General features: G+C 48.8%; 6 protein-coding genes across 6 annotated transcripts in view; 2 read left to right on the top strand and 4 right to left on the bottom strand.

Annotated features, from left to right (window-relative positions):
- The window catches only part of NFIX (nuclear factor I X), a 119,401-nt gene extending 117,608 nt beyond the window's left edge, over window positions 1-1,793 (bottom strand). Inside the window, exon 1 of the mRNA XM_051971647.1 lies at window positions 1,670-1,793. Within this exon, the coding sequence (XP_051827607.1) occupies window positions 1,670-1,696 (27 nt within the window). The 5' untranslated portion in view covers window positions 1,697-1,793. The remainder of the gene's footprint in view (window positions 1-1,669) is intronic.
- A 13,770-nt stretch (window positions 1,794-15,563) lies between these two features.
- Window positions 15,564-23,043, bottom strand: DAND5 (DAN domain BMP antagonist family member 5). The gene is made up of 2 exons (XM_051971642.1): window positions 16,264-23,043; window positions 15,564-16,076 (listed from the first exon to the last, which is right to left on the bottom strand). Exons 1-2 carry the CDS (start codon window positions 16,699-16,701, stop codon window positions 15,828-15,830), a joined length of 687 nt encoding a protein of 228 aa, XP_051827602.1. The 5' UTR covers window positions 16,702-23,043; the 3' UTR covers window positions 15,564-15,827.
- A 92-nt stretch (window positions 23,044-23,135) lies between these two features.
- GADD45GIP1 (GADD45G interacting protein 1) lies at window positions 23,136-27,103 on the top strand. The gene is made up of 2 exons (XM_051971641.1): window positions 23,136-23,547; window positions 26,710-27,103. Exons 1-2 carry the CDS (start codon window positions 23,195-23,197, stop codon window positions 27,092-27,094), a joined length of 738 nt encoding a protein of 245 aa, XP_051827601.1. The 5' UTR covers window positions 23,136-23,194; the 3' UTR covers window positions 27,095-27,103.
- A 1,683-nt stretch (window positions 27,104-28,786) lies between these two features.
- Window positions 28,787-33,781, bottom strand: RAD23A (RAD23 homolog A, nucleotide excision repair protein). The gene is made up of 9 exons (XM_051971639.1): window positions 33,558-33,781; window positions 32,479-32,640; window positions 32,107-32,300; window positions 30,535-30,590; window positions 30,249-30,376; window positions 29,702-29,780; window positions 29,488-29,618; window positions 29,222-29,386; window positions 28,787-29,002 (listed from the first exon to the last, which is right to left on the bottom strand). Exons 1-9 carry the CDS (start codon window positions 33,627-33,629, stop codon window positions 28,889-28,891), a joined length of 1,101 nt encoding a protein of 366 aa, XP_051827599.1. The 5' UTR covers window positions 33,630-33,781; the 3' UTR covers window positions 28,787-28,888.
- A 4,473-nt stretch (window positions 33,782-38,254) lies between these two features.
- On the bottom strand, window positions 38,255-42,321 carry CALR (calreticulin). The gene is made up of 9 exons (XM_051971638.1): window positions 42,139-42,321; window positions 41,044-41,145; window positions 40,536-40,739; window positions 40,248-40,342; window positions 39,945-40,154; window positions 39,688-39,801; window positions 39,450-39,593; window positions 39,275-39,367; window positions 38,255-39,138 (listed from the first exon to the last, which is right to left on the bottom strand). Exons 1-9 carry the CDS (start codon window positions 42,224-42,226, stop codon window positions 38,935-38,937), a joined length of 1,254 nt encoding a protein of 417 aa, XP_051827598.1. The 5' UTR covers window positions 42,227-42,321; the 3' UTR covers window positions 38,255-38,934.
- Window positions 42,322-46,777: 4,456 nt separating this feature from the next.
- Window positions 46,778-54,465, top strand: FARSA (phenylalanyl-tRNA synthetase subunit alpha). The gene is made up of 13 exons (XM_051971637.1): window positions 46,778-46,939; window positions 48,845-48,982; window positions 50,148-50,246; window positions 50,625-50,743; window positions 50,929-51,021; window positions 51,101-51,229; window positions 51,320-51,435; window positions 51,820-51,904; window positions 51,993-52,092; window positions 52,934-53,102; window positions 53,200-53,277; window positions 53,623-53,737; window positions 53,981-54,465. Exons 1-13 carry the CDS (start codon window positions 46,793-46,795, stop codon window positions 54,084-54,086), a joined length of 1,494 nt encoding a protein of 497 aa, XP_051827597.1. The 5' UTR covers window positions 46,778-46,792; the 3' UTR covers window positions 54,087-54,465.
- The last annotated feature ends 13,978 nt before the right edge of the window (window positions 54,466-68,443 follow it).

Genomic DNA, 68,443 nt, shown 5'->3' with positions numbered 1-68,443 from the left:
CTCTAAATCACCCCAGTAAGGGTTTGTTTTTTTTTTTTTAACTGGCTTTCCGGATCCCCTGATATAGAGGACCTTCAGGAAGCACCTCTTCCCTGAAGACCAAAAGTGAAATTGGTGAAAAGCTTGGACCACCTAATGGGGCCTCGGGACATTCCGACCTTCCAAAAAAAACGGACACCCCAATAGGGAGGGAGGAGGGAGCCAGCAATCCCCAAATTTCCTGGCTCTGCTGTTTGCAGGAATCGCTTTCCCTGGGCTGAGCAGAGGGGGTCTTATTGAACGTCGGGCCACAAGGACAGACACGGGGTTGCAGGGCCTCCCGGCAGAGCAGGGGTACGCCGTCATTGACACAGAGGTTGATCCTTTCTCTCGCCTGTGAGGTCCACACTTAGGGAAGCCTCGGAACAGAGCAGGGGAGCACGATCTGTGCCCGATCTCTCACAGCTCAGTCTTAAATCGGGGGTGTGCTGAGCTCTATCGCGTCCTATGGCGCGGGGCCTGTTGCGCCTTCTATTCGGGTCTGAGACAGCCTGCCACCTAATTGGTAAAGCTCTGGCTTAGTGTTCAGTGTCCCAAGTTCGCCCCCCTTCCCTCCTTTTCACCCCAGGCCCCGAGCTAGGGGTCAGGAAGCACGACGATTTCCTGTCCTGCGGGAGTCGGGCCGCGAGAAGATTCGACTGAGGCTCGGCCTCTTTACCACAAGCCGCACATAGCTTGTGCTGGCTAGAAAGTTTGCGGCGGAAAAAGTTTATGGAGCGAGCGGGGGGCGGGGAGAGAGGCCCGGGAGGGGAGGCAGCGGGCGCGGGAGTTAGCGGGAAGGGAGGCCCACTGCGCTGTCAGACTCTCTGCCTGCCTGAGTTCCAGATTGGGATCGGAACCGGAGGTTGAGCGCCGGGAGATCGCGGGCCTGGCACAGGCGAGACCTAGACGGAGTCAGAGAGGAAGACTTGTGGAAGGATTGACGGAGGGAAGGAGCCACGGTGCCCGAGGGGGCCGTCAGCGCCGCCCGCCGGAGCCCGAGCCGGGGCTGGAGGCCGAGCGCCCCCCGCAGCTAGCAGCTCGCTGGCCCCGTAGGGCTGCTCGCGGTCTGTGCCTTACGGCGACTCTGGCTCTTTTTTATTCCCGAAATAAATTTGGGAGACGCGCCATTTTCTGAACTCTGCGCCCATGTGCGGGGAGGAAAACAAAGGCCCTGGAGAGAGTGTGGCCCGCCCCGCGGCCGCGGAGCCGAGCCTGGCAGGGCCCTGTGCAGGGGGGTAGAGGGGGGAGCGGTGGGGAGCGGGGAGCAGAGCCCCGCGCTAAGGCGGGCAGCGCCAGGCCCTGCTGAGAGGGCTTCCCCGGCCCCCCTCCCCCTGGCAGTCACACCCTCCACACGCACTCCCACCCCCACCCCGACACTGACACTGACACTGACACACACTCACGCTCACACTCACACTCATTCGCAGCCTGACACTCTCGCAGACACACACGCAGCCTGGCACACGCGCGCCGACAGCCTCCGTTCCACACTGTCTCGCACACACCACCCTCGCGCAGACTGACTGACACGACATGCAGTCTCTCGGAGGCAGCCGGACCCACTCGCAGACAGCTTCGCAGGGAGACACGCGCGCTCGCACACACACACCCTCCCAGCCCCGGGGCGGGGGCGGCGGCGCCCGGTTACCTGGGTGAGGCAGTACGGGGAGTACATCGCTCGCTGTCCGAGGAGCCGCGCTGCTGGCGCGGCGAGGCGCGACTCAGCTCAGCTCGGCTTGGGCCGGGCAGTGGGGGAGCCGCGCTCCGGCTCCGAGAGAGCCTGCCCCGAACCCCGCGCCGCCGCTGCAGCCGCCGCCGCTACCGCCGCCGCCGCCGCCGCAGCTGCCGCTGCCTCCGCTGCCGCCGCTGCCGCTGCCGCCGCCGCTCTGGCTGCCTCCTCGCTCGCCCTGCTCGCTCGCTCGCTCCCTCTCCTCTCCAACTCTCCTCCTCTCTCGCTCTCTACTCCATGCCGCTCGGTAACCCCGCCTTGCAGTGCTCTCTGAAAGTGAAAGTTTAGACAAAGTTTGGAACCGAGCGCACTTTAGAGAGAGAGAGAGAGAGAAAGAGAGAGAGAGAGAGAGGGAGAGAGAGAGGGAGAGCGAGAGAGGGAGGGAGGGAAAAAGGGAGGGAGGGAGGCAGCCCGGCCCTCCCGCCCCGACCGCGCCCGCTCCCACCCCCGCTGCACAACACACGGACACACACTCACACCCATCCCGACACATACTTTCTCTCACACACTTACCCTAACGAACAGTCACACATGGATATACTGACACACACGCAGACACACACTGACATCCAAGGGCACACAGTGACACATCGGCATGCTTTAATGGCACGCCTCCCCTCTCCCAAACACATAGACAAGCCCACTACCACTAGGTCGTACTGACACACTGTTGCACCCCAGACACATTGTGCATGTGTAAGTGTGTGCTCCTGTCACCTTCTCCTTTGTGAGTGACAGGAGGCATGTCTTTCCAGAGCCTCCTCCAGCCTGTGGGTGCCCCTTGCCCCCTCCCGCCTCAGGGACACCTTTTGACATTGCACTTCCCCTCCTACATTACTGCTGGTTCCAGGATCCCCTGAATGACTGCCCTTTCCTGGCTCAATCCCAATCTCAGGTGAGCCCCTCCCCCTTCCTGGGCAGCAGGGAATGGAGGGGTTTAGAGGATCTGGAAGTTGGAGGTGGGGGACAAAGGAGAGCTAGAGGTGCCTATGGAGAAAGGGAACAAGGAGAAAGAGAGAGAGAGAGAGAGAGAGAGAGAGAGAGAGAGAGAGAGAGAGAGAGAGAGAGAGAGAGAGAGAGAGAGAGAATATGTCCTGGATTCTGGCTCAGGAATATTTTTGCTGAGTCCCAGTTCAGCACCAGGCCCACAACAGCTTACTCTGAGTCAGGGGGAGAAAGGAGACAAGAGTAGAGCTCTATGGGTGTGGCACCCATCCTGAGACCCAAAAAAATGGGGAATGTGGGTGAAATAATCCCCTTCGCTCCTCCAGCCCACAAGGTAGGTTCTCTGGAAAAGTCTGGATATTCCTGCTATTTCCATCTTCACTTAGCCTGGTAGGGATAAGGGTTTCAGTATGTGTGTTTGGGAGGGTGGGTGTTGGGTGTATTCGTGAGCCCCAATGTGTCTTGGTGTGCTAAGGCTCACCCCCAGAGGATTTCAGAGCACTCCATCCTCCCGCTCCTCTTTTCCTCAGCAGCTGCCGATGAAAAGACTTGGGCAGAGAGGGAATTGATACGTCCTTAAAAATTCAAGGGCTCCTCGTAAACAGAAACTTTTAACACCGTTTAAAGTTTCAATACTGCTGAGGAGGGGGATGGGAAGACTGGGAGGGGTACACTGGGCAGGGGGCCTGGCTTCTTTTGGGGTAACTTCAAAGGGGACAGCTTCCTCCCCTAGCCTAGGGGGACCTGCAAAGCAAGTAGCCAAAATCAAGCATGGTACCTCTCTTATCCAGGTCCCCGCCCCCATTTTATTATCTGGAACACTGGTGGACATTAACCCAGTCCCCCCATAAGGAGTCACCCAATTAACTTCAGTTAATGGATCCACAAAGCCGAGGAGTAGCGAGCGTGAGGCACTGGATCCTTTTGGATCCCCAATTCCTTCTGCTGCCGCATCTCAGCAACCACAGACCTCCAGGACTGCTCTCTCCCCTGCCCCCCACTAAAAAAAAAATTTACCTGTAGCAAATTGACCTGCTATGGAAATGGAATGGAGTCAAGAGTGTGTAGCTGGAGGCATGAGTAAGCCACCTCTAGACCTACCTACCAAAATATCTTTTGTGGGCCTTTTGCTGAGTGAGTCTAGGTGGCTGAGCTGTAATGGAAGGAGAAGGCAGTTCCACATTTAGCCTGACCACAGATTAGGTAGGAAGAAATGGAGGTCCAGGGTGAGATGCCCCCAGAATTATCTGTGAACTTTACTCTTCCTGCCCTTCCCATCTGTGCCCCTAAGGAGACTTCTCTCCTGGGCCAGCTTAGGAGAACAGGGAGGAAAGAAATCATTCATCAACTAGAAACATAATAGCATGTATACAGAACATATCTTCCTCTGTTTTTTGACTTCTATTAACTCATTTGAACATAGGACAGATCTAGATTCAATGTATAGGAATGAGATTTCATTTGTATAAGGAACTTGTAGGTGAAGAAGCTTCCTCTACCAATTCAGGGCCACACCTTCTGCAATTTAGTTTTAAGAGAATTGCCGGGAGCACTTAGAGGTTAAGTGGCTTGCCTTAAGTCTATAGGGCCGGGGTCTGGAACCTCAAATCCAGGTTTTTCATGTTCCAAAACCAGCTCTCTATAAAGAATATGTAAAACATTTCTTAAATTGCAAAGCACAATGGGTACAAAATCTTAGAGATGCAATTGTGATGCAATGATGGAAAATTGTTTTCCCCTCCCATCATTCCCTTACAAACTTCACTGACGACCACAATGTGTGTGAACATATGCACAAGTAGAAAAGAAAAAACAACAACCATATTTTCATCCTATTTCATTTACAACTGGTCTGGGGAAGGTGGGAGCAGGGCATTAATAGAAGAAAGTAGGCAGTAGGGATGATCCTTCAAGCCCGGTGGGTGCATACACACACACACACACACACACACACACACACACACACACACACACACTCCACCAGGTACCCAGACATACCTGGCCAATAAGAAATCAAGCAGGAGGAGATAGGGGAGGGTGAGAGGGGGTTCCCTGGAGCAAGCCTCCAGCAGGTAGGTTGGGCACAGCTGGAATGTCACAGCTGGAATGCCCCAATGTTCCTCCTGGCTAAGGCTGCCCACCTGGCCCCAGTTGGCAGCAGGTGCGGCCCTTTCACAATGCAGGTGTGTGCAGGGGGGAGGTGGGGAGAACTGAAAACATCTAGGGGCCCAGCTGGCAACTTCCAGGGCTTTGGAATGTTTGGAACAGGTGAGTTCCAGGCAGGAGTGGGGTGTGGGAGAAACTGTTGAAGAAGTCTATCCTGCCCCAGTGGGCTGGGCTAAACTGGGAAAGGGGAGCCCGGAAACTCCTGGAAATTTCATTAGGACAGCAGCTGTATTTGGGTCCTACCTGGGGGACAAATGGGAGGAGGATAAACTGGGAATGGTATGTGGAGATGCTATTTATATTGCAGAGCAAAGACAGTGGATGCTTGTGGTCTTGGGGGAGGGTTACAGGTTTGTACGGTATTTGACATCTTTCTTTACTTCAGCCCCCTCTTCTCCACCCTACCACTTCTCTTAACTCCCCCTTTCTCCTCTCCCTCTCCCTTACTTCTCTTTACCATAGGTCACTCCTCCAAAACCTCCTCCCTCTCTCCCCTCCTTCTCAATTTCCTTTCTTCGCTACTTCCCATCTCTTCCCATTCCCTTTTTCCTTCATCCCCTTCTTTCCATCCTAGATCACTGTCTCCCTTCAACCCTTTCATTTCCATACTACACTCATTCCCGAGCTATTCCTTCCTATCCATTCTTTTTCTTCAGCCCTCAGACTCCCTCTAAGCTCGCTCTGTCTCTCTCTCCTTTTTTCTTTTCTCCCCCCTCCAGCCATCAGCTTCTTGTCTTTCCCCACCCAAATTTTCTCTTTCCTTACCCTATTAGGCTAGGGTACAGAAGCTCACTGGTTTCTTACTCTGACATTCTTGCCTACTCAGACTTGATGATGGAACCTATGGGTAGGATTAGCTGTGAAGGGGGATAAATCATGTCCTTGAGATTTCCCAAAAGTATTCCAGAACCTCCAGAATCCCCAAATTCAAGACCAAGATTTTCAGTGACAAAATTTGTCTCATTTTTGTCTTTGTACTCCCTACATTTAGCATAATACCTGGGCCACTTAATATTTCCCTAATTAAAAACAGCTTTGGGTTGGGGGATTGTAAAATTGGGATGTGGTACAAAGCTAACGGACTAAGTTAAGAAACTTAGTGGTGTCTCTGTTCCTGATTAATTTGCAAAGACAAATCATTTTACTTCTCAGTTTCTTCATCTGTTACACTGGGATATTAGTATCTTACCAACCCAATTCATGATGCTATGCTGAGGATCAAATGAGAAAAAGAAAGGGAAAGATTCCATATAAATTACTATTACTATTACTACTACTACTACTACTACTACTACTACTACTACTACTACTACTACTACTACTACTACTACTGTTATAATAATCTCCAGAGACAGGATGGCAGGATCAATAAAGTGTGGGACTTGAAGTCAGAAGATCTGGCTCTGAATCTCATTTCCATACCATGTGACCCTGGACATGTCATTTAATTTCTTGTCTCAATTGACTTTTTAGTAAAACGAGGCTGATAAAACCCACAAGGGTTGTTGTAAGCCTTGAAAAAGATCAATTACATGAATTTCTTTGAAAACTTTAAAATGCTATATAAATGCTAGTTATTACTGTTATCTATAGGATTTTTCATATTGCCCAGAGAGTTTTAGTATTCTGCCCACGTAAGTCAACTAAGGTTCTTTCTTAGTGCTTTGGAAGTTTAGAATCATTGATTCAGCCACTCTTCAATATTCCTACATACATAGACACAATCACAATTCCACCGCACACCTGGTAGGAAGGAGGAACCTGTGGGTTTCCCTAAGGGAAATGGAGAAACAATTTGGGAAACTTTTCATTTGTAGCCAAGAGACCCCAGAAGACCCCAACAGAAACTTGGAAATATAACCTGAATAAGACTTCTGTTTGAGGAAGGGCAGGGCTGGAAAGGCTGTTGGATGAGCCTCTGTGGTTGTGCATGCGTGTGTGTGTGTGTGTGTGTGTGTGTGTGTATCTGTCTGTATCTGGGAATGTATGCTTGTGTATTTATGCGAATGTGCAAACAAATCTTTGCATTTGCAAAGTGAGGCTGTTGGACTAGATAATTCCTAAGATCCTTTCCTTCTCAGAGTTGTATTTCATGAGCTTGTTTTTGTCTCTGTATTTGTTTCTGAGTGTGAAAATGTGTATTTGTGTATATCTATGTGCGAGCACATAAATATTATATAAGTACGCCTTAGTCTCCATGATTGTGAGTATACAGCTATGCATAATTGGCTACATGAGTCTGTAGGATTATGTCTGAGTCTTTGTGATTATATGCTTATATTTGAGTGTGAGTGAATCTGAGTGTGTGCCATATGATGCATAGGTAAGTGTGAGTATATAGATGAATGTTTGTATAAGTTGTATATACAGCCTATGTCTAAGAATAAGTGTATGAATCTGTACCATGTGTCTATTTGTAGTCTTTTTTTGTGTGTATGAGCGTCTGTGGGGGGTATAAATCTGGAGGGGTGTATGTCCCTGTGTGCTTGAATCCTTCCCAGACATTCTCCCATTTCGGGGTCAAGGTTGAATAATTCTCTTCCCCCTGCTCCTCACTCCACTCACCCACACAAGTCTGTGACCAAAGACAAGTGTTCCTCTAGCCCCCTCAATGCCCGCCCCTCCCCCTGCAAAGGCACACACTCAGACCAGAATAGTTCAGCTCTTTGATCCTCCCGCCTTAAACCAAAATTCAAGGCTTCCATTGCTACCCCCTTCTCCTCTGACAAAGAACGAGAACTGCAGAGTCCAGTGCACTGGAAGCCGCCTTTCCTGTTCAGACGTAGCTGCTGTCGTCTCGGGGGCACTAAGCACTGCTTAAAAACAGGGACCAGGCTGGGGAAAGATAGGAGCAGAACCCACCCCGGGGCAAAGACAGCTGGGGGTGGGGAGGGGCAGCTGGCATCTCGCGGGAGAGGCTGCATTCCAGCCCCACTGGGTCCGCAGCTGTGCCCAGAAACGAGGGCCAGGCCCGGGCTTGGCTGGCACTGGCAGAATTCCGGTCCTGTGCCCATTTGGTGGGGCGGGGGTCGGCAGGGAGACCAAGGTCCAGGGAGGGGCAGAATTCGAGAGCTGGGGGGGAAGCAAGAAGTCAGGAATCCTGACGCCATCGCTTTCCTGGCTTCCCCCTGAAAGTGATTTAATCCGACTGACGGACAAACCGTGACCTTGTTCTCTGTTTCTCTCCTTTTCTCTTGGTCTCTGGATTTCTTTGGCTCTCAGGCTCTCCCTCGGGGCCGCAGATAACCAGAACTGTTAGGACTAGGGAAATGGAAAGAGCAGTGGCTCTATCTTCTCTCAGGTGCGGGGACCCTGCCCCGCCCTCCCGGTCAGACCCAGCCCAACTCTGCCCCGCCCCGCCTCTCACCCCCCACTGGGGGACCCTGGGCGCCTAGCCTACTTCCCCAGGTGCGCGAAGCTGCCCCAGGCCGCCCTCCCTGCTCTACCTGCCCAACTTTCCACGGGGGAGGGACCTGCACCAACGTGCCCTGGCCCGGCTAGAGCGGGGGCCCACACGTGCCTGGCACGGGCACCTGTGCCACATCCCCACCTTCCAGATCACTGAGGGAACTGGAGCCTTCTCCCCAGCAGCGCCAAACAGGCCCTGAGCTACACACAGTTACACCCGGACCTCCCTCAGGGACACACCCTCCCACCGCTGCGGAGAAGACACAGCCCCACGGACACACACTCACAGCTTCCAAGAACACACACCCTCAAGATACAGCCCCGAGGACGCTTTGTCCCTGGATTGCAACCCTCGAACCCACAGCTTCGTGCGGACACACAATCACTGTCGCAGGATAGCATATGGACCCACAATCCCATACCTCGCACTGACAACAGTCTCTGTCTCTGTCTGTCTGTCTGTCTCCCTCCCTCCCTCTCCCCCACCTCCTTCTCGGTCGGGATAAGCTGGGAGCCCCTGGGGGGGGGGGGATGCGCAGCTGTCTGCAGTGGGTGCCAGCCCCACTCCAATCCCCAAATAATGAATATTCATTAGTACATCGGGCCTCCCCGCGCGCAAGCCTTTGGGGAGCGCGCGGTCTCCAGACAGCGACGTGCGCGTTCTACCAATTCCGTGCACGCGCGCGAGCCCTCGCACTCCCCGCCCCACCCCCGCCCTATCCCCCAGCTTTAGCCCACAGGCCTAAGTCCCCCGAAGGGTTACTGATCTAGGTCGGAAATCCGCTGCGCCAAAATTCCCAGGCTGACAATTGGGCGGGAGGGATCCTCGGTCTTGGAAGAGCAGAAATCAGATACAGCAAAATAACCTTGTCCCATTTAAGGGGCAGCGAGGGGCATGCGGAAGGAGGGCTGCCGGTGGGCAGCAGGAAGTGCGGACCACGGAGAGCTGACCCCAGAGCCAAGGTCCCGAGTTCCGTCTCTGATAAACACTCGCTTCGTGAGCCTCGGAACTTCTGTCCGCCAAAGCCATACGTAGCTGGGAAGAGGGAGTTATCACCTAGTACTCCGTATCAGTGGAGGACCTCACCACCCCCCATTACCACCCCTTTCCCCCGTCAAGATCAAGAGCCGGACTGAACGCCGGGGAAGTCCACAGCTTAGATAAGACTGTGCTGTTCCCATGAAGTCCACGGTCTAACAGGCCAAATCAAGCAACTCCTATCCTCTCCCTGTGGCCTCCCCCACAGGCTCTCGGGCAGGAGATCCTCCCATGCTCCTGCTTGGCAGCACGGGGTGACCCCCAGGATGTTCAATCCACCTCCATCCCAGAAAGGTCTCTGCACTGATGAAAGGGGGGCCTCGCTATTTTCCACCAGCGTATCTGATCCTTCTTCCTTAGAAGCAGCTAGGTGGTGCAGTGGTTAGAGCAACCAGCCTAGCCGCAAGAGGACCTGTCTTCAGATCGCAATCTCAGAAGCTTACTAGCAGTGTGATCCTTAGCAATTCACTTAACTTCTGCCTGATTTAGTTTCCTCGTCTGTAAAATGGACATATCTCTTCACAGAGTCGTTGTGAGGATCAAGTGCCATATTTGATATGCTGGCACATCATAGGCATTTTTCGTGGATGCTTATTCCCTTTTTCTTCCCTAAAGAAAGGACGTAGACACTAGTCCTTTGGGGGACCTAAGACAGGAGGGGCTGGCCGCTTCAATAAAACAAAAACATATATAACCAGCCCTAATACAGAACATTTGCAAAGGGACCCTGGAGTTAAATCCTAGCTTTGCCGTTTAAGGCTCCTTCCAATTGGAGCCCATGATCCCATAATCGAGGGGATCATTTCTAATACCCTTTCCACCCCCAAGTCCTATAATTCTCAGTCTGTTATATCAGTCCTCTTAAGAACAAGCAATCCGGGGCCATTATTGATGATTCTGGGAGATGGTCTATACAGAATATAGTGGCACTGATTGCTCCTTTCCATCTCATCCTTCAGGTGGAAGGAAAAAGCATACTAGACTTAGTATTTAAAAAAAAAGTTATCCTCCCCCAGAACTTTTTTTTTTATCAGTGGGAAGTTTTTCTGTTCCCCCAACAGTAATAATAGTTGATACTTAACCCTCCCCTTTTTTTCTTTACAAAGTGCTTTACATAATTTTCATCACAATGACCCTGCAAAAAGGTGATTCAAACGTTATGTTCCATTTTACAGACAGGTCAAGCTTGAAGACTCATAATAAATGGGCAGTGCTTAATTCAAATTTAGTCTTTCTAGATCCAAATCCTTAACACTCTGAACCGCTGCTAAAACGAGGAGAGTGGTCTTTGCCCTTCCTAGGTCATTCACGGGATTCAAAACTGGAAAGGACTTTCTAGAGTATATAGTCTAAACCCTCATTTACAGATGAGAAAATTGAGGTCTCTGCAGAGCAGGAAAGCGTGTGACACAGCTAAGCAAGTGGAAGAGGAAAGATCTGAACCCTTTCTCTTTACGTTTTCCCACTACACACGCTCAAGTCCCACGAGAGAGGGCTTGAAAGAGTAGCCCCGGCCCGTGCACGCGCGCATAAACGTACCCACACGTACCCCACCCGCGCCCGCGGCAGGGCGTAGAGCCTGCCTCCACGTGTCACGTGGGCAGGGACCCACGCTCGCCGCCGGGGGCGGGCGCAGAGCCTGGACCTGCCCCCTTTCCCTTTCTTTCGCGCCCCCCCCCCTTTTGCCCCTCGGCTCCCTCTGCTGGCGGGTGTGTGCAGAGCATCCCCTCCAGCCGCCCGTGCCCGCGGAGCTGGGCTCCTTTAAGAGTGCGCGCCCGGGGCTCGCGGCTCCCCTTTGACGTAACCATGGCATCTTCTTGGCACGCGCTGTCCGCGCGCGGGGGAAGGGAGGGAGGGAGTGGGGGCGTTGCCATGGCGCCGGCGGGCACCGCGTGAATCGGGCCATTGTTAGGAGCGGCGCCCGGAGGAGGAGCTGGAGTTTCGCCACAGAGACCCGGAGAGATCCAGAGACACCGAGAGACGGGACAGGGATACAGGGAGGGAGGGTCGGGCCTGCGGGTCCCTGGGGATAAGCCAGCTCTGGCCAACGGGCCCGGAGGCGCGCGGGCGCTGGCGCGCTCCCGGGGATTCCTGGAAGCGGCGCGCGCCCATGCGCTCGGGGTGGAGGAGCGCGCCCCCGCGTTTCCAAGTCACCATCTGCTTCCGCTCTCCATCCCGCGTGGGCGGGTCTCGCTGCCCTCCTCTGCGTCGTCTCCCAGGCTCTGTCCCCCCCAGATCCCCAAGCACCGGCCAGCCCAGCCTACGGAAGGCTCAGTAGATGTTGGCAGGATGAATATTCCCCTCTGTCTCTCCCTTTGCCCTACTTCTTGAGAAGTCCCCAAGAGCCCCCAGCCCAGGCTTAGCCAGCCCAGATCAGCAGGCCCTGTGTGTCTCTCTCTACCTCTATTTTTGTCCCCACGAGACCTAGGCTATAGCGATTTCCGATATTTGTTGAATAAATGTTTGTCTCTTTCTGACTCAGTCCATGGCTCTGTTTCACTGAACCCCTATCAAAGGGTCTAGCCCACAGGAGGCTTAAGCCGGTGTGAGCTGTGATAGAATGTCTTTCCATCTGCCTCTACTCTTTCCTCTTCTCTGTCCCATCTCGTTCTGTCTCTGTGTCTCTATTTCCTCCTCTATCGCTCTCCTCGGAAATTCCTAATTATGTGGGCCTGACCAACAGAAGATTTCACCTCTCTGTCTCTTGGTCTCTGGTCTCTGTCTTTCTCTCTCTCTCTCTCTCTTTCACTCTCTCTCTCTCTCCCTCCCTCCCTCCCTCCCCCCTTCCCCCAGACGCAGCACCCTTGCACCCACCTCTCTGAGTTTCCCGCACCCAGCCACCACCCCCTCCCACGTGCCCCCGCCCTGTGCGCCCCGGCACGGCACGGCCCGCGGGCTCCAGATGGCTGCGCGGCTGCCGCGCTCCGGGGCTCGGCGGGCAGATGTGCCGGACGCCAGGACGCCAGATTGGGCGCAGATGTAGGAGGCGGCGGAGAAGCTGGCAGGGGGGATCCCGGGAAGGGACAGCGGAGCGTCCCCCGGGTCTTGAATCTGGGCGGTGGGTAGGGGGTGAAGGGAATATGGTGAGAGGCAAGATTCCTGGATTCTCCCCGGCCCGGAGAGGCCTGGGTCTAGGATGGGGCTCTCCCTCTCGGGGCGAGGGGCATTTGACCGTTGCGTGAAGGAGGATTGCGGATATATGCCTGGCTGCGAGGGTAGTTATGTGTGTGCAAGTAGGAAGGTGTGTGTGTCTGCGGGAACGTACGGAGCCACTGTGGGTCGGACTGCTGTGTGCTACGTGTGGCTGCGGCTACTGTGGGGGGATGCAGATGAGCATGTGCCTGTGGAGACCCTGGTATGGTTGCACGTGTGTGGTGGTAAATTTTGCGTGGACCAGTTTGGGAAGGTGACTGTTTCATCAATATTCCTTACAGCGCTCTTGAGCGTTAACAAATCCGGGATTCTGGGGGCCACACCCAGCCGGGGGTGTTCGGATGGGACACCGTGGGCTCCACTCGCCCACCGAGAGGGACAGTACGACCGTCAGAAACACGGCCCCCCACTGCGACTGGCTTAAACCAGCTGTGGGTCCCAGGTCCCTGGGCTCCTGGGACGCCCTAGACCGCCGAGGTCGGGAGCAAATCTCGGACAATGGCGGCCCCTGGTGTCCGCGGCGTGTCCCTGCACCAGCCTCCGGCGCTCAGCCCTGCCCTGCCCAGGGTTCTACCGAGCCAGAATTCTAGAGCCCCGGAGTCAACCTCATACAAAGCCAACCCACAACAGCCGCTCCGTTTAGAATCTAGAATCTGGTTTATCATCGAATCCAGGGACTAGGCCTAGAGCCGGCCGGGGAGACCCTGGGATTATTGTGTGCACCCTCAAAGAGACAGGGCGGAGCGAAAAGAGAGCCTGAAACAGATTTAAATTAAGCAGGAGGGAGAAATAGAAAGTGTTGGAGGAGGGATAATTGCTAGGAGGCAAGAGAAAGTTGGGGAGGGAGGAGAAGGATACTGTTCTCAGGGGCATCGGCCCCTGACTTGCACTCACCCACCTGTTCCTTCCCCCGGGACCGCACACTCAGACATGTACATACCCCCACACATGTGCGACACACGCGTGCCCCCGCGCAGGCAGTCCCGTGGGGGGCCATGCCCCACGCTCCAGTGGGCACGTTCACACGCAGGCGCAGCCTGGGACCCCCTGACGCAGGACGCTTGAACTCATGGCATTCCGCTCTGGAAAGGCGGCCGCTCCATAAGAAATGAATGAGATCAACCGCACTCAGGCCCATGTGGAATTGCTGTCTGCGGGCCCCCACCAAGCTGCGTCCCGCCTCTCTGCGTCCCTCTGGGCCCGGGCCTAGGCTCCACTGCCTCCCCCAGGCCCGGCAGCCTCGGCTGGTGGAGGTTTAATACAGATGCCAAACTGGTAATTGTAACCAGGGGTGACAGGGTCACCTTGAGTCCCAGATGCTCCACCGTGACAGATGGTGTTGGCAAAGCTGATTAGCAGCCGCAGTGCCAGCTCCCGTGCCACCTGCACCGCCCCTCCCCCGCTCCCCAAGCAGCCATTACAAACCCATTATTCCAAGGCCCGGAACTGTGGGCCTCCCAGGCTGGCAGCACCCAGGGAAGGGGCGCCGATGCCCTCACGCCCCCAGACACGATGTTTTCCAGCTGGTACAGAGGGTGGGCACAGTAAGCAACATCCTCCCCAACTCTGGAGGAGGGGTGGTGGGCAGTGCCGGCCCAGGTAGCTGGGAGGCAGCCACGAGGCCACTGTCCTACATGTGGGCACCCTGCTGGGGGCAGTTCCTGTGGCCCCCAAGAGGCCGGGACTGAGCAGAGGGCAGGGAGGACGTCTCCCACATACCTGGCACCTGCTGAGACCCTGAGGACCCCGGTCCTCCCCGCGGGAAGGAAATGTGGCCTACGACCGCAGGCCCCGGAATCACAGGCTGTCAGAGCCGGAAAAGTCTCCAAGCTGCACCCAAGCACATCCCAACAAGTGGTCATCCGGGCTCTGGTTAGAGACCTCGCTATCTCCTGGGGCAGTTGTTTTTGGACGATTGTGATTGTTAGGAAGTTTTTCTTTACCTTGAGTCAGGAAGCAAAATGGGAGGTTGAGGGCCAAGGACAGCTGAATCCCGGAGGTCAAGGGGCCAAAGGATTGGAGAGATTGGCTTTAGGCCCGCGGGGGGCGTCCCCATGAGGCTGTTTTCCTGGTGTCCAGTTCTGAATCCCCAACCTCCCACCTCCATCAACACATCAACTCTGGGAACTGACTCAGACTCCCCCAGCGCTGTGAGCTCCCTGCAAACCCTATTCCCACCCCCCCTCTGTCTGCTGCCTGGCCCCCTGGCCTTCCAGCCCGGCCCCACCAGACCAAGAGGAGCTGCTGCCAAAGCCCATCGGCCCTTACTTGTCCCGGAGCAAAGTGAGAGTCTCCAAGGGAAGCTAAGAGAGGGGAGGCTGGTAATAAAGGCTGGGGTCGGGGTGACTGAAGGGTGGAAGAGTAGATGGGGATGAGAAAGTGAGGGCTAGGGGTTCTGGGAAGGGGAGCAGAACCTTTTCCTCCTCCCCTTCAGGCAGCTCCCAGGTCCTCATTCTGGACCTGGCCCATCCATCTGTTTCCTCAGGTAGTGCTGTCCACCCCCATCCTGCTTCCCTCACCTGGGAGGCTCCCTTCCTGAGGAAGGGAGAAAGCTAAGGGGGGTACAGAGCAGCCCCCACCCCCACTCCTGGGGGGGTGAGGAGGCGGGGCCGACAGGGGAGGGGAGCGAGGAGGCAGAGTCACCACATGTCCCCGCGCCTGTGCCAGACGTCCGCCATCTGCTTGGGGGCCCTGTTCCAGCTCCTACACAGCTCCCGGCTCCCTCCACCTTCTCCCCCACACTGATGGGTGGGCGGGGGTGGCCTAGAGCCCCAGACAGGGGAGGGGACTGCCTCAAGGGCAACATCCCCACTTCCCCCCTCCCACATCCCCATAACCAAGAACCCAAGGTTTCCAAGCCCCAGTGGCTCCCTCCAAAGTCCCAGACAGGGAGGGCTGGTAAAAGAATGCAACGCTTACTCATCCACCATCTCTTGGCCCAGAGCCCAGCTTTCTAGGTCAGTTTGACCCTGATACCCCCTTCCCGAGACCCCTATGGAGGCCTGGAATTTTCCCCAAAGGCCTGGCATCCACAGCTCGGCCCGGCATCCCTCCTCTCCCTCATTGTGCCCAGGGTGGAGAATAAGCCGACACAGGCAAGGATAGTTTCAATCAGGCAGATTCTTTATGTTTTTATAGGCAACCTAACTCTCAATAACTATCCACTCTCTGGCCCAAGATTCCTAGAACCATTGGGCCTGCTGGTCTGGATTATATCAGGCCGGGGACCATCGTTAGGAGGATGAGAGAAAAGGAAGCCCAGGAGGCTCAGCACAGGCCAGAGAAGGCCACTAGGGGTCATCTGGAAAGCACGTCTGCGAGTGGGAGCATCCAGTAGGCGTCAACTTGTTCTCGAGGCGTTGCTGCTCACACGTGTGTCTGGCACTGACAGGCCTCCACCACCGAGGTGGACACTTTCCGCCGCTTGTGCCAGAAGGGCTTGCCGACCCCCCGGCACCAGAGGACCACCGGCACTCGGTGACGGCGAGAGGGCAGGCAGCTGTTGCAGAGGTGGGGCCTGCCGAGCCCAGCGCTGGGGATGTAGAAGGAGCTGCATCGGCCGAAGCAAAACTTGTTCCGGAGGCGGATGGAGGTGCAGCCGGGCCGGGAGACCACCTGAGGGGCAGGAGCCGAGGCAGGGACCCGGATTGGGAGAGACAGACACGGAAACGATGGAGAGACAGAGGCGGAGGCGGAGAGAGAGGTGGAGGATGAGCAAGAGACACACAGAGTCAGAGCCAGGAGAGGCCATTAGGCCCAGCCCCAGGCCCGGCTGTCTCCTCTCTCCATGCTGAAGGCTTACCTGGGTGAAGGGCACAGCCTTGCATGTCTCCCGAGCCACTTCCTGGGCACTGAGGGGAAGGGACACAGCAGACATCTCTTCCTCTTCCTGTGGCCTCCCCAGCTGGAGGCTCAGGCCTGAAGCATCTTGAAGTTCCTGCTTGCCAGGATGGAGCGGCTCCCACGATTCTTCTCCCACTTGCAAGCCCAGAAAGGTCTCCCAGCTGTGGGAAATGGTGGCAGGGGAGGGGGAGATCTGGGCATTTTCCACCAGCATCCCTGGTCCATCTCCAGAGCCCATCCCTGGAGGTGGGAAGTAAATGCTGGACTCCTGGGAAACCTTGGAAGGTAAGGGCCCAAGCACTGGAGCCGACATGTTGGATGCTGGGGGGCTGGACCAGACCCCAGTCATTAGGCTGAGGAAAGCTATGAGCTGTCTAACCGACATCTTCCCAGTCATCAGTCCTAAGCTTCTGTCGATGGCTTCTGCTGCTATCGTTCGGGCTGGGTCCTGGGCTCAGGGTTCAAAGCAACTGACCCTGCTGTCTAGGTGTTTCTGCTGTGTGAGGCCCAGAAACTTGCTCTAAATAGACCTTTCTCCACGGGAAGCCCCACAGGAGGGGAGAAGAACAAATTAGCTTGTGCCCACTCCCACACTTTGCTCCCCACCGAGTTCTCTCTTATTCCCAGAACCACTTCTAAGTGTGTGGTCCGAAACTGCAGAACATGAGAGGCGTGGAGAGCGTAGGGTGCAGAGGAAAGGACTCTGGCTTTGGGGTCTAAGGTCCTGGGTCCAAATCTGGGTTCTGTCACTTGCTCCTGATAAGATCTTGGGCAAAGCCCAAAGCCAAGACCCTGGCCAGTGGCTGGTAGGCAGGAAGAGGAAGAGATGCTGGTGGAGGGCCCGGTGAGATCCTGGGCTGCTGGGCTTGACCCGCTACCCTCCCCCATCTCACACTCAGGTGAGGAGCCCAGAGGCCGTGAGAACACTGCTATCCCAGTGCTCCCAGCCTCCCCCATTTCCCCAAACTCCCTGGCCCCTGTTCCCAGCTGTGAGAATAGCAACGGTGAAGGCTGCCCTCTGGTGGCCTCTTTCATCCGCAGGGAGCATAGCCCCTCAACCTTTCTACAGTTGGCTCCCCTACATCCTCCCCATATCCTTATCTAGTCATAGAAATCCACTAAAGTTGGAGAGGGCAGACCCCCCCCCCATATGGGAACCCCTCCCCAACTGCTTCCAAGCCCTTGGGTACCAAGGAGAAGTGGAGAGCAAAGGAAGGAAGGACAGGCCTTGTGTAATCAGAACTGCCTCAGCACTGAATGGGTTTCTTTATAAGGTAAGACCCCACTTCTGTAAGGCTTAAGAGCTTAGATTATTTATACCCCTCAGGGTTTGGGACTCCTGTCCTGGAGGGGCTCAAGGCAAGGGAAGCTTCCTTCCTGCAGAATCCTAGGGTAGTGTTGAATCCAACCTCTCACCCTGTTCAGTAATTCCATCTAGTGCAGGATCATCTAAGCTTTCTCAGAATACCTCTGAGCCTCAGAGCCTTTACCTGTAAAATGGGAAGCTGGCTAGATCAAGGATCTAGAGTCCCTCCACCGTTAATGAAATAGTGACTGACTAACAATCAATCAATGACTGAGACTTCCAATGACAGAGGAACTCATTCTCTTTGGACATATTCCATTTTCAGGTGATGTTTGGTTAAAAACCAAAATTTGCCTTTGAATTCTTCCTGTTACTCCTAGTTCTCTCCTCTTAAATCAAATTCTCTCCCTTTTCTGTGTAGTAAGAGCAATATAATAGGATTGGGGCAGAAAAGTCTAGAAGATGGACACCTCAAGATTACCCCTATGTACTTTATAACCCGGCTGCTGCAACCATTTTATGAAGGAGTGCGCCCTGAGCTACTTGCCTCTGGAGGTTTCTTGCGTAATCCCAGCAGTGCTGCCTACCTGCCCAAGTCTGAATTTGCCTCCCAGTTCATGATGACCAAGAGGGAAGAATGATTAAGCCCGAAAAAGACTTTACTGCCCATCATACCAAGCCCCCCCTTGGCTTCCTGAACCTCTAGGTTGGAGCAGATTTGCTAATTCTTTCCCCTTAAAAGTATAGCCAGTGCTGGAGGCAAGGAGGCCCAGGAACTTTGGAGTTTGGATTCAGCAGGACCCAAGATTTGGGATGACATCGGATCTAAAAAAACACAATCTGTTTAGAAAGGCCTGGAGAGACTAATATGAGCTGATGCAAAGTGAAGAGAGAACTAAGAGAACATTGTACACAACAAGAAGATTATTCCATGATCAATTCTAATGGACTTGGCTCTCCTCAACAATGAGGTGATTTATTGATCAATTCCAATAGACTTGTGATAGAGAGCTATCTGTATTCAGAGAGAAGATTATGAGAACTGAATGTGGATCCCTTTTGTTGTTATTATTCACTTGGTTTTTTTTTTCCTTTTTGATCTATTTTTTCTTGTGTAGCATGATAAATGTAGAAATATGTTTAAAAGTGTTGCACATGTTTATCCTATATTGGATTATTTGCTGTCTAGGCAAAGGGAGAGGTGGTGAGGAGGATAGAAAATACGAAACACAAGGTTTTGTAAAGGTGAATGTTGAAAATTATCTTTACATGTATTTTAAAAAATAAAAATCTATTATAAAAATAAACCAACAACAAACAGAATCTAAAATGGCTTGAGACATGAGAAAATCCAAGGTCTAAGGAGACCAGGGTTTCAAGGCCATGTGGGAAGGTTGGGAGCACACACACACACACCCAGGAATTGAAATCTCAAGCCCAAGAGTTCCCAGTAGAGGAAAATAGTTTTAGCTCTCCCCTGTTTATTCTCCAGCCTAGCTGTGAGATTTGGATGTGGGTTCCAAACAAAATGAAGGTCTCCCAGAAAGAGCTCCAAAGTTCATCAGTGGCTGCCTCATCTGAATGGAAAATGAAGGGTCAATGTAGAACTGTCTTAATTTTTCCTCTTCTTCTCTGAGATCCTACTACTAGAATTTTGTCCCACATCACAGGCCATTGAGTCTCTCAATCTCCTCTGACCCTACACCTCCAGAAGTTCCCTTCCTTCATTTTCCCTCCACCCTTCTTCCCTCCATTTCATCTTTCCTCTTCCAATTGTCTTTCCCTCCCTTGGCCCCCCTTTATCCCATCTCCTTTATTCTTTTTTTTTGGGGGGGGGAGGTGGGGCAAGGCAATCAGGATTAAATGCCATGCCCAAAGTCACACAGCTAATTAGTGACAAGTGTCTAAAGCTAGATTTAAACTCAGGTCCTGGTTGTTCCTCCTCTTTCTTTCCAGTAAGTCTTCTTCCCTCTCTCTATTAACTATAATTTGAGTAAATCCCTTTCTTTTTCTAGACCTCATGCTTACCATCCAGAAAATAACTTCCCAAGCTCTAACAATAAGGAAACCTCCATACTTAAGGGGCAAGCGAAACCCTACTCCCTCAAAAACAAAGTGTTGCTCCCATTATAAAGCCCAGAAGCTGGTTTTCCAAGGAACCCCCTGAAGCTATCGAGCCCCAGAGTCCTCCACTCTGAAACTTGGGATGGAGTCCTGAACTTAGAGGGTTGTTTGATCCTGAGCAAGATGGAAAAATTGAGCTGATAATAGTCATTGTGCTATCTGCCTCAGTGCCTGGAACAGAGGAGGTCTTTATAAACACTTTTGGCCTTGACTCATCAATTAAGAAGTTTTGGGCACTCTGTTAAGCACTGGAGATAAAAAGGAAGGCAGAAAAATAGTACCTATCCTCAAGAGGGTCACAATCTATTGAGACAACTTGTAGACAACTATTTCCCAGAATTAGAAATAATCATTAGAGGCTAGAGCTGGCTAGCAGGATTAAATAGATCAAGAAATAGTGTCTGAAAATGGAGGTCATGTTTTGTAGGCAGGAGGAGCCAGTAGACAAGATTGGGGGAAGCTAGAGGTGGAAATAGATAGAGCACCACTCCTGGCCTCAGAACTTGAGTTCAAATCCAGCCTCAGGCAGTTAACACTGTGACTTTGGGCAAGTCACTTAACTCCAATTGCCTCAAGGGAAAAAAATAAGGAAAGACAAGATTGAAGGTAAGTAAGAAGGAAGGATGGAACTGGAAATATTTCTACATGTATCTATATGTTTGCCCTAATAAAGAGAAGAATCACCTTTTCAAATGAAACAAGTGAAGGGAGAGCTATCAGTAGGAGGCATCTAGAGGACAGGAGAGAACAAGAGCTCTCAGCAAATGGCCTCATTTTTTTTTTTTTTTTTTTTTAGTAATAAATGAGGCAAGATTCTTTTTTGGGGGCTGATTTTTTTTTTCATTTTAATAGTATTTTATTTTTCAAAATACATGCAATGATAGTTATCAACATTCACTTCTTCAAAACCTCATATTCCAAATTTTTCTCCCTCTCTCCTTCCCTCCTCCCTCCCCAAAACAGCAAGCAATCTGATATAAGTTAAATATGTGCAATTTTTCTAAACATATTTCCATATTTGTCATGCTGCATGGGAAAAAAAAATCAGATCAAAAGGGGAAAAAACACAAGCAAACAACAAAAAAACAAAGCCCAAAATAACAACAAAAGAAAATACTATGTTTTGATCCCCATAATTTTCTCTAGCTGCAGATGGCTCTTTCCATCACAAGTCTATTGGAACTGTCTTGAATCACCTCATTGTTAAAAAGAGCCAAGTCCATCATCATACAGTGTTGCTGCTGCAATGTACAATGTTTTCTTAGTTCTATTCACTTCACTCAGCATCAGCCAGCTTATGTAAGTCTCTCCAGGAGAGACTGGAGAGACTCTCTGAAATCAGCCTGATGATTTCTTATAGAACATTAATATTCCATTACATTCATATACCAGAATTGATTCAGCCATTCTCCAACTGATGGACAGCCACACAATTTCCAGTTCCTTGCCACTAGAAAAAGGGCTGCTACAAACATTTTTGCACATGTGGGTCATGAAGCAAGATTCTTAGGCATGAGAGTGTGGGGAAGGGGGAGCCATGGGATGTTTGAGAAGGGATGAAAAGAACTTACATGTGAGCTCATTAGGGAAGTGTAAAAAGCCCTGCCATGATGAGGACCCAGTTGAGGTTATATAACAAATATATAGTGGGCCCGGTCAGCTCAGTTTGGAGATTTTTGCTAAATTTGTTCAGCAGTTCATTACTAGAAGTGAAGGCAATGGATTGGAGAAAGGGATCCACCGCTAAGGCTCAACAGGGCAAAATGATATGGTAAGGGGACAAGGGACGTAAGAGAAGAGGATGGTGTAAAGTTAAACTGGTTCACTAAAGCACCAAGATGGTGAAGGGAAGAGAGAGTAGCCAGTGCAAGAATGATGGCCTGGTAAAGAGCCAAGGGGTAATAATAGGAGGAGGGGGGAGGCAGCCCTGTGAATCGGTGGATAGAGCACTAGCACTGAAGTCAGCCTTAAGTTCAAATCTGACCTCAGGCATTTACTAGCTGTGTGTCCTGGGCAAGTCACTTTAAAAAAAAAAAAAATTGAAGGATGGTATTAAAGGTCACAACGTGGAAGAACAGGGTTTGGGGTTACATGGCAGAATGAAGAGAGGTGGAATGATAATAGATTATAATAAGGGAATTTCAGCATTCATGAATGTTCTGTGGGTGAAAGCAAGATCAATAGGTATGATCGTCTTTATGTGTAGCTGAGGTGGGATGCGGACTAGGTCATGTGGAATTGTTTGTTCTTCATTCTCAAAGAGGATCATGATATCAGAAAGGTAATGTCATGACTTGCAAGTGAACTGGAATTAAATGAGGGTTGTGCAAACTCTCTCTTACAGAGTCATTTGGACCCAGTGGCAAGATATAGATAAGCATGACTAAAGATGGGATGTAATGAGAGAGCTTGGCCTTTTTTAAACTGAAGTCTTACCTGTGTCTCAGTTTGTCTGAAACAACACCCATTCAATGATTAAGATTAGATCAGAAATGAGGCAATCAAATGGCCTCTTTTACCTAATTACCCCCCAAAAAAAAAAAAAATCAGTCCAGGAGGGGAAGACCCTCAGGATTTCTGGCTAAAATAGAAATAATTGCTATCTACACTCACTCTGAGCAATCAGAACCCAAAAAATGACGAAATGAGTCTTGAGCTGATCCTATTATTGGCCAATGAGAACCAGGGTGTTTGGGTTTAAGGCATGGTCCTAAGGAAGGAAGAGAGGAAGGAAGAGAGGGAGGGAGGGAGAGAGGGAGCATTGTGCACAATACCAGCAAGATTGTGTGAGGATCAACTGTGATAGACTTTGCTCTTCTCAGCAATACAGTGATAGATCATGCCAAAGAACTTGGTATGGAAAATGTCATCGTCCCCATCCAGAGAAAGAACTAGGGAGACTAAATGCGAATGAAACATAGTATTTTCCTCTTTCTTTTCTTTCGTTCTTTGGCTTTCCCTTTGTTCTGATTTTGCTTTCTTTCACAATAACTTATGGAAATATGTTTACAATGATTATATAGCCTATATCAGATTGCTATTTTTTTCGGGAGACAGGAAAAATTTGGACCTCAAAATCCTACAAAAATGCATGTTGAAAACTAGCTTTAAAATAATGTTAAAAATCTACTCCAGGCTCTGCCCTGGGCATACGGCTGTTTTTTTCTTAAGTGTCTGCCCTCAAGAAGCTTCCACTCTCTAGGAATCACTCGCGCAGGCTTTGGGAATACATCCCGAAAAGCAAGGAACTTGGCAGTCAAGTTTAGGGAACCAGAGCGATCTGGACTTAAAAGACTAAGGCGGAGAAAAGCGATCGGCCGCAGTCGGAGCTTCCAGCCAATCCACAACGACGCGTCACGTTCCTCCCAGCTCCTGCCCCTCCCGGTTGCATGCGTTCTGACGCAGGCAGCGCATCAGACACCCCGGAACCGGTCGGCTAGGACCCCGGCCGGCTGCCAAGATGGCGGCGCCCATATTGCGAGCGTGTGGCGTCCGGACGCTGCGGGCTACCCCGGAGGCTTCGGCCTCCCGCGCTTACCGGGCCCGACCGCCCCCGCTCCGGCCGCCCAAGCCCTTCACCCCGGACCCGGAAGACCCGATGACCCCGCGCTGGCAGCTGCAGCCCCGTTTCGCCGCTAAGCAGTTCGGGCGGTTCGGGGCTGCGTCCGGGGTGGCCCCGGGCTCGCTGTGGCCCACGGTCCCGCAGCTCCGGGAGATGGAGGCCGAGGAGCGCGAGTGGCAGCCAAGTCTGGGCGCCATGCAGGAGGCGCTGAGGGCCCGCGCCGAGGCCCAGGAGCGAGAGCGCCGGGAGAGGTGGGCGCGCGCACGGGGCTGCGGAGGGAGGGGGTCCCCACGGGCGGGGTACAAGCGCCTTTCGCCCCTAGGTTGTGACCTGGTTTGTAAAAGGCAGCGGCTAAGTCTGCAATTGACTTAAAATCTAGCATTCCGTAGCGTGGGCCCTTGTGGCACCTTGGCCAAGCCCTTACCTCTCTCTGAACCCCACGATCCCCCATTTAGAGTCGAAAGGGACCTCAGATTATCCGGGGTGTAGTCCAGCCTTCTTACTGTACAGAGAAAAAACCGAGACGCAGGAGGAGGGAAGGGTGACTTGACTCACCAGCCATGTAACTAGGATTAGAACCTAGGGTTTCTACTTTTCAATTCAATTTTCCCACCACACTAATCGCTTCACTGTGCGAAAGGGCATTGGATTCGAGTAGAGTCTGATCTATCTGATCCAGAGGTGTCAAACGTTAAAATGCAACTGGGAAATGTTTAACGGAGTATAATACAACCTAAACGGCATTAACATGCGTTTCCAGGTCAGTATTGCACTTGCAGGGATCTTGCTTCCTGTTTCTGCTTTATATCTCTGTATTAGAGGATGCCCACAAACCTCTGGTGTGCTACATCTAGAAGTTAAGGGTCCTAAATCATGTCCCTGTGGAAGGATCTGGCTGCTAGTCCCAAGGGGCCAGCTGGGAAGTGCTGAATCAGGATTTTATGAGATTTAGAGCTGGAAAGACCTTGAGAGAGGTCTTCATCAGTGCTACTTTTCAAGTGAGAGAACACCCAAAACCTAAGAAAGGGAAAGGACATAAAGTGGTCTAGGGTAGCTGGGTGGTTTAGTGCATAAGATTGTGGAGGCTGGAATCTTGTTTTGTGACTCTGGGCAAGTCATTGAACCTTTTATCTGTAAAATGGGGGTGGAAATAACACCTGCCTCCCAGGACTCCACTGAGGTGGTAATTGGTTTTATTAACTAGTTCAACTCCCAGTTTCATCATTGAGCTGCTTTGCAGAGTAAGACCGCTTGGACGTTGGATTTGGGGACAGGAAGTACAGGTTCAGATCACAGATTCGTCATTTGCTAGCCTGTGTGATATTGATAGGGCCCCTCCTTTTTTGTTGTTTTGTCTTAAAGAACAGGTAGGAATGAAAGGGGCCAAGAGAAGGAGAGGGGGCAAGCCTAGGGAACAGGGTGACAGCAAAGACAGAGGTGGCAGGGATGGGATTCTGGAGGCAGACTGCCGTGGTTGAGCATCGTCTCCCCTAGCTTCCTAGAAGTTTCATTCCCTACCTAGAACCTATAACTTAAGTGATTAGGTTTTGTTATCTCCGTGCTCAGCAGAATGCCTTGCAGATAGTAGGCACTAGGTGGCGCAGTGGGCACTGCCCAGCCTAGACTGGAGTTCAAAGTCCTAGCCTCAGAGGCTTAACTAATTGTGTGGCCCTGTGCAAGTCACCTAACCCTGTTTATCTCCATTTCCTCATCTGTAAAATGGACTGAAGGAAATGACAAATTATTACAAGATTATTGCTTAGAAACCCCCAACTGGGATCGCTTAAGAGTTGGGACATCATCATAAACCTTCCTTGTCCCTGTTGCCTTATCTGTAAATTGAGGATGAAATAATCACTAATAATTAAAATCCCTTTCAGCTCTGACAGAAGTGAAACCCAAAGCTGGATGGATCTTGGAGGTTACAGTAGTGGTCCAGACTTTCAGAGTTGAGGACCTACATAGGGTGGCAGTGGTGTCAGTAGAGAAAGGGGTGGAAGTCCCATGCCCCACACCAAGCCTGGGGCACTGAAGCTAATGGGACCCTCTATCCTACTAGGGAAGTTAGTAAGTGGGGGAGGGCTTAGAAGCCTTAAAGGCAAAGATAGTGAGTTGTTTTAGACCCATCTGTGGGACATCGTTTGGAATGTTTGAATCAAAATTTGGATTTGTGAGACTGAAGGTCTGCTGAGAGGTTGCCACGGAATAGGTAGGTTTGAGAATCCTCTTTATCTAGGTGGTAATTGAGTCCATAAGCTGATGAACTCACCAAGTGAGGTAAAGGGAAGGGAGAAAAGGGCTCTGGACACAGCTCTATGGAACCCATAGTTGGCAAAACTTGACTTGGAGGAGGAGCCAGCAAAGAACTCAAATAGGTAGAAGGAGAACCAGAAGAGGAATATCCCAAAAACCCTCAAGGAAATGATCACCGTGTCGGGCTGCTAGGTCAGGACAAATGAGGATTAAGAAAAGGTCCATTAGATCGGGTGATTAAAATTATAATTTTGTTGGAATAATGGGTCGGAAGTCCAGGTTAAGAGAAGAAAATGTGGAGGCACTTACAGGTGGCACTTCCCAAGAAGTCTGGCCACAAAGGTGGGAAGCGATCTAGGACTGTGGTTAGCAAGGATGGAAGGATCAAGGGAGGTGTTTTTGAGGAGGATGGAGGCAGAGATTGAAGATAAGTGAGTGAGGATGACAGAGGGGCAATCTGCTGGAGGAGATGGGATAGGATTGCTTGGGTAAGCTTTGGGCAGGAATAGACCAGCCAAGGACCTCATTTTTTTATCATCCTCTTGGAAGGAGGAAGACAACACCCAGAGAAAACACTGAGTAAATTCATTGTCTATCCTTGTTAATTGGTGAGAAAGTTCAGGTGACCCTGGGAAACTGTGGGCGAAATGGACCTGGAAGCAGTGTGATAGGGAGCAATGAATTGGGAGTCAAAGGGTCTGGGTCCAGATCTACCTTGCCATTTCCATCTAAGATGTTGGGCAATCACTTAATTCCTGAGGAGGGAGACGCCCTCAATTTCTGTTCCCTAAAATAGGTGATCACTATGGGCCCTGCCAGCTCTATGCCTGTGCTTCTTTGTAATGGATGTAGAGCTAGAGTTTGAATCTTAGTTTTGATATTAACTGTGACGCTCAAGCCTGTTTCCTCAGCCATGAAATAAGGACCATATTCCTTTCATAGCACTCGTGTAAGAAGTGATTTCTAAGTCATATCGCACCAGAGGAAAGGAAGCTATCATTATTAGTAATTTGAGCCTGGGGGGAAGGAGGGGGAGGGGAGAAGGGTGGCTAGCCATTCTGAAAAGCAGGGCCAAAGTGAGAGAGCTACAAGAGGAAACAGGCCCAGAACCCTGGAGTAGATTTGCCAGTCCCCACTCACCCCGCTTCCCTGCCCCCCAGGGAGCAGCTCATCCAGGCCAAAATGGCCCAGATGCCACAAATGATCATGGCCTGGAGGCAGCAACAGCGAGAACGCTGGGAGAAGATCCAGGCAGACAAGGCCCGGAGGGCTCGGCTGCAGGCCGAAGCACAGGAGAAGCTGGGCTATGATGTGGACCCAAGAAGCTCTCGCTTCCAGGAGTTGCTACAAGAGCTGGAAAAGCAGGACCGCAAGCGTCTCAAGCAGCAGAAGAAGCAGCAGAAAGAGGCGGCGAGAATGGAGGCCCTGCAAAAGGCTGCAAAGGCCCCCAAGAGCCCTGTAAGTGCTGAGCAGAAAGAGCATCATGACCCAGAGCAGGGAAGCCCAGGCAGTGAGCACATTCAAAACTCTTCCAATAAAGTGTAGTGCCCACTAGATTTGTCTTTGCAGACTTCTCTTCATCTGCTCCAGGAGCTGGACATAGCCCACCTAGTATGGATTTGAAGGAACACTGTTGGGAGTCATTTTGAATCTGTGTCTTGAACAAGTCCCTTCCTCTCTGAGATCGTTTCTTCACCTGTAAAATGAGGGGTTGAAGTCCCTGCCAGCTCCAAGCCTTAGAACCACTGTAGGTAGGAGGGCTTGGTCCCTGCTAGTGCCTGGGGAATCCCCAGGTCCCATCCCACCCCACCCCCAGGTTCTCAGCTGCTGGCTCCCTGCCCATACAGGGGGCTTTCAGCTTTGCCAACCACTGGGGGAAGGGGCAGGGGGAGACGATGGGGAAATAATGGAGGAGCAGATGGTGGAGGGGGAGAAGGCTTCTGTTTACCAACATTAATCTCCGGTAATTAGCCAATTACCAAGGGGGAAAGTAGCCAAAACAGACAGCAGTATGTGTGTTGGAGGGAGGGCTTCACCCATCCAGTATTTCCAACTTGGGGGGGGAGGGGGGAGGCTCCCTCCAGGGCCAGAGCATCACAGGGTTTGGCTCTGCAAAACTCACCAAGGCAGCTGATGGTGAGGAGGGCCAAGCCCTGAGCAGCTGGGGCAAACGGAGGGCCCGTTTACCCTGGTAAGGGGGTAGCTCAGCCTTCCCATGCCCGAGAAAAAGGGTTTCTATTTTTCCTATTTCCCCATGGCTTAGGAACCTGTCTGCATAGCCCTCATCCCTTCTGTAGCCACATCTCTTGGTGAATAGGGCCTGGACCCTCCCAGGACAGAACACAGGCACTAAACCAGCTGCCCCTAGCTCATTTCTAAAACTTTATTCACTTCAAAACCTTTATCAGAGACACATTCTGGGGGGAGGGCAGGGTGAAGAAGGCAAGAGGGAAGGAGTCAGGACACCCTGGCTCTGGGGTTAGTCTCTGCCCAGATATTCTCTCTAGTGATCACCCTACCCAGAGCTCCTGCCCTCCAACTCTCTTATAATGCTGCTCTTTGTACAGCCAAACAAGAGGCTATAGGAAGAGGCAGGGGTGCTTAACGCCCTCAAGTTGCCTACTTAGTTTATGCTTTAACCCCAACACCCCCTCCTCTCCCTCCCCAACACTCAGACTGGTGATAATGCAATTAGTCCTAGCTATCCTTCATCTGACTTTCCTCAAAAAAAAAGCCAGATGGAAGAATTTGGACAGTTTCATTCCAAGGGAAGATCAGGTTCCTCCCACCCCCCAGCCCTACCCCAAGTCAGAAAGGGGGCAGAAGGGGTGGAGCTGGGCCACCTCAGACTCCCTCTTGGAGGGGATGGGGACATCAGCAGTTTCAGGGGGAGGGAGGGAAGAGAGACCTGCTTGCTGGGAGCTGGGGCCAAGGCTCCATCTGTCTCAGCAGCAAGCTGGGCCACAGGCCAGGAGGGGCCCATCTGTCTCCAAATCCCCTGGCCAGGCCGCCAGCTCCAGCGAGCTCGATCTCTCAGACACATACACACACACACACTCTCACACACATGCACACGTGCACACTCAGAAATGGGGGGGGAGGGGGGATGCTGGGTCAAGGAGGACAGCCATATTACAGCTGTATGGCCCCAACTTCCCTGGGGGAGGGGAGCTAAAAGGGCACTCGGGTTGTCTTTTTGTGTTTTCTTTTTTTCCCACTTAAATAAACATGAATATATATATATAGATATATATATTTGTTTTCTTCTATAAAACTTTTTTGCCGGCAGTGGGGGGTAAGGGTAGGGGTGAGCTCAGTTTCCCTCCCTCTCTCCCTGCATCACTCGTCATCAAAGTTCTGACTCAGGAGAAAATTCGCTGCCAGGTTCTCATTCTTCTCACAAGCGAAGTAGGCCTGGATTACCAAGCTCTCGGGAAACCCCAGGGCCTTCAACTGCAGGAGATGGACCAAAACAGGAGGGTAAGGGGTAGAGGTCACAGGGTTCCCAGCAGTTACCAGAAGCCCAGAGAAGCACCACTAACTTGCTCTAGTCACCCAGGGAGGAATCAAGCATGGACTTGAATCCAGGTCTTCTTTAGAGATGCCATCCCTGCTGCAAGCAACCAGCTCTCCTGTCCCACCTCCCACCTCCCACCATTGCCGGTCCCTTACCCTCTCTATGGCTTCTTTTTCCTGTGGCGTGACCTGGATGTAGTTCATCTGAGGGGATTCCTCACCAATGGCACCAACCTCCCCCTCTACATCCGACATGTCTGCCAGCTCCCCCGTGGGCTCATTCAACATCTGGATGAACTGTTCCTGGTGCCTGCTGATTTGCTGGGGACCAGAGCAGAATAAGCCAGGTCACTGATGGGGTCAACCCCCTGCCCTCAATGGCAGTCAGGAAGCCCAGCCCAAACCCAAGAGCCTGTGCCCACCTGTAGTAACTGGGGGTTCTCCTGGCCTAGCTGCTGCAGCAGGGCTGGCAACAAGGCTGGGTTCTGCTGAATCACTTGTCGCATGTTCTGGAACTGAGGCTGGTCACGGAGGAATTCCAGGGGGTTCTCGCCTATCAAGGCAGATATGGGAAGGAGCCCCCTTTTTACTCGGACAAAAAGGCTTCTCCTGCCTGACTAGCTACCCACTACTTACCTCCTTCTGGGGCGGGCTGCTCAGGGGCTTGGCTCTCCTGCACAGGGCCACTCTCAGGCTCTGGACTCCCTGGGATCCCCTGCAGGGCCAAAGAGGGGAATAAGATGCCTGCCCTACCCCATGAGCACAAGCTGGGTCCCCTTTCCCATATACCCAGTCTACCACCAGATAGGGAGCAGAGGAAAAGGATTATGCACATAACAGAAGGTAGCAAGGAGTGACCCAAGACAACATTAATAATGATCACAAAAAAACCTGCCTTTTTTTTTTTTGGGGGGGGGGGGATATTGGGGGGGGGGGGACCCAGGAAAGGTCTATTAATCACAAATTGGATCCGAAAGAACCTTAGAAATTCTTCAAGCCAAAAAAGGAAAAAACAAGCATCAAGGTTACATAGGCAAGCAAAGATTGGCTAAGAAGAATCCAACCCAGGGCCTCTTTTCACAAGCCAGGCTGTCTATTTTTCCTTCAAAGTCAAGTTCTACCTCCTCCATTCCCAGGAAAGGATAGGGGAGAAACCCAGGGAGGGGCCTGAGAGCCAGCTCACCGTCAGCAAGTACTCCACAGCCCGATGGGGGTTGTTGTAACTGGCCCTCAGGGCAGCCACCACCCGCTCCCGCTCATAGCCCATGGACATGATTTCTGTCAGCATCGTCTCATACTCGGAACCTGTCACTGAAGGGAGAAACAGAAACGAAGGCTCTGGAGGGACTGGGGTCACTTCCAGCCCCCTTCCCTCAACCAGAAACCTTTCCTCCTTTTACCCATCCCCTGCCCCAAGACCCTCATTTTGGTGCACAACCAAAAACATGGCCCACCACCCAGCCACCCACCTAGTGTAGAGGCTGCGTCATCCTCCTGCCCGCTGCTCCCTGAAGAGGGAAGAGAGCTGTAGAGTTGACAGAAACATTTTTGTCAATGACTTGGATGAAACCACTGAAAGCAAACTTGTCAAATTTGTGGAAGATGCCAAGTTGGGAGAATGAGCTAAAATGCTGGATAATAAGTCAGAATCTAAAAAGAGCTTGGCTAGAAGCAAGGACCCAAATTGAATAAGGTCAAGTTTAATAGGGAGTGATATTAAATTATATACTTGGGTTCAAAAATTCAGCTGGTTAGACAGCACAGTCCCATGGTGATAATCTGGAAGTTTTCACAGACGACAAACACAATACAATTCTATGTGATAAAACAGCGAACAAAGAAGAGACAGAACAATCCAAGGCTGTTATGAGAGTCAAATGCCATACAAAGCAAGGGAAAGCCAAAGTTTTGCTCTATTCTGCCATGATCAAGCCACGTTGAAGGGCATCATATTCAGTTCTGGGCACTACAAGTGAGCAGGATGTTAAGAGGATGGGAGAGTAGGGCCCGGGAGGATCAGCTGAAGGAACTGAGAAAGTTTATGGAGTAAAAAAGAAAATATGAAGCTACAGGAGAGCAATTTAGTATCTGAAGGGCTATCACATAGATGACTACTTCTGCTTGATCTAAGGACAGAAATAAAAGTTGCTAAGAAGCAGATCAAGGCTTAATACAAGAAACATTTCCTAACAAAGAGAGCTGTCTCAGAGTAGCATGAGATTACCTTGGCAGGTAGTGAGCTCCCCTCCCTAGGAATCTCCAGTAGAAGCCCAATGACCATACTATTGTTAGAAAAGATTCTTGAGTAGGAACAGACTGGACTCAGTTGGCCTCTGAGGTCCCGTTCCAACCTTTAGATTCTGTGCCGTCATTTGGGCTCCTCATAGTGCTACTCCCCTCCCTCTTGCCTTGAATCTCTTGCTAGGGCCCTGGGTCTCTCAGAGAGGAATGAGAGCAAACTCATATACGTGAGACTTGGATCAAATTGGTTCTGCTGAGCTCCAAAGCATAAAATTTGGACCATAAAACCACTTAATTCAAGCTGGAGGGAGCTTTGGAAACCATCTAGCCAACCCTCTCATTTTACAGATGAGGAAACTGAGCCCTAGGGAATGTTTAAGTAACGTGTGCCAAGTTCACAATACAGTGTCAGCCATGAAACCATATCCAGAGCCAGTGCCCTGGGAGTACTGTACAGAGCACTGAGTGGAATGGGGCCTCCCATTCCAAGTAGAAGACAAGCAGATCTTAGCTCAATTTAAGGAAAAACATCTAAAAACTTAAAGAGATGTTCAAGACCAAAACAAGTCTCAGGAATCAGTTCCCTATGACAGAAGTCTTGAAGCAGAGACTAGATGACAAGTAATCAGCAATGACACAGAAGGAATAAGGCTTTCAACCCCTTTAGGCCTATTTATCTAAACAAATGAAGGAACTGGAACTGATGCCTTCTGAGGTCTCTTTCTAGAACAGAGATCCTGGGAAACTATGAGGAGCTCAGAACCCAGGAGGCCCCTAGCCCCACCGTGGGAAGCCCTTACCCAGGCCCAGCCTCGGGAGGCGTCCCAGCAGCTGGCTCCTCTGCGGGCTTCTGCTCCTCACTGGGGGCTGGCGGGGGTAGAGGCATGGCAACAATGGCAGGAGCTGGTGGGGTGGGTGTGGAGGGCTCCAGGGTGTTGGCAGCAGCAGGGGCAGAGGGCTCCGAAGGCGCCGAAGTGGCAAGCCCAGCTTTGGCCTGGAAGAGCCAAAGAGAAGATTATGTCAGAGCCTGGCTTTTATCATCCCCACTGTAGCTGGGGGCCAGACCCCACCCAGGCCAGACCTAATCTATCTAGGACACAGTTGGTGACACCCGGTACTTGGAGTGTCTTCTAGTCTGCTTCCCACTACTCCAAGGTCCTGCCTGACCTTACCTTGGTCACCATGACGACCACAAAGTTTTTCTCATCAATCTTATAGTCTCGGATTGGGACATCGTCACTGAGGATCTTTCCTGCATAGATAAGCTTCTGTCCAGACACAGGGAAGGCATCCCGGCCCTTCTCTGCCTCAATCTTCTCCTTGAGCACCTTCACCTGAGGAAAGCATAAAATTTAGGTCAGGAAAGACCCTTAGGAAAAGACTTCTCCTTTTACAGAAAGAGAAACTGAGGCCCCAGAGGAAAAGGCCCAGGTTATACTGAGACAGTACAAAGGGTCTGAGCCCCTTGGGGCCCAGGGGGAAAGGGAACAAGGGCCCAGACTAGAGAAGAACAGCTTGGCAGGTCCCTTTTTTCTGGGCTTTGGTTTCCTCCTCTTTCCTATCAGCAGAGGATTTAGAGATCAGAGGATTTAGCAAGGACCTTAGAGTCCATTTAGTCCAGCAGGGTCCCGACAAGGAGGGATAATCCCTTGCCTGCCTCAGCTCAAAGTCCCCCTCCAACTGAAGCTGGTGCCCAGGCCATGCAGAGCTCCCCAGGCCCGCCGGACCTCCCTGACTGAGGGGGACACTCCGGCCCCCATTAGCCAGGGTGCTGTCCGAGCGGGGGATGCCGCGGCTCGCTCTCAAAGTGTGAACTACTACTGTCGTCATCATCATCACCATCGCCTCAGACTACTGGGGCCTCCCCAAGACGGACCACAGCTCTGCCAGCAGGCTCCCCCTGGCCCAAAAATCAGCTTTGGGGGTGGTCTCCCAGCCCCATTCCCCCACAGGCCCAGAAAGACTAGCAGATAGAGGAGCCGCTGAAGGAAGGATAGAGAAGGGAGAGTGTGGGGCGGGAATGGATGGGGGGGAAGAGGGGATTGGGGTCAGGTGCCAGGAGAGAAAAGCGGACGAGGACGGATTAGAGGTGAGGGGAAAGAAAGGGGAGAGAGAACGGGGTTAAGGGGAGTATGGAATGGGAAAGAGGGGGAGGGGTGGGCAGGGGCTGCATCTGGCCCGTCCCGCGGGGAGAAGGGCGAAGGCGATCGGACTTGTGCTGTCCCGTCCCGGCCTCCGTCCCCGGCCTCACCGTCTCCCCCGGCTCCATGCGGATCTTAAACGTTTGTTGCTGCAGCGTCTTCAAGGTGACGGTGACGGCCATGGCTGGGGCCGGGCGGGCGGCGGCGGCTGCAGCTTCCGTCCGTCCGGTCCGTCCCTCACTCCGTCCGACGCGGCGGCCCCGGGACAGTAGACACACAGGAACATGCAACTCACGCCGCCGCCATCTTAGCGCCCTGAGCCACGCCGGGAACTGCTTCCCGGTCATGCGCGCCTCGTGACGAGACGAAGAAGGGAGAGGCGCGAGCGCAGCGACCCCAATCACGTGACAGGGGACGATGAACGGAAAAAAAAAAGAACTTTCTCTCCCGGTCATGCGTATTCAAGAACCCCCTTGTAGCTATTTCAATGGCAGCACACCTTTCCCTTCCCCCTTCCCTCCCTCTCCCCTCCCCCTCCCCCCCCCCCCCCCCCCGGTCTCTCTCCCCCTCCTTCGCCCACCATTCTCCCTTGGAGGTTGCGCACTAGAGGCTTCTCGTGTGTTGACGTCATTGTTTTGGGGTGTCGTCATGGTGTCACAAAATGGCCCCAGGAGATCATAGTGAAATAAATTGAGCTGCAAGTAAAGTCCCTTGAAGCTCTAAATCTAAGTTCAACTCTTTTTACAGATGAGGACACTGAGGCCCAGAGATGTTTCAGTGACTTGACCGAGGTCATACATATAGCAAATAGAAGGACAAGTATTAAAAACTGGTGCTGTCACCTTTCAGCCTCATTCATAAGAGGTTGGGGGGGAGGGGGGGGAGCCAGGATGTCTTCCGGTTCCCAATCTCCCTTCTTCCCTATCCTCTCCATCAAGTTCTTTTTTCCCCGGCAAAGCCTGTATATACCCTATGCTTTCAAGAAAATAACAGTTCTTTCAGGAAAAACCCCTCTCTTGGATTTCCCCTCTACTTTGCATTGCCCTTGAATGAATGATAGTGTTTATCAATTACTTATTCTGCAAAGCACCAGAGATAAAACAGAAAATCAAGATTCTCACTGCTCTGAGTTAACATCCTAACAGAGAGAAACACCCCTCATGGGACATTTACTATCATTTCCATGGTTAAAACTATACTTTTTTCTAACGTTGAACCATTTGGGAGTGCCCAGCACTTTGGTGGCAAGAAGCTTCACCCCTCAGTCTTCAGTGGCTTCAAGCAGTGGCCAGTTCAGATCTCTACAAGGGTTGACTCCCGAGCTAATGGCTTCAGGGCCTGAGCTGTCAAGCTTGGCTTCAGGCCATGCTACTTCCTAAGCTCTTTCCCACCTCTGTGATGCCTCTCAAATTCTGTCTATCCCGGACCTAGTTCAGCATATTGTAAATATTAGTCACTTGGGAGAGAAATGTCTCCAACTAGTGGAACTCTTAGCTTCCTTCCAAGATCAGGGGTACCACCTCCAAAAAAAGCCTTTCTTGTTTCTTCCCGATTGTTAGTTCTCTCTAGAGATTTCTCCTATTTACTTATCCAGGTATGTGCTGGTAAATTTTTAACAGGATATTCTGGGGGGAAAAAAGAGTGTAACACTTTTAAGTGTAATTTGCATTAACATTTTCTTCATTTTTTAACGTTTAGAATAGTGATCTCAAACTTAAGACAAATGATGGTCACTGAACTATGTAAGAATCCCTGCAGATTGTGTAATGACTTAGAAAAACATATATTAGCTGTTTTGTTGTAATTATTTTATTTTACTAAGTATCTCCCAATTACATGTTACCCTGGCTCAGGCTGCACTCAGGAGTGTTGTAGGCTGCAAGTTGTGTGTTTGATACTTCTGGTCTAGAGCATAATTAACAAAATAAATCATGTTTGCCAATTTTCATGGCATAAAAGCACACACTGAAAATTGAATAATCAGCTTGATTTGCTCAATAGTACATCTCTGCTTACAAATGAACATGTGTACTCAATAGAATGTAAGCTTTTTGACACTTTCTGGCATCTAAAACAGTACATGGTCATTGTTGAAGAACTGTTTTGGTCACGTTCTACTCTTTGTGATCCTGTTTGGGGTTTTCTTGGCAAAAATACTGCAGTAGTTTGCTATTTTTCTGCAGCTTATGTTACAGATCAGAAAACAGAAAACAGAAAACAGGATTCAGTGACTTGCCCAGGATCATACAGCTAGTGTCTGAGGCCAGAACTGAACTCAGGAAGAGTCTTCCTAACTTAAGGCCAGACATTTCATCCCACTGTGCCACTTGTAGGTCTTAATAGATATTTGTCAAATCTCAATCTAGTTCATCTCATTTTCATCCACCAGCTTGCTAAATTCAACGAGTAAATATCTTAATGAACAAGCATTTTGTTAAACACAGGTTATTTTGTTAATAAGTGACATTATATTAAGCACTAAGGATACAAATACAGTCCTGCTAGATTGTAGTAAGTGGAGATATAGGTGGTTTGTGGCCAGAGAGGGACACTTTGTTTTAGAAAGTATAGGAATGATGAAGCCATAGGGGAATAGTATCCTACAGGCCATCAATTATCATCACTCATTTTTTCAAGCACCATATGAAAGTTCCCAACTTTAGGATGGATACAATGTAGTTATACGATAGTGTTATTGTAGCAAAAAGGGTAATGATTATAGCGTTAGGGGACTTGAATCTTTCTTCTGTAGGGCCTCTGGGTGAACGGTGATGATCCTTCTCATCTCTGGGACAATTTGGTCATCTACAAAGAAGACTGGGAGTGGGACCAAAGGACTTTGAATGCATTACAAGAATGGAAAGCAGCTCTGAGGTCACCTCCTGTATCTTTGATCAGGAATCCCTATAAAAAGTGGCTCAAAGGGTGCAGCGAAAGCCACCCATCACCCATTTTGGACAATTCTTATTTGTCAGGAAGTAACATCCATCCAGTGATTTTAGTTCTGGGCCCAAGGGCCAAGCTTAAATCCTCTTCTAATTCTTCAGCAGCTTCTTTAAGGTAACATATGCCCCATCCATCTCCTTATCCAGGCTAATAAACAGCTTTAGTTCTTCCCCCAGTCTTTGTATTGTGGCAGAAGCCTCCTCTGGATGAAGTTTGACTTGCCTCCCTTTCCCGAATGTCCCACCTCTTCGGGCAGCCAGGTGGCAGTGGATACAAAGCAGGGCCTGGAGTCAAGACCCAAGTTCAAATCTCATCTCAGATTCTGTCTAGCAAGTCACTTAACCTGTTTGTATCTGTTACCTCATCTACAAAATGAGGAACACCACTTAACTTCCAGGGTTGTGAGGATCAAATGAGATCATTGTGAAGCACTTAGCACAGTGCTTGGAACATAGTAAACACTAAATATTAGCTTTGGAGAGCTCATCTGCCACATCATATCCTTGGTCGCCCCTCCTCTCTGGTACTTGCATTTTGCATAGCTCAAGACCCAATAGTCCCTTCAAACCCAATCCCAGAATCGAATTCTACCAACCTATCTGAAAATGGCCACACCCTCCCTAAGAACCTCATGCAGGAACCCAGCCTAGGTACAGTTCCACTTTCATTTCCTCCATTTGAGCAACTTTAAAGTTTACCATGCACAAAGCAATCTATGCTGGACCTTGGCCATATAAACAGTTACTATCAGGGGCTCTCAAATTAGCCTTAACCCCTTATTTCTTTCACACGACACAAACTTTATTTTTAAAAAATCCTCATCCTGTCTTCCTGGCAAAAAAAAAATTTGGAATTATTTCAAGTCATCAAACTGAATTTACATACTCCGCCATAATTACTGGACTGTACACTCCACCACGTACCCAATTAAGAGGTCAAAAAAGATAAAGGCCCATGTATATTAAAAAAAATTCACAGCAGCCCTTTCTGTAACAATAGACTTCAAATAAAGTGAGGATTACTTGAGTATGATGCTACATACTGCAGTATATGAACTTAATGGACTATTTTTGCAGATGATTCTGATTGGGAAGGCTGGGCAGAGAAACATATATGGTAATGCATAGCATGGAACTAGAATTTACATCCTGACAATAAAGAAAAATAAATGGGAGACTTAAAACATTTTTATCAATGAAATGATCAGCGAGAACTATAGAAAATTTGGAAATAGGCCTCCCTTGGCAGAATAGTCAAACTGTGGTACAGAATACACATTTTCATACATTGCTTTGGTGTGATTTTTCCTTGACTATGTTACTAGGCAAGGTGGAAGAGTTTTGTTTTAGGAAGTGGTGACTAGTGATTCTGATGCTTTCATTTCATGTATCAATAAAAAATGTTATCTAGATATTTGCAAAGGAATCCAGTGTTATTACCGAATTAAATCTTGCACTTATGAACAGTGATTAAACTTTCATGTACCTTCTGTTTTACATATTAAAAGTTATGTTTGTTATAGTAGGTGAGTTTTGTTAAGTCCTCCCAAAAAGTTTTCCTTCATAATCTAGGCTTCAGACTCCAGGAGAGAAACCCTGGGTAAGATCTTTTCACTGTTCAGAACTCTGAGCTCTACAACACAGATGGGGAAAATTAACAGACCAGAGGCCCAGAGACTAGAGAGAGAACAAAATCGTTCCATCTTCTCTGGCCAGACAGAGCAGAACAAATTAGGAATCTCTGTGTTCCTCTCCATCAGCTCCCATCCCTTTCCTTCCACCAGAGCTGGGCAGCAACTCAGAGAACTAGGAAGCTTACCTGCTGCTTTCTCCCCACCCCCAAGAAATTAAAACACATGAGGGAGACACAAAACTTAATTTAATAGAAATTTCTTTTTTGTTGTTCTTACATTCTCAATGTGACCAAGCAAGAACTGACACCCCCTCCCTACCTCCCCACCAACAGGGGCTCTGCCCCCACCCCTGCCCTCAGCCCTGGCAGAGGGGAAAAAGGGAGCAAAGAGTTTGGCTTAGGCGCTATTGGCCAAACCCTAGCCCCCCTCAGTGCTATGGGATACCTAAGGGCAGGGCCAGGCTGACAGACCTCTCCCCTTCTTTCTGGCTCCTGAGGATGGGGAAGAAAAAAAACCCAAAAACGGTGGAGCCGGGACTTGAGGCCAATTGGGGAAAGGAGGCAGCTTAGGATCAGAAGTCTCTATCCCTGGGCAGTCAACAGGGAGGCTGAGCATCCATGTAGAGTGACGCCCCGGATCCCCACATCCCCGGGCCCATGGCTAAAGGGTGCCCCACACTACCTGCTCTCCCCAAGAAGCTGATGGGGGCAGAGGGACCTGAGGGAGAGTGAGGACAGACACCAGTTTAAAAAACAACAAAAACAAACAAAACACCCAACCCCAAACAAACAACCCCACCCATTGGAAACAGTTCTCCAGTCTCATAGAGACATTAGTTGGCTCCCGGCCTGGCCCCTCGGGGTGCTCCCAGCCTCAGTCCTGGCCCTGGCCAGGTAGGCAGCAGCCCCCTACAGCTCATCTTTGGGCTGGGCACCATCCTCATCATCCTCTTCCTCCTTCTCCTCATCCTCCTCGTCTTCTTTGTCATCATCATCTCTGTCCTCGTCATCCTTCTCTCCTGCCTCCTCTTCCTCCTTCAGTTTTTTCTCTTCCTCTTCTTCACGCTGTCGCTCTGCCTCGTCCTGCTGCTCCTTCATCTTCTTCTCGGCCTCCTGCCAGACGCACACACCTCAGATCCTGCTCTCCATTTCCCACCCTCATCCCAATCCCTTTGCCTCCAAGACTTCCATGCGGTCTGAAAGCAGTGCTAGGGTTAAGCCCCCCACTCCTGAAGGGACAGCTAGTTACCTTTGTGGCCCCCCAGGTCTCTTCACCAAACTCTTCTGCATACGACTCATCATTGGTGACAAGGAAGTTATCAAAGATGGTACCGGACTTCACCTACAAACAGAGAAGGGTAAGACTTCCCCCTTCAGCACCAGCGGGCACCAAGCCACACCCCAATCAGTGACACTCTGCTCACCTGCCACAGGTCCAGACCCAGCACGCCAAAGCTATCGTATGCATAAAGGTTGGGGTCAGGGGTGTACTCGGGGTTGTCTATCTCAGGATGCAACCACTTGCCTTTGTAGTCAGGATTGTCAATCTGCCGGGGCTTCCATTCACCCTAAGAGGAGTGGGAGAAATGGGAAAGGTTAGCCCCAGGCTACCACTGCCCTCATTGCCTGGCCCCATCAGACAAGAAAGCCTCCCAGCCTCACCTTGTACTCAGGGTTCTGGATCACAGGTGGCTCCCACTCACCATCCATCTCTTCATCCCAATCCTCAGGTTTCTGAGCATCTGGGTCAGGAATGTGTTCAGGTTTCTCCCAGTCCTTGCAGCCAATAAGTACATACCATTAGGCCCTAAAAAGTCTTTTTTCTCACAGTTGGGAAAAGGGGCAAGAAGGAAATGGACAGGGATGATGGCCAGCAGACAGGCATTAGCCAGGAGAGTTCCCAAACACAAGCAGCCTACCTCTGGCTTTGTGTCTGTGGGGTCATCAATCTTGGCTCGCTCATCCCAGTCCTCGGGCTTCTTGGCCTCAGGATCCTTGATTTTCTTGGGAGGCAGGAAGTCCCAGTCATCTTCCATGTTACCCGATTCCACTTGAACATTGTCTATCTTCACTTCGTATGTGTTGTCTGGTCGTACAATCAGGGTGTATAAGTGGGTGAATTCATCATCCTAGGCAAAGAGGGAGGACAATAAATTATGAAGGAACGAGGTCTCACAGGGCCCGGCCCATTCCCTCTGCCTCCCAATTGTCAGGTAACTAACCTTGCAGCGAATGTCTTTGTTAATCAGCATGTTCTTGCCTTTGTAGTTAAAGATAACGTGCACCTTCTTGGTCCCTGGGCCACAGATGTCAGGGCCTGAAGAATAGCCAAGGGGGAAACTGAGCAGAGAATTCAGACTCCCCTTTCCCACTTAGCCAGAATGAAGGCAAAGCACCTGGGGCCAGGTCACACTTTCCCTCCCCAATCTTCTACTTCCTACTTTTAAGAACACCAACCAGCTCTTCTCTTTCAGACCACCGAAGGCGGGAATGGACCTATGGATCCTTACCAAACATGATGTTGTACTCTGAGTCTCCATGCATGCTGGCCTGGTCTAGGTTGGCAGGGAACAGCTTCACATAACCACCTCCACAGTCAATGTTCTGCTCATGTTTCACAGTGAACTGCACCACCAGCGTCTGGCCCTTGTTGCTGAAGGGCTCCATGCGCGAAGACAAGGCATAGAATCGAGCATCCTGACTTGTCTGAAGTCCTACAGGCATGGTGAGAAAGTTGCCTCCAGTGTAAGGAAGGGGTTCCCCATCCCACTGCTCCCCTTTCTCCTTCTAAAACCCAGGCAGCAGCCAGTCATCCTAGGTCTTCTGTCCCAGGCCCAATCCCCTTAGATGGGCACAGCCTCATTGTAATCAGGAGTAACTTTCACAATTGTAGAGACCTTAAGAGATCTAAATCTAAGCTTCTCACTTTATAGATGAGGAAATTGAGACCTATATTAAAAAGCAAGAAACTTCTTCCCACAGCACACTACCAGAATGAACAGAACTGTAGCCCCTTACCTTTGTCCTTCTCTTCATCACCAAAGAACTTCCCAGAGGAGAGCTTAAACTTGCCGTAGTCATTCTTATGCTTAGATTCCACCCAACGATCCTCCCAAGCGTCTGAGGAGATAAGTAGGCAAATGGAACATGTGAGATCCGTGACCATCTTCCCGTCCACCCAAACAGCCTCCCACAAGAAGCTTCAGAGAGCAGAGCTTTCCTAAGGGACTCCACCACTCCAGCTGCTAAGGAGCAGCCCCTCCAACAATCTTCTCCAGCTACACGGCCCCCCAAAATGTTAGGAAGAGAAAGCATCTTCTACATGTCAATTGGCCTATCCTCCTTCATTTGCTGAATGTGCAAAGTAAATCAAAGAAGAGTTTGCACAAGGTCAACAAAGCCGGGAGGCAGATTCTGGGTTATCATACCCCCTTGGCCCCCTTCTGGTCCCTCCGAGATCTGAGATCTGCCTGGCGTCTCTTTATGCATATCCACAAAGGCATGCTTTAACTCTCGAGGAACCAACCTCGCCCTCCTCCCCCTTCATAGACAGAAGAAGGGTTCCAAGCCTCATGCTCTGGGGTCTCTGCCCTGTGGCCCCTCTCATTTCCGCCTCCCTTCCCCCCACCCCCAGCCCAAGCAGCAAGCTCAACACAGACTTGGGAAAGCGTGGAGGAAGAGAGGAAGCCCGTGGCCAGTGGCAGGTGGCTGCAGACCAGGGAGGGATGGCCCAGGGGACCTCATGTTGGGCACCTTCGGGGCTAATGGAGGAAGATGGGCCCCCGGGGAGGGCCGCAGCCACCACACCGGAGAGGGGCGGGGATGCCACACCGTCCCAAGGGGTGCGGACTCCGGTGGCTCTAAGCGACTCCAACGCTCCTGGGATGACAGGAGTGGATCGGGCGCGACCCTCTCCATTCCCCTCCCCCCTCCGTGTCAGCGGCCGCTGCGGGTGCGCGCGGCCCCTTCAACGTCCCTCCACCTCGACGGGAGGCACCCTAGCCAGGAAACCCCGCTGGGGCGGGTTGGGCCGGGCCGTACGGGCGAGGCGCTCGGGAGGGTCGGGGCGTCCAGGACGGGGCGGGGCCGCAGGCCCGAGTGCCCCTCATTTACCTCCGTCGAGGAACTGCTCCTTGAAATGGATCACGGGCCCCGCGGCCTCGGCCAGGCCTAGTAGGCCCAGCAGCAGGAGAGGCAGCATGACAGGAAGGGTCAGGTAGGGGCGGCGGGGATCGGGTCCGGACACAGGATCCGCAGACGACAGCAGCACTCCGGCTCTGCAGTAGGGACAGCGGCCGCCGACCACCGACCGCCTTTATACCCGGCCCCCCTCAAACCAACGCCGCCCGGCCCGAGGGCCCACCCCCTGAGCCCGCCCATTGGCCCCAAGACCTGCAAGGCCCCTCCCGATTGGCCCCAAGCCGGCGCAGCACTTTAGGCTGCGCCTCGGAACGCTGGGTTCCCAGATGGCTGCTTTCTATTGGCTGTAGCCACGAGCCAATGAGGAACGACCACGCGTTGTGGGGGACGCCCACAGCTCCTCTTGAAGGGGGAGGGAAGCTCACGGACTCGATTCGAGTCACGTGACAAGGTGTCCAGGCCTACACACCCCCTTAGTGCCCCCCAAAATTCCCCTTTTCAGTTTACCCTCCTTTTTTACTCACCGGTTTCTTAAAGGGCGAGGTGGGGATGTGTGGAAGAAAAGCAATCAAGGTCTGGCCCTCCTCCAACTCCAGACCCCTCTGCAGAGCCCCCTGGAAACCTTCAGGTCAGGAAAAGGGCTCTCTTTGTGCCAGACCTCCACAACGGCCTCCCAACCTCTACGAGCTCTAGCCCTTCTGGCCACCAGTACTTTCCCATGGGACCTCGGATGTAGCAGCATCCTCATACCCCCTGGGGTCCTATCTCCTCATCTCAGCCTCCCATTGCTGGACTGGAAGCCCCAGAACAGGAGATTCCCCTGCCTTCCTGGCTGAACTTCCAAAGGCTCCCTCCACCCACAAGGGTGAATGGTATCTGGTCAGATTCGGGTGGGCAAAGGGACAGGACCACCATAAGGAACAAAATAGGTGCTTGCTCAGAGGCAAAACACCTGTTTAAAGACCACCACACAGAAAGTCACGAGGTGAAATCCAAGACCTTGTCTGCATTGAAATCCCTGACTCTTTCCAGGACCAGGCCAGTTCTGTCCCAGGTGACCTTGGGGAAATTCTCCACCCTCTTTGCAGCTTAATTTCCTCATATATAAAATGAAGATTTGGATTAGCTATTTTCACAGTTGGAAGAGTCCCTTCAGAGGGGATCTCATCCAATCCAATTTAAGTAAGAATATTCTGGACAATATTTTTGACTAGTAATTACCTAATCTCTAATTGAAGCCCACCCCCCAGCTTTTGATGTAATACTTTTATGTCCTGGCCCCTTCAATAACCAGATGCCTTCCAGAGAAACTGACCAAAGGATCTTCCACCTTTACACTCTGTGTGGCTCTTCCACCATTATGCAAGAAGCCTTTGTCCTTGGGGTGATAGGGGCAGATGGGCACTGTGGTCTTCCACAAACTGCTGAGGTTTTGTAACCCAAACGGCTTGGCCTGGTTGAGTGGGGAGCAGGGGGAGCTGGGGAGCCAGAGAAGGAAAAAGAGGCAGACTGTGTCAGCAAGATAAGGTATGGGAGGGGAATGAAAGAGACTCAACTGCCAGGAGGGACCCCTTCTGGCAACAGATATAATCCTTTTCCTCAAGTTCTGGGCTGAGCCCTCAGGAATCAACCAATCAATATTTATTAATTGTCTACTGTTTGATTGGCACTAGGCACAGGCAGAATGAAACAATCTCTAAACACAGTAAATAGGAAGAAAAGAGGCCCAGTGCCAGACATACGTGTTCCTCTAAGACACATGGTCCTTTGGAGCCTTGTCAGGACCTAAGGCTGGGAATCAGACAATAAGACAGTTGGCAGAATGTGCCATTTTGGTTTAAAGGGCTCAGTGTGCTAGTTCAGTCTCATTAGGATTTAATATTGGAAGGAACTACTTAGCCCATCTCATAAATGAGGAAACTAAGGCTGGCAGGGCAATGAATTATCCGAGGTTATACAGGTACCAGGTACAGCAGGATCTGTATCCAGCTAGGTCTTCTAAATCCAGATGCAGCATTCTACTGCACCACGTAGTTTTCTATGATTCGGGCTTGGACTGGAAACTGAAGGGGGTTGTGTGTGGGAAAATTTACTCTGTTTTCAAAGGGTTGTGCCAGAATAAATTACAATAATTTACAGTAAATTAATTACAAGTGAGGAATAACTTGGGGGGAGGAGGGGGAAACGACTCAGTGTAAGAGGAACATTGATAGGGACCCAGAGAGAGCAGGTATGATGAGGTAGGTCCAAGAATCTTCTCCAGACCAAGATTAGGTTAGGAGAACAGAAAGGAATTTTTAAAGTAAGAAAAAGAGGAAAGAGTGGCTTGGACTAGTGAGTGGCAGGATCTCTTAGGTAAAAGCTAAAACTAAAAAAGTCACTAGGTTGGGGGAGGTGGCCCCAGCGCCTAAGGGCCTCTTATTCCGGCTGTATTCCCACACAACCGGTTGGTTCTGCAGGATAGCTGTGAGAGCTAGAGTCAGGAGTTTTAAAGCAAGAGGTGCAGGAACTCTTCCTCAGACCTTCCTAGGGCTTCTAGCAGTGTCCACCCAAAGGCAGTATTGTCTGAAGAACAGAATTTTAACACTGGCTCTGGCATTTGCTATTTTTTGTGACCTTCAGTCTCCTAACAGCTCTGGGCCTCTATTTCCTCATCAGTCATAATTGAGCATTCCTCATCCAGATAATTAATAACTGCACTAACTACTTCCCAAGCTTGTTCTACAGAAAGTGCTTTGTAAACCTTAAAGTATTATAGAAATGTAAGTTGTTATTGTAAATATTAAGATAGTAAGAATTAGGTAGATTTGTGTATGGATTCTGTTTCCTTAGTGAAATAGGGAATAAAGGAGAAGGGATGAGGGGTGAAAGGTGGGGGGAGTTTATAATAGAGCCAATTTGAGCATGAGCACACCTCAATTCTGGTGCTAGCTCTGCCGTCTGACCTTGTTACTTGACGCCTTACTCTCTGGGCCTGTTTCTCCACCTGTCAAATTAAACCCAACAATTCAACAAACATTATACAAATGCTTACAATATGTAAGGCACTAGATATAAATAAACTTTGAACTTCACAAACCCAATATTATTACTGTAGTTTTAAAGTGAGATTACAAGGATTTTAGTTTCTCAACTATAAAAGAACAGAGTTGGATTCCATGGCCTGGGAGATCCCTTCCAGCTGTGATCTTTGTGGAAAAGTATTTTGGAAAGTACAAAATACCTTAACCATCATAATTCTCTCCTCCCCTCAACCCACCAGGTACCAACACAGGGCCAGGCACAGTACAGACAATTCTTGCTTTAGTGTAGTTAAGTGAATTTTCTATGTAAATCGATTTTTACATAGTATGAATTTGCCCTCCCCAAATCTACCCACTTCAGCTCGCCTCTATGACAAAGGCACACACAAAATACCTTTACATGTCAAAAAATATGCTCAAATGCAGATATATTAAGAAAATGTACTGTGATAATAAACAGAAGTATGAAATGAAAGATAAAAGTTAATGATAAAGTATGCACAGGACTATACAGTCAAGTTAACATAAATGTGTAGTATGTTGCCCCTTTTCCACCCGCTGCACCTATCCTTTATCACTTATTCTCCCTTATAGGAGGGGGTTGCCTGAGCAACTTTTTTTTTTTATTGGAACTATGAAAAGATATTTAAACAGTGGCTCTCCTTTTCCCCCCTCCTATGCCTGATTATAGCTTTTCAATGGGGAGAGGAAGGGGAAGGTAGGTGGGGAGGGGAATCACTCAAATGATGAAATGCTTCTGCTAACGGTTTCAACCTCAGGTTCCAAAGTTTTCCTTTCTTTTTCTGCAATCTTTGCAGCTACAGCTCAATCACATCTTCATTCAAATTTCAAAATTCTTTACTAAAGTTGAATTTCCAGTGTGAATATACATAAAGCAAGAATGATCTTTAATCACTTTTAAAGGCCCTCAAAGCATCAGAATTTTACAACCTCATTTAGGTGCTTCAAACTTTACAAAGCGCCAGGACCCCGACACAAGGAGGGGAGAAGAGGAATAGGGGTCCTTAAGGCGCTCAGGGGTCACGGGGAGGGGGCTGGGTCCGGCCACGGCCACATCTCTGCCCCAGACCAGGCCGGAACAGTCTAGGAGATGGGGTTGGGATTAGGGCCGGGCTAGGGGGAGGGGTCTCTGCTCCTACATCCCGATTTGTTTCTTTGTGGTACCCTGGGGTCTCCCCAGGCTCTCCGCCAGCCGACCCTAGAGTCTGGGCCGCCAGGTGTGGGCCGCATGGCCCGGTGGAGCTGCCTCCTCCACCTGGGACCTCGTGAACTACCCGGTGGAGTGACTCCGGTTAAAGATGGGGCCTGGATTGGGGGTCAGTGCGAGGGGCTACCGCACGAAGAGATCCCCAGAGAAAAGGCCGCCGCCCCCTCTCCGTCGCTCTTCCACTCTTAACTCCACTGCCCCTCTGCCCTGGTCCTTCTCTTTTGCCTTCGTTCGAGCGCAGCCAAGGCAGGTCTGACTCACTCAAGATGGCGGCCCGTGGCGACGCCTGCGCCACACCCAAAATGGTGGGCCTCGCTCTTCCGGACTGCGGGGCTTCCGGTTCCGATGTGTCTTTTCCCATCTTCAAGACTCAGACATGGCTGACGGGCCGGTTGCTCAGTTGCTCCTGCAGCGGCTGGAAGGCGGCGATGGGGGTCTGGACAGCTTGGAGCTGGCGAGCGCGCTGGGCCTAGATCACCAAGTTGTGGTGGGCGCCGTCAAAAGCCTGCAAGCTTTGGGGGAGGTAAGGCTGTGCGGGGTCTACGAACTGGGGCCGGCTGATGCAACCGGGCTGGGACCGGCAGAGCGAAAGGAATGGCCCCATGTGAGGCTGGGGGCCGGCCAGGGGGCGGGAAGAGGGCACTGGGCCCAGGTGGCAGAAGCAGACATACCCAGCTGATGTAGAGCCGCATCCTGGGCGTGAGGGGCAAAGGATGGGGCAGGAGGAGGGGCCGCACCTGGGCATGGAGGGAGTCAGGAATCAGCAGTGTTACTACTGAGCTTATACCCCAAGGAGATACTAAAGAAGGGAAAGGGACCTGTATGTGCCAAAATGTTTGTGGCAGCCCTGTTTGTAGTGGCTAGAAGCTGGAAAATGAAAGGATGCCCATCAATTGGAGAATGGCTGGGTAAATTGTGGTATATGAATGTTATGGAATATTATTGTTCTGTAAGGAATGATCAGCAGGATGAATACAGAGAGGCTTGGAGAGACTTACATGAACTGATGCTAAGTGAAATGAGCAGAACCAGGAGATCCTTATACACTTCGACAACAATACTATATAATGATCAATTCTGATAGACCTGGACATCTTCAGCAATGAGATGAACCAAATCAGTTCCAATGGAGCAATAATGAACTGAACCAGCTACACCCAGCGAAAGAACTCTGGGAGATGACTAAGAACCATTACATTGAATTCCCAATCCCTATATTTTTGCCCGCCTGCATTTTTCATTTCCTTCACAGGCTAATTGTACAATATTTCAGAGTCCGATTCTTTTTGTACAGCAAAATAACTGTTTGGTCAGGTATACTTAGTGTGTATCTAATTTATATTTTAACATGTTTAACATCTACTGGTCATCCTGCCATCTGGGGGAGGAGGGGAGGGGAAGAAGGGGAAAAATTGGAACAAAAAGTTTGGCAATTGTCAATGCTGTAAAATTACCCATGCATATAACTTGTAAATAAAAAGCTATTAAAATAAAAAAAAAATTTAAAAGGGGCTCAGGGATGGGGCAGGAGGAGGGGCCGCATCCTGGGCATGGAGGGAGTCAGGAATCAGCAGTGTTACTACTGAGCTTATACCCCAAAGAGATACTAAAGAAGGGAAAGGGACCTGTATGTGCCAAAATGTTTGTAGCAGCCCTGTTTGTAGTGGCTAGAAACTGGAAAATGAATAAATGCCCATCAGTTGGAGAATGGTTGGGTAAATTGTGGTATATGAACGTTATGGAATATTATTGTTCTGTAAGGAATGACCAGCAGGATGAATACAGAGAGGACTGGCGAGACTTACATGAACTGATGCTAAGTGAAATGAGCAGAACTAGGAGATCATTATATACTTCGACAACAATACTATATAATGATCAATTCTGATAGACCTGGACATCCTCAGCAATGAGATGAACCAAATCAGTTCCAATGGAGCAGTGATGAACTGAACCAGCTACACCCAGCGAAAGAACTCTGGGAGATGACTAAGAACCATTACATTGAATTCCCTATCCCTATAGTTTTGCCTGCCTGCATTTCTGATTTCCTTCACAGGCTAATTGTACAATATTTCAGAGTCCGATTCTTTTTGTACAGCAAAATAACTGTTTGGTCAGGTATACTTAGTGTGTATCTAATTTATATTTTAACATGTTTAACATCTACTGGTCATCCTGCCATCTGGGGGAGGGGGGGAGGGGAAGAAGGGGAAAAATTGGAACAAAAAGTTTGGCAATTGTCAATGCTGTAAAATTACCCATACATATAACTTGTAAATAAAAAGCTATTAAAATAAAAAAAAATTTAAAAGGGGCTCAGGGATGGGGCAGGAGGAGGGGTCACATCAAGGTACAATGCAAAGATTGGGGAAATGGAGTTAAGGAGGAAGACTTGGACCTGACAACTATATTCTTCTGGGCCTAGGTCATTGAAGCTGAACTCCGATCCACCCAACGATGGGAGCTTACGCCTGAGGGCCAGGAGACAGCCCAGGATGGAAGCCATGAGGCGAGGGTCTTCCACAGCCTCCCTCCTGAGGGTCTGGTGCAGAGTGAACTCATGGTACTAAAGGGCTCAGGGAGCCTGGGGAGGATGGTTCTGGATGATGGTTTGGCTCAGTAGATATTTATTCATGGTCTATCTAGTCTGGAAATGTTATGAAGGTTAAAAGTCTTACAAAGTTGTGATAGGGAAGTAAAGGATAAGGAGAGAAGGACATGTGCATGCAAATATGTGGGATACAGAGTGTGATGTGAGTAAAGGAGACAATAATTGATTGGTTAACGTCTGTTAAGCACTTATTATGTGCCAGACATCGCACTCAGTGTTGGGCATGCAAAACGAGGCAAAGGACAGTCCTGGAGCTCACACTCTAATGTTCTAAGGATCGCACACTTACAGCAATGCAGTAAGGGACAGATGGGATAGGAAGTTCAGAAATAGGCAGGGATAGAGTTGGTCTAGATTGTATAATGCTGGAAACAAATTAATTCTATGGTACTAGAAGAATACGTAACCAGATCTGGAGGAATCTTAAATGTTAGATTTGTACGTGATGTTAAAGATCTGCTGCTGGCAGGAAAATGACATGATTATTTTGGAAGATGATTTTGGGGGTTGGGTGAAGAAAAAAGGAAATGAGGAGGAGACCCCAGACCTTGAGGTCAGCTGGAAGCTATGATGGTGGCTCCAGGCAAGGTGGTGAGGGCACCACCTGGGCAGCTGCCATTTTGAGCCATGGTCAGAGGACTGGACTTGAGTTTGAATTTTGCTGAAAACACTGATCTCTGCCCTGCCTTTTTGATCTTCAGTTTCCTCATCTATAGTGAAGGAGTTGAGTTTGATCCTCTCTCAGGTCCCCTCTCGCTTCTAGATCTATGGTGCTCTGTCTCCTAGGAAAGAGCAATGGGATATGTCCCTGCCCTGGGATATGTCCCTGCCCTGGGGGACAGGAAAAATTTAGGTGGCCTCTGGGCCTGTATCTGAACCCCTGGGTTCCTTTCATGCCTTAGCTCAGCCTCTTGTTCCCATTGGGTTTTGCTTTCTCTCTTCTCTCAGACAACCTTCTATTTAGCCATCTGTTCACGTGATGTATCTCAATGTAAGTTTAGTGACGGCTGGGGTTCTTTTCGTTCTTGGACTCCCCAACATCTAGCACAGTGCCTTACTCATTGGGGTCCCTTACTAAAAGCTTGTTGAACACCATCTTCTTACTGTTTTCTTCCAGAAACTGCCCAGTGGCAAGGTGGGCTTCAGCAAGGCCATGTCCAACAAGTGGATCCGTGTGGAGAAAAATGCACCTGGTGGGCCCCGGGTGTTCCGTGCTGTAAGTGAGGCTGGGGAGGGAGGTGGTTGTGTGACTTCCTGTGGGGAGGGGAGACATATCCCTTTGGGTAGCAACGGAGGGAGATATACCTTTCTCTTGGTGGAAGAGCCCTCTCTAACTCTGGCTCCATGTGGTTTGGGTAGAATAGGAATTGGATTCTCTTTGAAATCTGCTTTTTGCTTCTTCCTATCCTGCTGTGCTTCCTCCTGCCTATCCTTGGAATCCCTGCAGTTTCATTTATCTATTTAACAAACGTTAATGCCTACTGTGAGCCGGACCCTGTGCTGCCTCTCTGAGGGGATACTTAGCTCAGAGAAGACACAGTCCTTGCTCTCATAGTTTGGAGACACCCCTCAAACACTCTAATAACTGGCATAGGTGGACAACGTGCAGGACTTGGTGCAGGCAAAACTGCGGCTGGTACAGGAAGGAGAAGCCGAGCGTCTGAGTGAAAAGGAGAGGAACGAACTGAAGAAGAGGAAGCTGCTGTCCGAAGTGTGAGTCCTCTCCCAACGGCCCCCCATCCCCATTCCAATAGCTGCATCCCTTTCAGACTGGCTCCCTCTCTTAGCTCCCTTCCCGTGCCCTCCTCATGCTTACATGGCATTCAGTTTCCCCACCAGGGGGCAGCTCTATGTGCTAACCAGGTCATCCCACCAAACCATCTCCTCTGTGGCTTCAGGACCCTGAAGACCTACTGGGTGAGCAAGGGCAGTGCCTTCAGCACCAGCATCTCCAAGCAGGAGGCTGAGCTCAGTCCTGAGATGATCTCCAGGTGTGTGCAGTAGGCTGGGGAGCGGCAGAGCTCACAGTGGAAATCAGGGGCCCGTAGTCAACTGTTGTTCTGCTTCCAGTGGCTCCTGGAGGGATGTGAAATTCAAAGCATACAACTTCTCATCAAAAGGTATCTTACCTGAGGGTGGTCACCTGCACCCATTGATGAAAGTTCGCACCCAGTTCCGACAGATCTTCCTGGAGATGGGGTAAGCGGGGAAGGGAGAGATCTGGCTTATCTGGTGGGTTCTGAGGTGAAGCTAACAGCAATCACGGATGACTCTTGGACCTCCCTCTAGCTTCACAGAAATGCCAACCGACAACTTCATCGAGAGCTCCTTCTGGAACTTTGATGCCCTCTTCCAGCCCCAGCAGCACCCAGCCCGGGACCAGCATGATACTTTCTTCCTCAAGGGTCAGTCCTTGATCCTGTTGGTACCACTCTCTAGTCCCCCACTCTGTCTTGTCTCCAGCCTTTCATTGTCCCCTTTCGGGCCCATTTATGTCATTCTCTCCAACAGCCATCTTTCTTTTCCTTTCTGGACCTTCTAGCTTCCCTCTGAGAAGCCACATGGCATAGAGCCAGGGTGGAAGCTCCAGCCCTGTCTCTGACACTTGCTGTTTGGGTGCCCAGTCACTCAACTTTCTGGGCCTTCATTTCCTTCTCTGCAAAACAGAGACAGCATTCAGATATTGTGGATGAAGTGTTTTGTATGCCTGAAAGCATCATGTAGCGGACTCCTCCTTTGGCAGCCTGCTTCCTCCGACCTCTTCATCGCTTTGTCTCCCTCTCCCCTAGACCCAGCAGAGGCCCTGGATTTCCCTATGGATTACGTGGAGCGTGTAAAGCGGACTCACTCCCAGGGTGGCTACGGCTCTCAGGGGTGAGAGCCTGAATGGTGTGGGGAGTTCAGAAGTGGTGGGAGGGACAGAGGAAGAATAGGTGGGTCTCTCACTTCCATTTTCCCTCAGATACAAATATGACTGGAAAATGGAGGAGGCCCAGAAAAACCTCCTCCGGACACACACCACAGCTGCCAGTGCTCGGGCACTCTATCGCCTTGCCCAGAAGGTAGGCAAGGGTATTCCATACCTCACATTAGCCCCCTTCTCTTTAAATATCTTTGTCTCAAATCTTAGGTTTCTAATATAAAAAGTAACAAGTGAGTTTGATTTTAATTCTTAGCAGCATTTATTAGGGACTCAGAAAATTCCAAATTGATCCCACTCATGTATAGGTACATACAGGGGCACATGACCAGGTGTGTGCACGTGTACACAGAATAGATATTGATCAAACGGCACTGGAAAGTTATCAGTATGGCAAGGTTATATTGTTTGTGCATCAATCTGAGGTGGCTGCTCTCGCCTCTAGGCCATCTGCCTAAAACGGCAGCTTTCCTATCTCTGCAGAGAGTTGACTTCATCTCAGTTAGCTTCCCGGGCCACCGCCACACAAAGCCAACAAGCCAGGGACACTGGCAGAGGGTCTTTGGTGTCTTATCCTAGAGACGCCGTGGCAACACCATTTGGTCATTTTAAAGCCCAGCGCCACCTTACCCTGTTGGTGTCTGGTTCCTTCGTACTTGGGGACTTCCCAGGCCTGGTCACTCAAGATGAGGGATCTGGAGGGAATGCCCGTATAGTGTTTCCCTCGGGAGCCAATTTGACCGGTTGAATATAAGCACAGTGGGAACAGAATGTGTGAAATAGTCCTTGCCAGAGTTGAAACTGCATCTAGTGTATGTGCCCAGCACAGCCTCTGCTGGGGCTGCTCCGTCTGACCCTGCCTTTTCTGTCTCTATCTCCCCGTCCCTGTGTCTTGGCCAGTTCCTTTCTGGCTGTCCAGCTGCTTTCTTAAGTGCTGCCCCATCATTCCCACTGACCTAGTTGAATTTTCCTCCTGCCTCTAGAAGCCCTTCTCCCCAGCCAAGTACTTCTCCATCGACCGCGTTTTCCGCAACGAGACGTTGGACGCCACCCACCTGGCTGAGTTCCACCAGATCGAGGGGGTGGTAGCTGATTACGGCCTCACCCTGGGCCACCTCATGGGCATCCTCAAAGAGTTCTTCACCAAACTTGGTGAGGGCAGTTCCCAGCGGGGGGAGGGAGCCCCCCACAAAGGCCAGCCTTTGGGAGAGGGCCAGGAAACAAGTAACCCCTCCTTTCCCCTCCTCAGGCATTACGAACCTGCGCTTCAAGCCAGCCTACAACCCCTACACCGAGCCCAGCATGGAGGTCTTCAACTACCATCAAGGTAAGCAGGTTTGGAGGGGGAATTGGACTGTGTTTCTGGTAGCCATGAGGGGAACAACGGAGCAGAGACAAGAGAAAGATGGACAGATGGAAGGACAGGTGCTGGGACAGAATGAAAGGATGGCAGCAGAGACAGATGGGCAGCAGTTGGCACAGAGAGCTCCCCACACATCTGCTGGGGGAGGCAGGGCAGACCCAGGGACTGGACACACTCCTAGCACGGCCCAGAGCTACACTGTCTGTCTGTTCAGGAAGGCGTCTTGTAGGCCCCCAGTGCTGGAGAGGTCGGTTACTCCCCTGCAGTCACCCAGAGGCCCAAACCTCCCTTTCTGTCTCCTCTTCACAGGTCTGAAAAAGTGGGTGGAGGTGGGGAACTCAGGGGTCTTCCGGCCAGAGATGCTGCTGCCCATGGGGCTGCCCGAGGGCATATCTGTCATTGCCTGGGGCCTTTCTCTGGAGAGGTAAGAGTGTGAACCAAGATGCAGATGGGGCTTGGGGAGAGCAGCTGGGGAGTGTGTGTGTGTGCGCGCGCACACATGTGTAAGTATGTGAGCATGTGTATGCGTTACGTGCGTGTCTTTGTGTGTCTGTATGCATGTGTGTGCATCTGTGTGTATGCATGTATGTGTGCGTGTGTGTTCACGTGCATGACTCAGAGCCACAGGGGCCCCGTTAACTTCTAACCTTCCTTCCTATTCCTCTAGACCCACAATGATCAAGTACGGCATCAACAACATCCGAGAACTGGTGGGACACAAAGTGAACCTGCAGATGGTGTACGACACCCCTCTGTGTCGCCTGGACACCTAATGCTGGTCTCCGGGCTCGTCTGACTCTCTGCCTGCGGGGTCACCTAGTGTTCCTTCGGTCTCTGCCTGGACCCTCGGACTCCTAGAGCCAAGCCGGCCCCTCCTAGCCTTGGGTAGCGTTCCTTTCACCGCCCGGAGCCTCAGTATCTGGGACTTAGCGGGGTCTGCACCCTCTGTCTGCCCACCCCTCCCCTGCGTATTTATCTTCTGAAAGCCAAGCCTGGGCAGCAGCCCTCCTCCTGGTCTACTTCCCAGGCATCCTTCCTCCTCCACGTAGGGCTGCGTCCCAGAGCATGTGCACCTGAGCCAGTGTCCGCCCCCTTTCCAGGTCTCAAACAACCACACATCTGTTCATGAATAAAGTAGTTGTGATTCCTTTGCCTGGTGGGCTCCCTCCTGTGAGTGGGCGTGGGCAGGATGGTCTGTAGCCAGGTTTATGCTATCTCGGGGAGAGCCTGTGCACATAGCCGCCCGAGCCGGCTGACCCAGCCTCTACCCCAGTCGTTTGGACCTTTGCTTCCCCCCCAAAAAAGTGCCGAAGGTCATTTCTTCCTCTGTTCTTTTTTCTTGACCTGATACTCCAGTTGCTGTTCTGGAGATCTTTGGGAACCTGTTTTAGGTCTGAGGAGAAGCAGCCTATCCTTGTGGAGTCTCTTATTTAGTGGCAGTGGACAGCAGGGAGAAGGGGAGCAGAGTAAAGGGATGGTGTGCCCCTGCAGGATGGGAAAGTTAAGGCCCCTGGAGGATGGCTACCAAGTTTTATAACTTTCAGGGAAAAAAAATAAGATTGGGTAGAGCTTTCTTACTAAAGGCGTTAGCATTTGGGATCTTAATCCTTGGTCTTCTCCCACTAGCATCTGGGGATCTTGTCACATATAATACAAAAAAAAAAAAAAAAATTTAATCCTAAATGGGATAGTAGAAATCAACTGACCTGGGATTTATTGCTAAAAGAGATGTCTGAGATCATCTCATCTAATACCTATGTTTATAGATATTAAAGCTGAGTCCCAGAGATAAAGTGCCTACCTAAAAATTCATTAAAGGGAACCTAGTTAGATCTACTGCAGTCTCCTTTTATTCTGGAATCTGGGATGAACGAGAGGCTGAGAATAGCACATCTTCTCTTGATTCTCTCTGTTTTTCATATCCATTGCTTCTTATGGTGTAGACTACACAAATGTTCTAAAATTTATTTTGCAATTCTCCAATCAATGGCTGTTTGCTTTGTTTCCAGTTCTTCACTACTGTAAATAGCACTACTATAAATATTTGTATTAGATTTATTCTTTGGTCTTGAAATCCTATGGCAAGCATTGGAGTTTTTAGATAAAGAGGTCTGAACGTTGTAGTTGCTTTCTTGACATAGTTCCAAATTGTTTTCCATAATGGTCAGATCTACTTGGAGTTCCACCAAAAAAATACGAGTGTGCCTGTTGTCCCATGATCTCTTCAACATTGACTTCCTCTATTTTCTCATTCTTGCCAATTTTCTGGTGGGAGCCACAACCTGAGGAATATTTTGATTTGCATTTCTCATCGTGATTTGCAGTCATCTTTCATGTGGTTATCAATAATTGGAGTTCTTTTAGAACTGTTAATAGCCTTTGCCAAAAGGACAATAAATAGTGAAAGTGGTGGGTTAAGGTCTGGTGAGAGAGTTGTTGGAGAGGAACAGGGGAGGTCAGAGAATCTTCAGTAAAGACTGGAAGTGGCTAATTGGGCATGATGATTAGTAAGTTATTACATTTCCTCCCTCACCTCCTCTATAAATGAGAAGGATTAAATTTTAGGATTCCCTCTACAGGATCTAGTTGAGCACTCACTTTAGGAGGAAGCATGAAGAAGGTTCCAGGTAACAATGTGAACTTGAGGGAGCTTCTTCTGGAGGCCATTCTGTTTCATAAATGCTTTATTTTTTCATTTCATCAGATCTTGACTGATCGTAAAGCTTCTAGCAAACAGGCATTTTTTTTTTTTTTCATTCTTGATCTGTCAGCATGGCATGTTATAGCCTTCAAGTTGTCCATCCATTTTCTCTTACTCTTGATAAGTAGCCAACCCACCATTTTTCCTGATCATACATTTCCTAGATAATAACCTTTTATACTATATGCTAAGTTCAAATCACATTCTTCTGAATATGCTGTATCCTATTCAAGCTTATTTTACTTCTTCCTGTTGCTCTTTTGATTGTCCAGGAATTATCTAATTCCTCATCTATGGAGAGGAAAGGCCTCCATAATTAATGGAGGAATTAATTTCCTGCCATGTAGCCTCACCAAGGGAATATCATCAGTTCTGGGTATTTGTTTTTAAAGGGGGGGGTGTACATTTCAAGGAGGAATTAAGAATCATTGAAGCAGTGCTATGCAATTTCTCACAGTCCAGCTCCAGTTTCTTTTCAGTTGTGAGGCTCACTTTGTGTACCTTGGTACTGTATAGATAGCAGTGTTGGTGGCCTAAGTCAGTAGATAAATTGACCAACTATGGCTGTTTTTATCCGTTTGGTGCTCCCCCAAGGACTGATAGGTTTCTTTATTTTGAGCAGTTGTTGAGCTCATAAAGGAGATTTTTGAAATTTTCTGAGGACTTAATACCATCAGCTTGGTCTCTTCTGCAAACAAATGTATAATAGGCACATGAAGGTAATTAACAAGTTGACACTAATCATACCAGCTGGTATTTATATAGCACTTTGCATATATAGTTCATTTTATCTTTTCAATAAAGTATAATGATTATATCTCATTTTTACTTACTAAGGAAGAAAAAAAGGAAACAAGATTTTGTTAAAGCACCTAATGGCCAGGCACTGTGCTGAGTATCTCATTTCATCCTTAAAATCCTGGGACTTAGGTTCCATTATTCCCATTTTATAAAGAAAACTGAGGCAGGAAGAATTTGAGTGACTTGCCCATGGTCACACATATAAGTGTTTGAGGCTGTATTTAAACAAGTGTCCTTACTCCAGGCCCAATGCTGTATCCAGAGAAATTAAATGATTTGCTCATGGACCTACTCTCAGAGACAATATTCAAAACCATGTCTCTCCTTCCCTGAGATATAGAATACTCCTTACCAAACTGAGCTGTCTGTGTCTATGAAATACACCATTGGGCACAAACTTCTAACATCTCTGCCTTCAGGCCCTGAAATTCTTCCTATCCAAGATCTGGGCCAGTGTGTGCCAGGAGGGGCAGTCCTAATTGGGTCAGTGACAAGCAGCCTGTTGTTCCCCCCTGGTTGTTAGATAAAATAGACCTCTGGACTTCTTGTATCTCTGCTGCTGTAACCCAGCTTCTCTATCCCTGAGATCCCTAGCCCCTCCTCATATCTGGCGCCAGCCTAAAGTCCGAATATCCAGGCAAGCCCCTGGGAACCACTCTTCCCCAGCTGTGGCAGAAAGCCAAATATGATGATAACCAGACAGCACAGTTCAAGCACTTGTCCAGCTTTCATGGATTGGGTGGCAGAGTCCTGCCTGCTCTGCCAGAAGATCAATAGTTTGCAAAGTGTTGGCTACCTGGAGCAGAATCCCCAGAGGAGGAGAGGGAAAGGCAAGCTGGAGAATCCTCAGTACCAAAGTGGCCAAGTCCTTCAAAATCAGGGGACCAGACCAGTCACTGATACTGGGAGGCATGGGGGTTCCCGCCCCCCCCCCCACCTTACTCCTTAAGGCAAGTAGGGAAGGACACTGAGGGGGATCAGTTCAAGCTTATAGTCCCACTCTGTGGAGGTTTTAGGTAGCCCCACCTTGCTGGTCCAATCAGACATGCAAGCTACGGCAAACCCTCAAGGTTAAATTTCCCCTATAAATTTATCCATGGCTGAATCCTTTTTGGGTTAGTTCTGCCTCCTGGTGCCTTTCTTCCCATTCCCTCCCCTGTGCCTCAGGGTATCTAACCATATGCTCTCCCAGCTCTTTCTTATTTACCACTTCTGGTGTCTGTTATACCTCTTCAGTTTGTCTGTGCCCCTTCTCATAAATAAACTCACTTACCTTTTGCCAAGGAGAATGGCCATTGCGAATCCCTCACGTTACCAAGCCCCAGCTCTATCCTCAATCTCAACATCAGCCTCATGCATGGATGCTGAACCTCAATCAGATCACCACTGTGTGCCAGGCCCGGTGCTAAGAGCTAGGGATCCAAAAAGAGGCAAAGTCGCATGTGCCCTCAGGAAGCTTACAGTCCAGTGGGGAAAGAGAGACAAGCAAACAAATGGGTATAAACTAGCTACGTGGAGAATTTAAAAATAATCAGAAAAGATCTTATGTAGAACCTGATGCAAGAAGAACATACACATCTCATCAGATCAGCCTCACAACTCTTTGGGTAGAAGCAATTATTATTAGTAGTAGTAATCCCCATTTTACTGAAGCTTAGTGATATGGCCAGTCACCGAACCCATCAGGGTAATTCTATGAAATATCCAAGGCGTGTTATGAACCCAAGTCATCCTAGATAATAGATTCTAGAGCAGATACAGTGTTTTAGTAGACAAAGGATAATAATAGATTCTAAAACAGGCCAGCTAGTCTGACTTTCTCGTGTTGTACATAAGGAAACTTAGTTACAGGGAAGTAAGTCACCTGGCCACCATCATCCCAGGGAACTTCAGAGTTAGGTTTTCTCTGACTCTCTATTGTTCTCACTCGAACCACACTGCCTTTCCCCTCAAGGCTTATGTTCTATCCAGCATTCAACTAAGGACATTACGATGTGTAAAAATGCCACCTGGGGAGACTTACATGAACACACGCTAAGTGAAGTGAATAGAAGCAAGAGAGCATTTTATACAGCAATAACAAGATTATGTGATGATCAATTTTGATGGATGCGGCTCTTTTCAACAATGAAGTGATTCAGGCCAATTCCCATAGTCTTGGGATGGAGAGAGCCATCCACACCCAGAGAGAGTTCAGTGGGGACTGAATGTAAATCTTCATACATAATATCTTCACCTTTTCTGTTGTTGTTTGCCTGCTTTTTCTTTTATTTATCATGCTTTTTTTTCCCTTTTTGATCTGATTTTTCTTGTGCAGCATAATTAATGTGGAAATATGTATAGAAGGACTGCACATTTTTAACCTATATTGGATTACTTGTCTAGGGAAGAGTGTGAGGAGAAGGGAAGGAGAAAAATTGGAACACAAGATTTTGCAAGGATGAAAAGCTATTATTTAAAATAAAAGACTTGCCACATTTTAATAAACTTGTTGACACTAAAATTATTTTGGAGTTATGCATAGATGCACACATCCCTTATGTGCCTTACATTTTTAATTAAAAGGCATTATCATCTGCTCCAAAAGCAAAGCTCCTCTCCCCAGTTTCCAAAGAAAAATTACCACTCCAACTTTCAAGTTCACAGTCAAGGGTCAAGGTCACGTGTAATGTGTCTATTTTGCCAGTAAGAATCATAGTCTTCTTCCAAATTATGGCCCCAACAATCGCCAAAGCAATTTTGGCTTTCAACGGTTCTTCCTGACCTAGTTGTTAACGTTGGTTTTGTCTTTTCATTGATCTTCAGGCCTCCATTTCTTTTAAAATCTTGGTGTATGTGGAGAGGAATTAAACTATTTTTTAACAGACTTTTTTGGGTGTCTCTAAACAAGCAAACTGCAGTGGCTCATGAATATAATATGTAAAAGATAATTTGATCACAGAATACATATTAAAGTCCATACAAAGAGACACAAAGTTGAGAGGCAGCTCGGTTTCACGTGCAGACAGAGGGATGGCTTCTCAGTCAAGAAGATGTGGTTTCAATCCCCGAGTCTGACAGATACTGGCTGCTTAACTAAGGGGAAATCATGGAAGCTCTGGCAGCTCCCTAACACTGTCAGTTGCAGAGCAGATGTTGGTCTGCAAGAGAAAAGAGAGTTTCCTCACTGGATTGGAATAGCAGGTCCGGTCCAAAAATTTAAAAAATAAAAATAAAACCTGAACAAGAGCGGGAGGGGGCTGCTGGGGGATTGGGAAAGGCCTTGCGCTTGCGGAGCAGGGAGGCACCCGAGCCGGTTCTCCGAACGCCAGGTGCGGGAGGGCTGGGGCTAGACGGGGAGGCTGGGGGCACTCGGTGAGCGGGGGAGCGTGCGCCGGGAGGCAAGGAAGGAGGCCGGCTCTTCCCGCTGCGGCGCGCTGACGCTCCCGGGCCCCGCGCCTGCCGCGGCCCCGGCGGAGTCCCGGCCCTGCAACCGAGAGCCCGGCGCTGATCCCGTCCCCGTCCCCCGTTTCCCCCTGTTTTCCTGGGACGCGGGGCTCTATCAATCAGCTCAGACAGCCAACCTCTCTCCTCGTTCCCTCTCTATTTCTTCTTCCCATCTGTCACCCCGCGAAGACAGGGTGGGGGGGTGGGGAGGGAATCAATCGCTGACGGCAGCAGCAGACGGGGCGAGAGCCGAGAAGTGTGAAATACTCGCTCAAGAGAGCGGCTGGTGTTAATGAGGAGGCTTCGCTTCCCAGCCGGGGAAGGGGGCGGCGGCGCTCTGGCTGGAGGCAGGGGCTGGGGGTGGGGGCGGCGGGAGCCCGGGCCGCCTGGCTCCTCAGGTGGGACAGCGAAGGCCCCAGGGCGGCAGGGGCGGAGGGCGGGAAGCCCTCCGAGGGGAAGCGCCCCCGGTGAACGGTCTCGTGGGGGGAAAGGGGCACTCGGAGGAGCGACGGACAAGGTTTAACAATCGGACTTTTCCCGGGAGAAAAGTGGCCGCGCACGTGCTTTTGAGTTTCATTTGTATTGCTAGCACTTTCTTAAAGCTAGAAATCAACCAAACAATCAATCAAAGCCATAGTTGGTATTGATCGCCGATTTCTGAGGTAAATGTAACACTCGAAGGCGAGGGGCGGGCACCGCAATGGCAGGCTCTCTGGCCGTAAAATGAGGGCAGTTTGGGACGGCTGGATGGCCCAGTGGGTAGAGCACCGGCCCTGAAATCAGGAGGACCCGAGTTCAAATCCGACCTCAGACACTGAACCCCAATTGCCTTGCAAAAAAAAAAAAAAAAAAAAAGTCATTCCATCAAAGGAAGTGCACATGGAAGAGTGTTTCATTAAAAAAAAAAAAAAAATGCCCCTCTCCCCAAGCACAGATTCCGTTTCTGTCTCCCCGGTCCCACAGCTACACAACCTTTCCCCTGACCCCATCCTACCCTCGGGCTAACCAGGGAGGATTAGAGAAGTCTCAGGATTAGCCTGCAGTTCTCTTGACCAACTGCCAATTCCGCCCTGCCCCCCTATACGGTAGGGATAGGGAACAGGGCAGAATTGGCAGTTGGTCAATAGTAACAGCGGTTGTGTCTTGCTCCTCGAGTCTGCTTTATCTCCCCTCAGCTTCCGCTCCTTGACCTCCTGCTCCGCTTGTGGGCTAGCACCAAACTCCCCTTTTCCACGCTTTCCATCAGCAGCCAGTCTGCCGGGGTCCTCACTTACTGTCCCATAATAATTCTCCTGACACTATTCTACCCACCCAATTAAGCACTGCTGGAGGTGGTTGCCAGCCTGCCAGAGATTATCTATCTCCTCCTCCCTTCTTCCCATTTTTCATATCTGTCTGTTGTTTTATTATCACCTTCCCTTCAGAATATGCCCCTCCTGTCTCCTCTGCCTGATGAGCCATCCCTAGTAACAAAGAATTAAAAAAAGAAAGAAATCAGTTCAGTAAAAATAACCATCACAATGAATCAAATCTAAATATGTTCCCTGTCTATAGAACCCACCTCTGCAAAGGAAAGACGGAGGTGGATTTTTAAATTTTCCTTTCAGGGACAAGTTTAGTCATTTTGATTATATTGTGGTCATTTTGGATAGATGTGGAGCAAGGCCCTACATATTTAAAGGCCTGTTTCTTTAGCATGGAAGGGACATGTATGTGTACATGTGGGTTATGTGACTAAAAGGGAAGTAGAATAGACATCTCCCTAACCCCTTATCAAAAGGAAATTTGTTGAGAGATGGGGAGGTGCAGAGAGAGAGAGAGAGAGAGAGAGAGAGAGAGAGAGAGAGAGAGAGAGAGAGGAGTTCTAGATCTCACCCAAGGGAAAGTTCTCTGAAATCTCTAGTGTGGCAAGCTGGGTCCCTATCGGACCAGATGGAGATGCCAGTTCCTCTCATGTCAGCTTCTTCCCAGTCTTTTTCTTCAGCAGCCTGAAGTAGAATTGGCCTGGTCCACCTTTTCTCTTGAAGTTGGAGACTGAAGCAACTCAAAGCTTGAAGACAACTTGGAACTTAAAAGAGACTGAAGAGACTCTCTCCTGCTCTCAAAAACTCTCTTAAGTTTTTAATGTAATTTAATTTTAATTAAGTTAATGCCAAGTATAGGGCATTGATCACCAATCAGGAGAGAGTCCCTGGGCTTTGGGACTGGGGTTATATTCTGTGATTGATTGATAGGTAGATAGATAGAAATTAAGTGCTTTCTATGTTCCAGGCACTGTGCCAACTGCTAGGAATATAAATATAAGCAAAAAGCAAGTTTGTCTTTGACCTCAAACTGCTTAAATTCTAATGGGAGAAGATAACACTTAAGGGAACAGAAAGGGGAAGAGTCCCAATGGATGGATTAAGATCCAGAAAGAATCCATGCAGTCATGGACTGAAATAAGTCAGGATTAAGCATGACTCCACCTTTTCAAATGGAGATTCAGGGACAAACTCACTGTGGAGACTGTAAAGAGAGAGGAAGGCATTCCTCCAATAAGGGACACTGAGGTGGGGAGGTAAAGGAGTGAATATTATTTCCCCTGTTCTATTTATTTAACTCTACATCAACTCATAGAAGTCTTCCCATATTTTTCTAAAGTCTTCATATTTATTGTTGCTCCAATGCACTAATCCAGTGTTATGTTCCTGTGCCCCAATGTGTTTAGTTTTTCCTCAAAATTCATTCATCTTGTTTCCAATTCTTTATGAAGACAAAAAGTGCTGCTATTAATATTCTCTACTTGTTGCCTGATTTCTGCCCTCCATGTCATTGCATTTAGACTGTCTTCTGGGACACACCCTGATGCCAAATGCCTGTCTCCTGATATCCCTGTTTTGGGCTTTGGCAGCAATTTCGTGCGTGACGAGGCATTCTGCCTAAACACTGGGACATCTTCTGATGCTGACAGTAAACCTGCTGGAACTCTGATTATTCATGATTTCCTTAGCCCTGACTTCAAAACTCTGATTTCTTCCCAGTAACCACAGCCTGGGCTTTCCTGGATCACTTGCCTTGTCCTGCTATCATGTATAGTGTCCTCCATGAGCAGGACCCCAAATTATGTGAATTAACAGGACCCAACATCTATCTCAGAGCCCAGAGAATCCTCCAACACAATGGGTTCCTTGTGGGGCTAGGCTAGACCCAATATAGTGAAGTCAGAAGACCTAGCTCGGGTAGTTACTATCTGAATGGTTGTGAGTTAGTCCTTTGTCCTATCAAAATCTCTGTTTCCACATTTATAAAATAAAGGAGGAAAAAGTGGGATAGATTATCAAATTTACAGTCTATTAGATTACAAACTCCTTAAGGACAAGGATTGTTTTTTGACTTTTTTTATCCCCAGCATTTACCACAGTGCCTGGCTTATCATAAGTGCTTAATAATTGTTTATTGATTCACTCTAAAGTGCCTTCAAATTCCAAATTCTATCATGCTAAGAATATCGCTTAGAAGCAGAAAGCTGGGAAACAATTTTTGCAGCCAGTGTTTCTGATAAAGTCCTCATTTCTCAAATTCATAGAGAACGGCTCATTTAAAAGAATACAAGTCATTCCTCAATTGACAAATGGTCAAAGGATATGAACAATTTTCAGATGAAGAAATTAAAAACATTTCTAGTCATATGAAAAAGCCCTTTAAATCACTGTTGATTAGAGAATTGCAAATTAAGACAGCTCTGAGTTACCACTTCACATCTCTCAAATTGGCTAAAATGACAAGATGATGATAAATGTTGGAAGGGATGTGGGAAAACTGGGAACACTGATACATTGTTGGTGGAACTGTGAAGGGATCCAGCCATTCTGGAGAGCAATTTGGAATTATGCTCAAAAAGTTGTCAAAATGTGCATACCCTTTGATCCAGCAGGTTCTACTGGGCTTGTATCCCAAAGAAATCTTCCCCCTCTTCCCCCCCTCAGCTGAGGCAATTGGGGTTAAGTGACTTGCCCAGGGTCACACAGTTAGGAAGTGTTAAGTGTCTGAAATCACATTTGAACTCAGGTCTCCTCCTGAATTCAGGGCTGGTGCTCTATCCACTGCGCCACCTAACTGTCCCTTCAAAGAGATCCTAAAGGAGGACCCACCTGTGCAAAAATGTTTGTGGCAGCCCTTTTCATAGTGGCTAGAAACTGGAACCTGAGTGGATGCCCATCAGTTGGAGAATGGCTTAATGTTATGGTATATGAATGTTATAGAATGTTATTGTTCTATAAGAAATGGCCAGCAGGTTGATTTCAGAAAAATCTGGAAAGACTTACATGAACTGATGCTGAATGAAGTGAGCAGAACTAGAACATTGTACACATTAACAGCAAGATTATGTGATGAGCAATTGTGATAAATTTAGCTCTTCTCAGCAATGCAGTGATCCAAGACAATTGCAATAGAAGTAGGATGGAAAGTGCTATCTGTATCCAGAGAGAGAACTACAGAGACTGAATGTGGATTGAAGCATAGCATTTTCACCTTTTTATTTTGTTTCTTTGTTTGCTTTTTCTTTCTTGTGGTTTTTTCCCTTTTGTTCTGATTTTTTTTTTTTTTGGTATAATATGACAAATACAGAAATACGTTTAAAAGGATTGCATGTGTTTAACCTATATTGGATTACTTTCTGTTTAGGGAAAAGGGAAGGTAAGGGAGGGAAGGAGAAAAATTTGGAAAACAGTCTTACAAAAATGAATGCTGAGAACTATCTTTACACGTATTTGGAAAAAAATAAAGTATTACTGAGAAAAAATTAAAAATTTTTTAAATTTAAAAAATACTCCATAAAGTCCATTTTTTCCAGAGACAAGAAGAATCTTCCTTGGGCTTTTTTTTTTTTTTTTTTTTCATTTTCACTTCCCACCCTTGAGGGTACTTCCTGGGACAACTTCCTGACCCAATCTAATTTCCCATTCTGCTGTCTCTTAGCACCTTGGCAGAAGGATCAGTGAATGCCATTCGAGGAGGCTTATTCCTTAGCAAATCAAGTCTTTATGCCAAGGCTCTAGTCTACTAAATGTAAGCACGTGTCTGGAGTGGGAAGGACTAGTGCCACAGAATAGGACTTAAGGATTCAAATCCTGGCTTTCCAAGATCTTTGGGCAAAAAAATCTTTTCTTCCTAAAATTCAGTTTCTTTATGGCAAAGTGCAAAATAAGTAGTCATCCTCTTTCTACCACCCACCCGTACTCCTACCCTCATGCCCTTACAAGAATTCTCCTTATTTTATCCCTTATCTCAATGACTCTTCTAGACAGATATTCCCTTCTTTGTCTACCATTCCCCAACAATCTTTAGTTTCCTGAAGTGAGGATTTAAGCTCCTTAAATGTAAAGACTATGTCACTTTTGTATTTGTGTAACTTAGTGATTGTTATATTTTTAGTGCTTAATAAGCACTAGTGCTTTTCATTCTTTCATTGACATGGTCTAACATTCTTTAGGGGAAGTCAGTCCAGGGATGACAAGAAACTCTCAAGAGTTAATAATAATAGAAATAAAAAGCAATAATTTTACAAAGCACTTACTATACCAGACACCATACTAAGTGCTTTACAATTCTGATGACAAAAATTTCAGTATAAGGGGGGAAAAGAGGGAAACTGATGTGGATATAGAGAGAACTATGTATAGTTTTAAAAAGATTTGTATAACAAAGTCATACAAAGTCAGGACTTCAAAGAAACCAGGTGGAAAAGATATAAATGAAGTAGATTCAGCAGTATCAGACCTTAAACTATATTGGAAGATGAGGACATAGTTGAAGTATAAAAAGAATAATTTCTATTCTTTTAAATTAAAATTCCTGTATAAATAAAACCTACATATCCAAGAAGAGAAGAAATATAGACAATTGCGGAAAAAAAGTTTTCATAGACAATCTATCTTTCAGATAGGATATGATTGGGTTGAAATATTGCTGTGGTGTAAGAAACGAGTTGGTTGATTTAGAAAAACATGGAAAGACTTGGACTTATGAAGGAAGATGCTATCTGCCTTCAGAGAAACTGATGATAGGCGGAAATAAGCATAATATAGCCAGGCCTAGTATAGAATTAATATTAATACATCAGATATTATTAATTAATTATACATTTTATAGAACATCATAGTCTTACATGCGCATGGGTATGTACATATATATGTATACATACACATGTATGTTTATCAATGTGATACATGTATATATTCATTACTTATCCATTCTTAATTGTACTCTTTTTAGAGGGGGGGGGGGAAGGAGGTGAAAAAAAAAGTTAAAAGTACACAGCAAAAAGAAAATTAACAGCACAGTGTATAGAGCATCAGCTCTGAAGTCAGGAGGATCTGAGTTCAAATCGAGCCTTAGACGTTTAACACTTTCTAGCTGTGTGATCCTGGGCAAGTCACTTAAACCCTATTGCCCCAGCAAATAAATAAATAAATAGAATTAAAAAAAGAAAAGAAAACCAACAAAGAAAAATCTGGGCTGCTTTGAAAACAATCTATAATATTTATTATGTAGGTGTTTTTGAATTGGAGATGTGTTGTTTTATATTGAATCCTCTTGTGGTCTGCTGTGTACATGGCGATGTTTTTGTTTTTATTTTCTCCTTTTGTATTTCAGTTTAAAATTTTAAAAATTTACAAAAACAAAAAGACATGAGTGGTGAGCAGACAACTTGGTATAATGGAGTAAAAATCTGACCTTATAGGTAGGAAAATCTCAGTTCAAGTCTTCATTCTGATATCTACAGACTGATCTGTAGAGGATCTCAGGATCCCATAGGGAATAATGGTGATCTGCATTGATAAAGGAAGCTCCTTCGATGAGTGGAATCACAGGTCTATTAATAAATATAAGCATTTACACATGCACAAACATGTGTATAATCATATAGTATATAGAAATAATAGAAACAAAAGTAGGGTATGAGAGAAACCCCAAAAATATAATATATATATATATGAATGTATATATAAAGCTTTATATATATATATATTTTTTATATATAATATACATATACTGCATATAGAATAATGTATATGTGTTGTGTGTATGTATTTTTATATAAATGCACATATTAATTTATTAAATATAATTGGTAGTATAGAATTAATATAAGTGCATCAGATATTATTAATTAATTATACATTTACTAATAGATTGTAAAAGTGTGGGGACCACTAAATCAGATGATCTGAGATTGATAATGAAAGCTAAAAACAAGAATAAGGAATTTTCTATGTTGGAAAACCATAGTCAGGATCTGGGTCTGCACCTAGGTTCACATCTGTGGGAGCCAAAGGGCCCTGAGGGTTGCCACTGAAGAAAATGAGTTAGCAGGACATTGAAAATCAGATTTGTCCAAGTATAGTCTTGGCTGGAATAGGAATGAAAGGCTAGTGAGAGCCTAGGGGACCAAATATTTGTACACAAGACATACGACGAGTAAGACCTTCTTTCTCTGGACCAATATTCACTTCCAATTTATGATTTTTCCCATTCAGATGGTTGGTCAGCCATTCTTTCCCATTCAGGCAAGTTTTGCAGCCCCTGAAAAGTCAAGAGAGGCGAGGGTAGGACCATTCAGCTGCTGCTGTTACTGTTGGTTTGAGGCACTACCTAGTGTGTCCAGGATTAGCAGAGCTGGACCTGGAGTGGAGATGTAAACTGCCAGTCAAGAATGGGGCACTGCCAGGGGTGAAGTCAGTTTCCTGGCACTGCCAACTACTACAAAGAAAATGAAAGTTTCAAGCAGGAAGGTCAGGAAATGAATGTTGTTCCCTATGCTACCCTTACCTTCCTAATTAAACACCAAGCCCCAAACATAAAATTCTTTCCTCAGATAATTCCCCAGCCCCATTTAGTTGAGACTGATCAATGGAAGGCTTTACTTTGTGTGTGGGTAACTTTAAGGTGATCAGACAAAACCATTTCTGTATGCTGTAGAGTCCTGTGTCTCCCACTTGTAGAATTGCTGGAAGGGGGCAAAAAGACAGCTTCCACCCTTACCTTCTCTAAAGACTTTATTCCTTCCAGAAGGGGAAGCCGGAGGTGGGGTCACAGGCCAGTCTGCTCTCCTCAGAGAGAGGTGGCTTCAGACTAGAATTCTATCTATCCCCTCCTTTCAATCTTATTATTCTAGGGATTGGGGGCAGTTTCACTTTAACTGAGGCAAAAGGACGA

The sequence above is a fragment of the Antechinus flavipes genome, chromosome 1, assembly GCF_016432865.1.
Source record: "Antechinus flavipes isolate AdamAnt ecotype Samford, QLD, Australia chromosome 1, AdamAnt_v2, whole genome shotgun sequence".
NCBI classification, from domain to species: domain Eukaryota; kingdom Metazoa; phylum Chordata; class Mammalia; order Dasyuromorphia; family Dasyuridae; genus Antechinus; species Antechinus flavipes.
This window is presented reverse-complemented; position numbering and strand designations above follow the sequence as displayed.

What these genes read in the sequence shown, in the direction of transcription:
- DAND5 (XM_051971642.1), bottom strand. Translation starts at nt 16,701, where the DNA reads ATGACTGGGAAGATGTCGGTTAGACAGCTCATAGCTTTCCTCAGCCTA. An exon ending in AGGCTGTGCCCTTCACCCAG is followed by an intron (nt 16,077 to 16,263) that starts GTAAGCCTTCAG and finishes CCTGCCCCTCAG; the next exon opens with GTGGTCTCCCGGCCCGGCTG.
- GADD45GIP1 (XM_051971641.1), top strand. Translation starts at nt 23,195, where the DNA reads ATGGCGGCGCCCATATTGCGAGCGTGTGGCGTCCGGACGCTGCGGGCT. An exon ending in GAGCGAGAGCGCCGGGAGAG is followed by an intron (nt 23,548 to 26,709) that starts GTGGGCGCGCGC and finishes CCTGCCCCCCAG; the next exon opens with GGAGCAGCTCATCCAGGCCA.
- RAD23A (XM_051971639.1), bottom strand. Translation starts at nt 33,629, where the DNA reads ATGGCCGTCACCGTCACCTTGAAGACGCTGCAGCAACAAACGTTTAAG. An exon ending in GCATGGAGCCGGGGGAGACG is followed by an intron (nt 32,641 to 33,557) that starts GTGAGGCCGGGG and finishes TGCTTTCCTCAG; the next exon opens with GTGAAGGTGCTCAAGGAGAA. An exon ending in CCTCCCGAGGCTGGGCCTGG is followed by an intron (nt 30,591 to 32,106) that starts GTAAGGGCTTCC and finishes TCAACTCTACAG; the next exon opens with CTCTCTTCCCTCTTCAGGGA.
- CALR (XM_051971638.1), bottom strand. Translation starts at nt 42,226, where the DNA reads ATGCTGCCTCTCCTGCTGCTGGGCCTACTAGGCCTGGCCGAGGCCGCG. An exon ending in GGAGCAGTTCCTCGACGGAG is followed by an intron (nt 41,146 to 42,138) that starts GTAAATGAGGGG and finishes TTATCTCCTCAG; the next exon opens with ACGCTTGGGAGGATCGTTGG. An exon ending in CCACAGACACAAAGCCAGAG is followed by an intron (nt 39,802 to 39,944) that starts GTAGGCTGCTTG and finishes ATTGGCTGCAAG; the next exon opens with GACTGGGAGAAACCTGAACA.
- FARSA (XM_051971637.1), top strand. Translation starts at nt 46,793, where the DNA reads ATGGCTGACGGGCCGGTTGCTCAGTTGCTCCTGCAGCGGCTGGAAGGC. An exon ending in CAGATCTTCCTGGAGATGGG is followed by an intron (nt 51,230 to 51,319) that starts GTAAGCGGGGAA and finishes ACCTCCCTCTAG; the next exon opens with CTTCACAGAAATGCCAACCG. An exon ending in TGGGGCCTTTCTCTGGAGAG is followed by an intron (nt 53,738 to 53,980) that starts GTAAGAGTGTGA and finishes CTATTCCTCTAG; the next exon opens with ACCCACAATGATCAAGTACG.